At 52.2% G+C, this 51,305-nt stretch overlaps 1 protein-coding gene across 1 annotated transcript; it reads left to right on the forward strand.

The window, feature by feature from the left end:
• The first annotated feature begins 4,038 nt into the window (after positions 1 to 4,038).
• On the forward strand, positions 4,039 to 41,594 carry LOC144937736 (LIM/homeobox protein Lhx3-like). The gene is made up of 6 exons (XM_078865176.1): positions 4,039 to 4,145; positions 32,912 to 33,083; positions 36,871 to 37,073; positions 39,412 to 39,569; positions 40,470 to 40,641; positions 41,051 to 41,594. Exons 1-6 carry the CDS (start codon positions 4,043 to 4,045, stop codon positions 41,584 to 41,586), a joined length of 1,344 nt encoding a protein of 447 aa, XP_078721302.1. The 5' UTR covers positions 4,039 to 4,042; the 3' UTR covers positions 41,587 to 41,594.
• Positions 41,595 to 51,305: the final 9,711 nt, after the last annotated feature.

Raw genomic sequence — 51,305 nt, forward strand, 5'->3', positions numbered from 1 at the left:
GTCGGGGAGCGGTGGTGTAGCGGTTAGCGCTACGCTGCGCTATGAACCCGGCGACACGAGTTCGATTCCCGCTTACGGCCAACACCAGTGACGATTATCTGAACCGGTCCCGGGCCTCCCCTAGGTCGACTCAGCCTCAAATGAGTACCTGATGCGGTGTGTAAACATTGCCACTAGGGAGACAAAGGCGGTCGGGCGTGGCGCTGGCCACCCACCCCCTTGTGTACCGTTCCGGCCTTCATAGGTGCTCGCTAACAGCACTTGCCACTACAGTCTGTTAAGGCTATATGGGGGATCCTTGTCTTTGTATGTGTGTGTGTATGTGTGTGTGTATGTATGTTTGTCTGTATGTGTGTGTGTTTGTACGTGTCGGGGAACGGTGGTGTAGCGGTTAGCGCTACGCTGCGCTATGAACCTTGCGACTTGGGTTCGATTCCCGCTCACGGCCAACACCGGTGACGATTATCTGATCCGGTCCTGGGCTTCCTCTAGATCGACTCAGCCTCAAATGAGTACCTGGTGCGGTTTGTAAACATCGCCACTGGGAAGACAAAGGCGACCGAGCGTGGTGCTGGCCACCCATCCCTTCGTGTGCCGTGTCGGCCTTCATAGGTACTGTTCCTGGCTAACAGCACTTGCCCCAACAGTTTCTTACAGGCTATTCGGGGGATCTTTGTCTTTGCATGTTTGTGTCAGCACTGGGGATACAAAAGCGGTCGGGCGTTGAGGTTGCTGTCCGCACCACCTCCTCAATAGGTGCTCGCTGAAAACATATTTGCAGGGTCGTGTAGGTCATCACGACTGGCACGGCGCATGGCTGTGATTTAGTTGGCTACGCGGTGGAGCGGTGGCGCAGTGGTTAGCGCACTGCGCCGACGAAACCGCGCCGCCTGCGTTTGACGCCTGCGACGTGGTGAAGTATGGTCAAACTATTGCAATGCCCAACATCCCATAACCAGCAGTGGATTGAGCATGGCACTGCATTGTGAATTGTTGGTGTGGCGGCGACTTTACACTGCGAACGTTTCGGGTTGCGAGCCTTATTATTATTATGTATTTTACATTCATGTGAAGTTTAATTAAAATAACAACATAGATTTAATCAGTGATAGTTAAACGCTAAGTTTCAATATGCCAGTTTCCACGTTAACGTTATCGACACAGAGATAAAGATGCCCCGTATAGCCTCTAACAGGCTGTTGGGGCAAGTGCAATTAGCGAGCACCTATTTAAGATCAGCACGAATGGGTGAGTGGCCAACACCACGCCGAACCGCCTTTGTCTCCCCTGCGGCGATGTTTACACACCGCACCGGGTATTATATTGAGGCTGAGTCGACCTAGGGGAGGCCCAGGACCGGTTCGGATAATTGTCACCGGTGTTGGCCGCGAGCGGGAATCGAACTCGGGTATCTGCCCCCCGTCTCGCCTTATCAGATAAATACGCGCGTGCGTGTACACGCACGTGCGCATTTTCTAATTACAGATGTCTTGAGCGCGACTCTCAACGCACGTACAACGTTAACGAACGTTATTCACGCGGAGGAGGGGGAGTTTGAGTGAGCACAAATACATCCGTATACTTACGCAGCGTTTAACGCAGATCAGTGTGACGAATGTGCATGCACTTGAAGTGAGCACTGAGGATACAAAGGCGGCCAGGCGTGGGCTCCTGGTCCACACCGCCTTCTCGCCTAAATAGGAGCTCGCTGACAAGTGCAGACCTGCACGTCACCACGACATGCACAGCATGCCGGTAGCGCCGATGTATATATATACACACACACACGTCACTATATTACGGCTAAGTACACATATTATAAAACACTCGTTGTAAAGGTCACGCTAATATCTCCGTATTAATTCAAAACGCATTAGCAAATTATCGCCGAAGGGATGTTTTTTTTTCTACTTAAAATGTAAGGCGCTGGCCGTGGGTTGTGTTTAGTTGGAGGCGATGTATTTGCCCAGCACCGCCGTCTCGAGACAACAACAGCACCACGGATCTCTCCCTCCCTCCTCCACCTCATCCAGCAGTGGAGTGACGAACGGCCGGTACATGTGGACGCGTGATCAATACGGTGCACGCTTTTTCTGTACGTACCACGAAGGGCGATTGCCCGAAACGTCGCATGGTATATATATGTGTGTGTGTGTGTGTGTTGGAGGGCCAGACCCGCGGTGTTGTTACGGACGGACGTGTCCTGTTGCGCATGCTGTTCATGGTGCCAACGGATCACTCTCAACACAACAGCAGCCGCAGCCGCAGCAGCAGCAGCTTCACAAACATACTCGGATATGTATAATTATGGCTGCGTTATATATAGCCCGTGTGTGTGAGTGCATTTCAAAGCGTACATGCTATTGTAACAACAACAACAACGATTATTATTGTACAGTGATTTTTTTAAACCCTCCCCCCCGTCCCCCATTGGGGTTGTTTGACCATACTTCACCACGCTGGTCAGTGCGGGTTGCGGCATTAATCTTACCTGATTGTACGTGGTCCATTGTGCCAGCAGCCTACACACACACACACGGGCGCGCACACGCACAGACACGCACACGGGAACACGTAGAGAAAGGCAAAGATCCCCCCTATAGCCTCAACAGACTGTTGGAGCAAGTGCTGTTAGCGAGCTCCTATGAAAGCCGGAACGACACCACACAAGAGTGATTATGGCCAGCACCACGCACGACCGCCTTTGTCTCCCCAATGCTGACGTTTACGCACCGCACCGGGTGCTTATTTAAGGGCGAATCGACCCAGGGGAAGACCAGAATCGGATCCGATATTCGCCACTGGTGTTGGCCGTGAGCGAGAATCGAACTCGGGTCGGCGGGTTCATAGCGCAGTGCGCCAACCACTGCGCCACCGCTCCTCATCTATCATGCACTCCAAACCACTTGGTCTGCTCTTCATCATCGCAATCGTCATGATGATGACGACGTTGATCATCATGACGATTGTGATCATCATCATCATCATTCCACACTGACCTTGGGACCGAGAGCTGACAGAGTGAACGAGGCACAGGTAGTCACTCCACTCCCACCACCACCACCACCGTCACCTCTTTACTGCACATCCCTCTTCCTCAACCTCGTCCAGAACCCGAGGATTTCGGACGTCGCTCCGACATCTCCTCATCGGAGTTGAGGCGCACGGTGCGATGCCTTCCTCCGTAGCCACCACCGCCGCCTCCCCCTTACTCCCTTCTCTCTCCCCCACCATCCACACCCTCCCACCACCATCACCACCACCACGTCCACCATCACCACCACCACCGCCGCCGTCGCCTCCTCCCCTACTTTCTCCCTGCCCCATCACCCCCCCTCCCTTTCCTCCACCTCCCCCCTCTCCACCTGCCCCTCCCCTCCTCCCCATTAACCCCCCTCCCCTCCCATCCACCCACCACCACCTCCACTGCCACCACTATCACCACCGCCGCCGCCGCCACCACCACCACCACCACCCTCTGTCGCTCTTCCGCGCGTCTCTGCGCACGCACGCACGGACAGAAGCCGCACGGGCCGCCGGAACAACATCGCCGGCCGTGCCGGTAAGGAGAGAGAGAGTTCATTATCAATTTACTCTCGAGGTGCGGCACCACGTAAGGCTGCTGCTGCTGAACCAACAACAACAATTGCTGCTGCTGTTGCTGCTGCTGCTGAGGTTTTATTTTTTATAGGAGGAGCAGGAGAAAGTAAGTGTAAGAAGGTGGTGGAAAGGAGTGGAGGGTTTTAAAATAATAATAAATAAAATAACGACCTACCGAGAGGACGAGCGAGGGAGTGGGAAGAGGAGAGATAAAGACGGGGAGGGAGAGAGCGAGAGGCGAGGGAACGAGACCGGAGCGGAGAGAAGGAGGGGAAAAGACGGGAATCGTCGACGCAAGAGTGGGGAAGAGAACAGAAGGGAGCCGAGACGGGGTTGGGGCGGGGGGGGAGAGAGGCGAGACGGAGAGGAGAGCGGGCGGAGAGCTGAGTCGACGGTAGCGCGCTGGAGCGGTGGCGTCGACTCAACGCGCCTCGACCCGGCAATGGAAACGTTGCAGGAGACGCGGACAGACGTCGAGGCCGCTGCCGCAGCGAACCCGGCCGTGTTCCTGGCGCTCCTCGCCCAGAACCAGGAGTTCCGCAAAGGTGAGACGGCGGGACGAGGCGGTGAGCAGAGAGAGAGAGAGAGTGGGTGAACGAGCGAGTGTGACAGCGCGAGTGGGTGTGAGACAGCGAGTGTGAGCGAGTGAGCCAGTATGAGTGTGAGTGAGTCAGTGTGATGAGTGTGAGCGAGTAAGCCAGTGAGAGCGCGAGTGAGCCAGTGAGAGTGTGAGCGAGTGAGCCAGGATGAGCGTGAGCGAGCCAGCGTGATGAGTGTGAGTGTGCGAAATTTGAACGAGTGTGTTAGAGAAGAGAGCGAGCGAGTGATGGCGTGAGCCCGCCTGAGTGTTGTGAGTCGGCCAAGGAAGGACCCACCCAAAGCCACCACGCTCTGCAAATGACATTAGCGCCTTTGCGTTCGCGCTAATGTGGTTACGACACCATGCTCTTTGGCGCCCGAATTTTCATTAAGAATATTGGAAGAGCCGAGCGTCATCCGCCCGGCTATCTCTCTCCATCGTTCTTCTCTCTCCCTCTCCCGCCTCTCTCTATCTCTCTCTCCTCCTCTCGCTCATGTCCATCTTTAATCAGCGCATCTGTGTGTGTGTACGTACGCACCCTCTCGTGTGCTGTACCGGCCTTCGTAGGTGCTCGCTAACAGCACTTGCCCCAACAGTCTGTTGAAGGCTCTATGGGGCATCTTTGTCTTTGAACAGCTGTTGCGGGAATTAATTTGTCAATTCCGCACTCATCTCGCTCGATTTTGTCCTAAACCTACTTCATAGGATTATAGGAATATATGGTACAATTAATATAGGATTATTTCGGATAGGCGGGCCTTCAAGGCTTGTACTCTCGTGCTAGTGCCTTACGCCGATAATTTGTACTTGCAATCAAGTCGATTGCCGAAAGCAGCGTTCCGGGAAATACTGAGTGAGAAATGAAATCCTGCTTATAGAAGGCATATAATGGATAGGCGTCACGTGTACTCTCGTGTTAGTGCCTTACGCCGATAATTTACATTTCTATCCCAAGTCTGCCTACAGCAGCGTTCCGGAAGATATCGTGTGTACACACATATATGTGTATATATATGTGTGTGTATATATATGTGTGTATATGTGTGTGTGTGTGTGAAGCGACAGCGCAGTGGTTAGCCCGACCGCGCCACGAATTCGGCCACTCGAGTTGGATTCCCGCTCACGGCGAACGTTTGAGACGAATGTCGGAACCGGTCATGGCCCTCCCCTAGGTCGACTGGGCATTAAATCACTCACCTGGTGCGCTGTGTAAACGTCGGTAAGAGTGGGGGAGAGACAAAAACGGCGTGGTGCTGGCCGCGTGCCAACGGCTTGTGAGAGGCTATACGGGGGATCTTTGTCTTTACTCTTTGGTTCTTTCGGTAAAGTCACGTAGAAAATAAAATCTAACAATAATAGAATACGACGTTTCGGTTGCAACACAAGCAACTATCATCAGGTAAGACTGAATGATAAAACACAGACACGGGAACAGCACAGGCAGACACACATGCAGAGAGAGAGAGACACACACAAAGACACACAGAGCGAGACCCCACACACCAAGACAAACAGAAGGACAGCGAATCTGTGCCGAGGCCTTAAAGTGGATTTCTCGTCGTCGGCTGCGGGCGAATTTAATGGACCAGTTCCGGAAGGAGTTGGGGTCGCGCGCGTGACCCGGGAGGTTCTGTGGGTCGTGTCGCAAGTCTGAGCCCACAGAACCGGCGTAAGGCACTACCACTAAAGCCACTAGGTACGCATATCCATATTATTATTCATCATCATTGTCATATTTAACGTAGCATAAATTAATCCTGTAATCCTATGAACAGGCGACGTGAGCCATTAGAATCCCTTTGGAATTATGTGGGATGCGGGTGGGAGGTGAGAGGTTTGGGGCGTGGGGGCGCAATGCCCCAACCCCCCCCCCCCCCCCCAGCTTGATGATGTAAAATTAATTGATAATACTTCATATATTTCTGTTCCATAGAAGTTGGGTAATCTGACCGCGATTTCGGGACGATGTCGCGTCTTGCATCTCCCACAAACAACGACGGCCGTGCAACGTCCGGTTCATCGCGGTGACGACTGTCGGTTCATCGCTGTCGGGTGGAGGAGGAGCGCACGACACACACACCTTTGCCGTGGCGCGATGCGATCCAAACAAAAACACAAGCATCGATTGGGGAGTCATTCACGTTTCAGTCGTCACCCTTTGCTGCTGTTCGCAATGCAATCGTCGTTCTACTCGTTTTCCGCAACGCTGCCTGCGCTATGGAAAGGCCGGCCGGCGTAAGGCAGCTGCCATCAGAGTAACAAGTTAAACATTTCCGCGTTATATATAACTGTGCATTTAACGTACCCTATTTTTAGTCTACAATCCTACGAAAAGGTTGATGAAACGTATGGACGTGAACACGCGTTCGAATGGCTATCACGTGTTATTGTAGTGTGACATAGACAGCCCGTATCGACCAGCGTGGTGAAGTATGGTCTAACCACACCCCGTGACCGGAAGGCATGGAGAGGCCTTCATCTTTGTTGTCCAGTCCACTGCTGGATGGAGGCCTATACTTCAACGCCGTGTCGGCCGTGGCGGTTGTGGTGGGGGTTGTTTCACCATACTTCACCACGCTGGTCAGACCGCGCTGGTGCTGCGTGCGGTTGGGAGGGAACCGGGGCCGTGTTCAGACATCGCGTGCCACTGAGGTCAGCCGTGGCTACGTACGGTCGAAAGAAGTTCAACATACATACGCACCAGAACTCAGTGCGCTAACCACGGCGCCACCGCTCCCCCATACACAGACACACACAATGGCATAAACACTCACACAAAGACAAAGCAGACAACGTTTCCCGTATAGCCTTCAACAGACTGTGGGGCCAAGTGCTCTTAGCGCGAACAATTTATGCCCGGCGCGGCACGCGAGGGGTGTGGTTGGCCAGCACAACGGCCGGCCGCCTTTGTCTTCCCAGTGCTGATATTCACACATCACAAAATACAAAGATCCCTCCTCCCCTGCAGATAGCCTGCGACAGACTGTTGGGGCAAGTGCTGTTAGCGAGCGGCACCGGTGAAGGCCCATACTGTGGCACACGAGGGGAGGGTGGGTGGCCAGTACCACGCCCGGCCGCCTTTGTCTCCCTGGCGGCAATGTTTACACACCGCACCAAGTACTCATTTGATAATAGCAATAGTCAGCTTAACACGTCGGCTTATTATTATTATGAATATCAATAGTGAATTTCATTTTCTTATTGCAAATTGTGAACCCCATGAAGATCTCACAGAGTCGCAGGCCTCCTCGTTGGGAGGTTTCTGCTCTTTTGGGTTGTGATGATAACAACAACAACAACGATAAAACAACAATCACAATAATAATACAGACTATATCCAACACAGATGCTGAAGACCATGCAGACGCTCACTCACGCAATCATCACGATTCACGCGGGCCGCTACATTTCCGCACAGGTAAAAGAACACGCGGTTTAGACTCTTTAAATGCTACATGTATAGGTGTGAATAGACGCACACTACACAGTCAAGACGTGGTGTAAAATCGAGCAGGCGATCTACGACTTCTCCACGCGGCGTCGTTCACGTGGGGTTTTGGTAATTCAACCATACTTCACCACACTGGTCAGCGCGCTAACCGCTCTGCCACCGCTCCGTCCCAACATTGCATTATAAATCCCTGCACGTGTGTGTGTAGTTCAGCGATACCCAGGCGAGTAAAGAAAACACGGAGTTGCATCGAAAGCCGTAGCTGTTTTTAAGTGAGTTTCTTCTTTTAAGAGTTTAACACCCGCGTCTCTCTCATGGCGCTGTTAATCTCGTGAATGTTGTTGTTGTGTCATTTAACTGAGCACAGTACAGATAGATATATAGACCTTGTGTGTTGTGTGTCTGTAAGAGTGGGGCGTTCTCGTCAGATACGCGGCGGAGGCTGTTGAACGTGGCCATGAATGTTTAATATATAACGGCGATATATATACAATTATACCGTGTATATATATGTACATTTCTGAGATATGCGTCGTGATGAGATTTCTAGAAGTATCATGCCAGACCGTCTTGACGGGGGGCTGCATCTGGGATGCTGCAGATTTGTGTGCTGGGTGGGAGAGGAAATGTCCGTGAACGCCTTCCTGGAGAATCTCTTTTGAGACCTGTGTGTGTGTGTGTTTGTAAATTACGCATGATCATGAATATGTTGGTGAAGATGATGGTGATTGTGATTCTGATCATAATTATAATTTACATACGCGCAGCAATGTATTGTGGTCTCACTATTATAATTGGTTTGATTTATTGATTCGATAATGACGTTGGTGATGGTGGTGGGAGTTATTGATCATGATTATTTATAAAATCATTGAATTTATTATATTGATTGTATGACGAGTTGGTTATTGTTTGATCATAGTTATGAATTGTATGATTATGCATAATGGTAATATAATTATTGATATTATTATGATGGCGATAAATTAATAAGATCGGATAATTATATATTATTGATATGTATTTCCGTGCCGAATAATGATAGCATGGTAATCGAATGATGATTAGTATTTATTAATTGATCGTTTGATACGTATATTGATTCGATTATCATAGTTATTGAAGCTATATTATTGCATTCATCGAGTGATGTGATACGTTGTTATGGGTCATGAATGGTGCCCACGATGATTATACTCACACATAGACGCGTGTCTGTAAATGGATACGCGCGCATTCCTATATTAAATCTCATTCTTTTCATGAAGCTTAGATATATATTCTAAACTCGTAACATTATTTTCTACTATCGGAAATTCCAAGCAATGTACAATTCGTCGGTAACAACTGCAACTTAAATTGATAGACGTAACAAATATAAATAGATATACGTTTAGTTGTTTTACTTCGAGACGTATTAGATCGCCCACGTGTTTTCGAGTCGTGACGCGCGTTGCACGCGACACGGTGTGCCGACGTTTCGCTGCGCGTGCCGGTGGGTGCTGCTTCAGCTCGTAGAAGTGATTTTTGTTTTAGGCGCTCTCGCAGCCATCTGTCTCTCTCGCTTATATTCGCGTTTTGATGAAGGAAGCTTCTTAGAAACGTGTAGCGACACGTCGAACGTAACGTCGCATACACACACAGAGGTACAACCCCGTGAGCACATCCGATCAGCCGTGAGAGCAGAACGAGATCGCTCTACCCGCGTAGAGCGATCTCAGCACAGGAGGATCGAGAGTCGATCGCTGAGAGGTCGCGAAGGCTTAGGGGAGGCCTGCATCAAGCAGGGGATCGACCATGGCTGATGGTGATGATAATGACGAGATTTATTTCTCGCATCACGATAATTTTTTGCCAATTTTATCCGCACACAAAGACAAAAGACTCCCCCCCCCGTATAGCCTTAAGAGACTGTTGGGGCAAGCGCTGTTAGCGGGCAGCACCTCTGAAGGCCGCCACGACACACGAGGGGTGTGGGTGGTCAACACCCACGCTCGACCGCCTTTGTCTCCCCCGTGGCGATGTTTCGTACACACCGCACCGAGTAAACTCACTTGAGGCCGAGTCGACCGAGGGGAGGCCCCAGGACCGGTTCAGATAATCGTGACCCATACGCACGCACACACAAAGTGAAGATGCCCCAATTTCGCTCCGTCTCTCCCTTCGCCGACCCCTCTTGTGGGCGAGGGATGCCCGCGGCGGAGGGAGACAACCCACCCACCAGGCCACCGTCTATCCCGTGGCTGGCATTCGTCGACATCGAACACACGTCGTCCAGGCTACGTAGACACTCGCCCTGCGCTCCGTGTACACCGCGCGTGAATCCTACATGTGAGTCGCTACAATCCTCGCAGCGAATTTGTGCAGAATTAAAATCGGTATCATCATCATTGCTATTATTACGATTGTGTTCTAGTCCGGTGTATCGAAATATGGATGGCAATGCCACGATGTGATTTATTATTAAGAATAGGTTTTTGTCCTTGCTGGCAATAAAACAGGTGGTGTTAAGGCGTTCAAACACCAAATAGAAACATTTTGCAAGGAATCAAGTCCGTATTAATTGCACACAGTACTTGTGGTGAACATGCAAACGAACATGCCCTGACAATCTACGCCTTGTCGCTGACACGGATTGGCCTACACCAGAGGCAGCCTTCTTTAGGGCCTAGGCTTCTATTTGGCGTTTAAACATCTTGACACAACAGTTGTATTGCCAGAAAGGGTAAAACCTACTCTTGTTTTTTCATACTTTAATACCGGCAAAAATCTCACATTTTGATGTAGTATTGTTATTCTTATATGATGGTAATGATAATATTAAATCAGACACGGCAACTCATTGTGGAAGGAAGCCTTCATCCAGCAGTGGATCGGTCATGGCTCCACGATGACTCTGTTCCTCATGGCCATATTCATTTAGATAAAAACAACAACACCACGCACGTTGCATTTGCCTGAAGTGAATTCATGCTACGATGAGACATTGACCGGGAATACTTCATACTTGATCTCGTATTATATTCTCCGCTCGTTTGCAATGTAATCACGACCGCTGTGTCTGCGGGTCTTTGTTCGTTTTGTTCAATCCGTCCACGCGAGTTCCATTCCTAGTCACGGCCACCACCACCAACACCAGTGACGATTATCTGAACCCGTTCTGGGGCCTCTCCTATGTCGCCTCGGCCTACAACGAGTCGCTGGCGCGCTGAGTAGTACACATCGCCACCAAGGAGACAAAGGCGGCCGGGTGTTGTCCTGGTCACCCACTGTCTCGCGTGCCGTGCCGGCCTTTTACAGGTGCCACTTGCGAACAGCACTTGCCCCAACAGCCTGTTAAGAGCTATACGGGGGATCTTTGTCTTTGTCTTCACCGCCGAGCGGATGTCTGTGTGGGAGTGTCGTCTGTGTTACGTTGTGAATGTTAAACATCGAGATGCAATGAAACACGTAACACAAACTCTCACTCCACGTTCTTCTCGCGCAGCGTGTCACGCATCCGCATCGCGTCACGAGTCCTCAGCTGTGTCCCTGCCGCAGTAAATTAAATCCGTTCTCCACAAAGGCATATTTATATATATATTTATATATCTGCATACCTATGTGTGTGTGTTCGCCGCAAAACGCTCAAGTTATGTTCAGATGCAATATTAATAATAACATATATATATAAATAAATTCAGTGATTCATTCGCTCGTACCAGAGACTTTGGGGTCATGATGGTGACATTCGTGGGTTCGATCCCGACCCTGACGCCTGCTGCTGTATTTTTGTAGTTTGCGTGTCTCTCTCCCCGTGGTCGCGTGGATTTTTCTCCGGCTTCTCCGATTTTTCACCTCTACATTTATAAACAAGACCACGCGTTATGGAGTATTTGGCTGCTATAAATGTCCTCACGATGAGCCACTTCGTTGAGCTATTATTCGTGTCCAGATCGCTTCTGAATAAAGAGCTACGTAGTTCAGTGGGCCTGCCCTGGTAATGATTGCCTCTCCTCTTGTGGATGATGAGGATGGTGACGGAAACACAGTCGGCACAGACGCGGAAGACGAGAGCTGAGCTCTTTGTCAATCACCGGATGATGCTGGCATCTAATCTCCAGAGAAATATCCTTAGGCAACATTTGCCCAGAATTCTGTTTGGGAAGTTCAACATCCATCTATCCATCCTCTTCCGGCTATGTTGATGAACCAAATCGATCGTGGCACGATTGCCCATCACGTGACAACCTGGCTGTGTCGCTGGGTGGTGGAGGGCTACGCGACAAACGAACCCGAAACAAACGAATGATGTCATACTGGGCATGTCTTCGACAATTATATATATCAAACAATGTTACATTTTTAAACACTAAATTGGGGGAGGATTGAAACTGCTTTCGCATCGATTCTTGGGGGAACGTTTCACGTGGAGTGGCGACGCCGACGGGAGAAGCGATCGTGATAAAGGGTCCGATAGAACCGTCGGACAATTGATTTGGTGGTCATCGTTTGTGTTGGTGCATTCACCCTTTTTTTTGTCCGAATGTTTTTATTTCGTTTCTCAACACGAGCTTACAAAAACATGTTTCGGCCAGATTTTGGAAATTTTATCAATTAACATTTACTTGGGGGGGGGGGCACGGGGGGAGGGGTTTATAAAAAAAATCGTTTAACACCTAAATCTCATATTTTTTTTTTACAAAAGTTTGGCTGGCTGGCTGGCAGGACGTCACTACTGAATAATACAGTAGTCGTTTCCACATATACTCTACGTGCCCTAATTATAAGTATTCAATCAATGTACTCGTGCAACAATTTGCCCACACATCCACTGCTGAATTGGCGGTGGGCTTTATTATTCGACCATACTTCACCACGCCGGTCAAGTGCGGGTTTGGTTGAGGGCGGGAAGTAGCATAGACGCGGGAGGACATACATCGAGCAAAGTGCAGTACAACAATGCACATCTGCCAGAACGCAGCCCGGGCTATTAGAAGCACTCGCCATGCCACGAGATGAAGGCAGCAGTCGTCCGCATGACGCAATATACGGTAATGCCTCGATTTGAAGTGAGGTGGCAGTTAATAGGATGAATACGGTATCTGCTTTACGAGGATTTACAGCCACACGCGGAATACAAATATCAAGACGGGGAAACGGGGTTTGATCGTTGCCGAATGGGGGGCGGGGGGGATGTTAGGCAAGCATTGTTAGCGAGCACCTATTAGCTATGAAGGGTTCGTGTGTGAGTGTCCAGAGTGTCGTGTGGGGAGCGGTGACGCAGTGGTTAGCGCGCTGCGCTCTGAACCCGGGCTACCCGAGTTCGATATCCCACCGACGGCTCACACCGGTGACGATTATCAGAAAGGGTCCTGGGCCTCCCCTAGGTCGATTCAGCCTCAAATGAGACAAAGACGGCCGGGCGTGGTGCTGGCCGCTCACCACCTCGTGCAGCGTGTCGGCCTTCGTAGATTGCTCGTGAACAGCACTTGCCCCAAAAGTCCGATAAGGCTATACGGATGTTCTTTGTCTTCCATGTATGTGCTGTATATGATTAATTGTATTGTGTGCATCTTCATGGCGCAGTGTGTGTGTGCTGATGCCCTTAATAGGTGCTCGCCAACACCCCGTGCCGCTACACAGCGGGATCTTTGTGTGTGTGGCGCATAGCGATGTGTGTGGCATTGTGTACGTGTGCATGCTGTGTGCGTGCTATGTGTACTAGCAGTACACATGTCGGATGAGACTCGATAACCGGTTCAGAGAGTCGGGAACCGGCCACCGGTTCCACTGGAATGTTGGTCTGGAGGAGGGTGGGGGCACTTTCACGTCACCGCACCAATCCCGCTTACACCACAGGCTGTGGGTGGGAAGGGGGGTGGGAGCGGGGGGGGGGTAAAGAAACCTGCTCCCCCCCTGCCGTGCTGGGAGATGGAATATAACCGGTGACTCCGGAATGCAAGTCGCACGCTGCTGTTGCTGCTGCTGCTGCTGTTGCTGCTGCTGTTGCTGCTGCTGTTGCTGCTGCTGCTGTTGCTGCTGCTGCTGTTGCTGCTGCTGCTGTTGCTGCTGCTGGTGTTGTTGTTGCTGCTGCTGGTGTTGTTGTTGCTTCTGCTGCTGTTACTGCTTCTGCTGCTGTTACTGCTGCTTCTGCTGCTGTTGTTGCTGTTGCTGCTGCTGCTGCTGCTGTTGCTGCTGCTGCTGCTGTTGCACTGTCGCAGCGGCTGCAGCAGCAGCAGCAGCAGCGGCGGCGGCTTGCTGCCTTCCTGTCTCGGCTAAACCGGTAACCGTTTTTTTTTTGAGATCGACAATACAAAATAAATGGTGAATCATAGTGACGTGTGTGTCTATTGCACAGCATAGCGCGCGTGTATTGCAGCGTGGCGCGTGCGTGGTGCAGCGTAGAGTTCACGAAACGAGGCACAGGAGGAGACGTAATTGGGAGTGTTGTTGTGTTGTTGTGTGTTAGTTTGTTATCCTTCCCCACACCTCTGATTAGCACGGTTGCCTATTTACGGTATATGGTGGATTTATGGTTCGTATATGTGTTTTTGTACATGTATGGCAGATGCTTGGTAGATACATGGTAGATGCATGGTAGATGCATGGTAAAGCATGGTATGAGCTGTCTGTGAGCGCACGCCGCGTCTCTCTCTCCGTGTCCGCACGGCGGCCCTGACGACGTCCACCATTCGCGCAGCCGGCCACGATCATCGTCCGGTCTGCACCGGTGCCGGACCTCCCCTAGGTCGACTCGGCCTCAACAATGGCTAAGCTGGTGCGACGTGTAGCAAACGTCGCCGTTGGGGGAGAGAAATTGCTGGTCACCCCCACCACCCCCCACCCTCGTTTGCCGTGTCGGCCTTCATTGGTGCTGCTCGCGAACAGCACTTGCCCCTACGTCCAGTCCAGGCTACGCGGGGAATCTTTGTCTTTGTGTGTGTGGGGGGGGGGTGAGCGCTGCGCCGCGCTACGAACCCGGCGACCCGAGTTCGAATCCTGCTCACGACCGATACCAGGGGCAGCGAGTGTTTGAAACGCTCCTGGGCCTTCCCTAGGTCGACTCGACCTTAAATGAGTACCAGTGTGTGAACAACAACAACAACATCAACAGCAACGCGACCGAGTGTTGTTACTCATATTCCTGCAAGTGCTTATCAGTGAATCTACTGCTGGATGAAGACATCGTGTCACGATGTGTGTGTGTCTACATGCACGGATCGCTATGCACCTGCGTGTGTTTTAAATGTTTTAAATATAATTTGTGTTTCCTTCGTGCAATGGATGAGACGTATTCGATTAATATCATAATCATGACTTCATCATCATGGTCAGCATCATGAACATAAATTCACACGATCATCATTACGATCGTGAATTCATCATAATTATGATCATAAATTAATCATCATGATCACGAATTTTTCATGATAATTCAGTAAATTCATCACCATGATCATCATTATGATCATGAATTCGTCATCATGATCGGGTTGTTATTGTCAATCATGGTTATTGTTTGTTATTCGATTTAAGGCGATGCAAATTCGAAAGTCTACCAAACAGCTCTACCGGAATGTGCTATTTGTACATGGTCTTAATTGATACAATCACTAATACGTTCATCCCATCCATTCGTCCCATTCATTGGTTCAACCCATGTATTCGGTCGTCACATTATAGAATGGTCTCAAGCCATGTTTTCATTCATTAAAGTGTATTCGTTCATTCGTTTGTATATTTATACATTCGCTAATCCACGTATGTATCTATCAATGCATTCATACATTCATTCATGGAGTCATTCAGCATTACATAATTACGTAATGAATTTATAAATATTCATCCAATGAAGCGGCCATTCGTTCCTTTATTCATTTATCCCATCACCATCTTGTTCGGTCATATATTTATATATTTCTTATTCGTTCATTCGTTCATATTTTAATGCATTCATTCCTTCATCTGTCTCTTCACTCGTTAAAGAAGTTCACAAGTCAAATTCACCCCACCCGTCCATTTAATTGTAACGAAGTCAGCTCCGCAGTTCGACTTCATGAACTAATCGAAGCTCTCGTCGTCACCATCAGCCATGCGATCCATCCATCGTCTGACGACTCTTCATCCAAGCCGTCGGCCCCCGTATTGTACACGGAGTGCCCTAGCCAACACCACGTGGTAATTCTACACGGAGTGCCCTAGCCAACACCACGTGGTAATTCTACACGGAGTGCCCTAGCCAACACCACGTGGTAATTCTACACGGAGTGCCCTAGCCAACACCACGTGCTAATTCACCAGCCGTATTTGTCTATCGAGATAGATGCCCGCTGCAGTTGCCATTTCTCATCTGATGGGCCCCGTGCGTTTTTGCGCAGATTTGTATTTGCTTAATTGCTGTACTCTTACTCGCATTCACTTTACTTTCGTAAATTTGTGTTAACCCAGGTGACCTGGTCTCCTCTTGAGTTCGCGCCTGGTTAAACAAACAAGACAACACTTGAACCGCTGATGACATCCATCAAGGTCAAACCCCCCGGTCCAGGCCTTCTTGCTTTCTCGCTGAAACAAATGTTGCTGGTTTCATATTGGTCCAGAAAGCCTTTCGAGATTACAAGAGACTTGGTATGAAATGTGGTTTTGAGTGAGGAATTTATAGGTTGTACCTCGAGAAATCGGGAGAAACGGCATATGAAGTCGCAACGGCAATTTGAACAATGGGATACAACTGGGAGGAGAATCCGATGCGAAGTTCTTGAGTAAATATCATGGAATAACATTGTCCATAGACTAACATTGCACCATAGACTAACATTGCCCATAGACTAACATTGCACATAGACTAACACTGTCCATAGACTAACATTGCACATAGACTAATATTGCCCATAGACTAACAGTGCCCATAGACTAACATTGCCCATAGACTAACACTGCCCATAGACTAACATTGCCCATAGACTAACACTGCCCATAGACTAACACTGCCCATAGACTAACAGTGCCCATAGACTAACATTGCCCATAGACTAACATTGCACCATAGACTAACATTGTACCATAGACTAACACTGCCCATAGACGAACATTGCCCATAGAGAGAGAAAGCGGAATGGCAGGAAGGCCACGATTATCGACATCTTTGAGAAGCATCTCACGGCTCAGAGAAAGAGAGAGGGAAGGGAAGGAGGGAGGGAGTTTCGTGTCCCAAGCGCCGCGTCTCTCGGCAGCCGACGACGCCGAAACGCACCCGCAGGTTCCGTGGGACATCTCGGGCGTGTTTATTCTCGATGATTTGCGGCGTTTTATCGTTTCTTTAGGTGCGTAATGGTTTAATTACAGGCGCGCGCGGGCGAGGCGGCAGGGGAGATGGGGGGGGTGTTGGGAACGTGATTTAGTGGCGCCAAACGTGACGGTCCCCATCGCGGGGGCCGCGTGTTTACGCGGGGGGGGTGGCGAGTGGGCCTGCCGCGCGGTCATCGCTGGTCGTCACGTGGTCACGAGGCGTCTGTGATGTCACGACGATGACGATGATCGTCGTCGTGGGGATCAATTACCTTCTGTAAATCGTCACGATCAATTGTCGATCATCGGAGTGGTCAATTGACATTCATCACCGTGATATCATCACGCGGCGGTGTATTAGGAGGCCACTGGAGTTTTGCGCTTTTGAATCTCGACTGAAAACTAATTTTTTTGGAACTTAAATTTTCTCTGTTGAGTTGGTTTGTCCTTCGCCCGCACCTCGGATCAGCGCGGTTCGTACGTTGAGAAAGACGTTCAACACACGTACCGTCATGATAAATTACCCTCTATTATTATCATCATCATCATCAATTACTCTCTTATTATTATTATCCTCAAATTAATACTTTTGAGTCATCATCGTCATCGTCAGGGTAATCATGAGCACTATCACGAGGCGTGTGCCGAGCGCGTGACGTGGGTTCCGTCGCCGCTGTGGTGATGATGATGATGGTGGTGATGATGATGGTGGTGGTGATGATGGTGGTGATGATGATGATGGTGGTGGTGATGATGATGATTGTGGTGGTGGTGGTGGTGATGATGGTGATGATGATGGTGGTGATGATGATGGCGGTGGTGATGATGATGGTGGTGGGTGGTGATGATGATGATGTTGGTGGTGGTGGTGATGATGATGATGGTGGTGGTGATAATGATGATGGTGGTGGTGATGGTGGTGGTGGTGATGATGATGGTGATGGTGGTGGTGATGATGGTGGCGGTAATGGTGGTGGTGATGATGATGATGATGGTGGTGGTGATGATGATGATGATGGAGGTGATGGTGGTGGTGGTGGTGATGATGGTGGTGATGAGTTCGGTAGCACTGCCGGAGGGCGGGGGCTACTGGGAGGGGACCCCGCGCAGAACCTGCGCGCTCAGCGCTCTCGACTGCTGCTGCTCCTGCTGCTGCTGTTGGTACTGCTGCTGCTGCTACTACTGATGCTACTGATACTGCTGCTGATGCTACTACTGCTGTTGATGACGACGTTGATGAAGACCCAACTGGGACAAGTCTGTATACCCAGGCCGACATTCTCCGTCGACTGTTGCCGCTGGTCGTGTTCTTGTCTTTGCCCGTCTCGCGGTGTTTACTTGAGGCTCCGTGCGGTGCACTGCGTGGCGGCGCTCCCCCAATGCCACTGCTAGACGAAGGCCCCCCACGCTTCCCCTGCTGGGCTTGGTCGAGGCGGATGCGGTGGAGAGGCTCCCAGCAGCAGCAGCAGCTGTGGTGGCGGCGGCGTGAGATTGCCGCTCGCTACCGATGCTGGCCATGGTCGAGAATCGAACGTCGGCGGTCGGATTCGTAGCGCGGTGCGCTAACCGCTGCGCCACCGTTCCACGTGTTGGTGACGTCTGCGTGGAGATGCCTTGTCTGGATGTACGCACCTATGTACGTGTGTGCGTGTGTGTGTGTGTACGTGCGTGTGTGCGTGTGTGTTTGCGATATACGTGTGTATGTGTGTGTGTTTGCGATGTACGTGTGTATGCGTGTGTGTTTGCGATGTACGTTTGTGTGTGTGCGTGTGTATTTGTGCGTTTTCGATGTACGTGTATGTGTGCGTGTGTGTGTGTGCGTGTGTGTTTGCGATGTACGTGTCCGTGGGGGTGTGTATGTGTGTTTATGTGTGTGTTTGCGATTTGCGTGTATATATGTGCGTGTGTGTGTGCCTGTGTGTTTGCGATGTACGAGTTTGTGCGCTCGCTAACGGCACTGGCCCCTACAGTCTGTAAAGACTACACGGGGGGTTGTTTGTGTATAACACGTTTTTTTCTGTTATCACGGTTGCTGAGCAAAGGTCTAAAGGTGCCAAACGCCAAGCGGTCGGCAATCAACAGCACTATTAAAGTTGTAATAATTACGAGTTAATATATATATATATTTTATAAATTGACCAAGGTTCTTATAATTAATTTAGTAATAACTTAGAGGAAAGGAGACGACGGGAGGTGGGAATAGAACAGTTGAACAGTGGGGAGGGAAGACGCAGAAAGAGAATCAGGCTCGCGGATTCTGACCCGCAGCATCACTCGCGGAATCTGATTCGCGCTGCGGCTGTTGCATAACGCGACGTCTCTTCCCTCGAGTTTTCTAAGCGCCCTCCCATGCTACCGCCTCCCAGCCTCCCAGCCTCCAACCTGCGACTACCTCCGAGTATCAACCCTCCCCGAACGACGCCTTTAATTCTGCCTCGGTGCCAGGGCTTCGCAGACTCCAGTGTCCTCCTCGCGACCCACGCCGCCGCTCCGCCTTTCCGCGTCTACCAATTTGCATTCACCTGCAAATCAAGTAGTTTCACGGCACGCTGAACGCGCCCCACGATTCTTAAACACGTCCCGCGCAACACACTGAACATTTCACGCTGAACACGTGACGCACTCGCGCGTCACGTGGGCGTGTTGAGCAATCATCGGGCGCGTGCAGCGTGCAACGACTTAATTTGCATTCACTCTGAAAGGCTGCCCCATTCCGGTTCCTACTAACCTCTGGACTTTGTAAAAAAAAACAGAGGAGCCCTGAAGGTGCCGACGTTTAATGTTGCGATCCTCTGACATTAACAGTGGGGACCATACGAATGTTCAAGGTGCCTTAGTCTGGCTTCCTGAGCCTCTGACATTAACACTGGCTCATAATCATGCTAAATGTGCCTTAGTCTGGCTCTGTGAGCCTCTGCTAGAGCCGTTCCTAGGGCACACCGCGAATTGGGGAGATCGCCCCGGGCCCCTCGCTTTGGGGGTGGTGTGGGGGGCGCCGCGCTTCGACGTCACGGTGTCAGATGCAATACTTCCGGTTTAATTTGAATGCTTTGGGGGGGGGGGGCACGCGGTGGGATTTGCCCCCACACCCCCACACCCCCACACCCGCTCACACCCGCTCTATGGTCTCTGATATTCGCACTGAACCGTAATCATCTTGGGGGTTGCCTAAGTCTGCTTCTACGAGCCTCGGGCATTACCGGCGCGCCATAAACATGCTTAAGTGTGGGTCCGTAAGCCTGCGACATTAGCACTGAAACATACGAATTTTGAAGGTGACTCAGCCCAGATCTCGGAGGTTCGCCCATTAACGGCGGCCCCCTGAAATCCTCCGAGTGCCTGAGTCTGACCGCGCGAGCTCCAATCGTGAGCAATGAACCCTCGTGGGATTGGTACGTTTGTATGTTGAACTTCGCTCGCACCGTACGTGGCAAACCGTGCTGATCGGAGGTGCAGGGGGAAGGACAACAGGAGGAGTTGCTCAATGAGTATTCGTCATATTTATTCAAAAAATAAAACAAAGATCCCCGTATAGCCTCAACAGACTGTTGGGGCAAGTTCTGTCAGCGAGCATCTATGAAGGCCGGCACGGCACACGAGAGAGTGGGTGGCCAGCACCACAACCGGCCGCCTTTGTATCTCTAGTGGCGATGTTTACACACCACACTAGGTCCTCATTTGAGGCTGAGTCGACCCAGGGGAGCCCCAGGACCGGTATCCGTTAATCGTCAACGGTGTTGGTCGTGAGCAGGAATCGAACTCGGGTCGCTGGGTTCATAGCGCAGCGCGCTAACCGCTACACCACCGCTCCCCACACACACCACACACAGTTTGGGCAAAGATCTCAAAGCAGCGTCCTCCTGAACATAAATCTTGAGACTCAGCGATGCTTTCCTCAGTAAATGAATGAATACATTGTTATGATTATCGTTGTTATAATTATCGTTGTTGTTATGTAGAGTTCGTGCTTTGGGTATAAATACGAGACTTGGAGCAATGTGTGTCCTCTCCGTGTGCTCTGGAGGAGGGCCATCGCCCGAAACGTCGCCTCGTGTATATTTGTTCTTTTCAAGGCCGCACACTGTCATTATTGACACGAAACGTGGTGTTAATGTTGTTGTTGGCTGTGTTTGTGCGCCATTGCCAACGTGGTAGCATCACCAAATTATCTTTTTAATCTTACAGAAGTGTGCCTGATTACCTGACCTATGAGTGGAATCAATCAACTTCCCAACCTTCAGCTTTGGCAGCCCGAGTTCGATAATGTATCTGTCCGCATGGTTCGAGTTATATGCGTGGCCCTCGCGATGTTAAAGTTCCCAGACCGAAGCTCTACAAGGCGCGCATCGTTTCTGCAACTGTTAAAGTACACGGGAAGTGACGTCATTGCAGGTGACGTCACAACGGCTCACCTCGACTCTCACACTAACAGCACGTGTGTTCGTGTGTTCGTGTGTGTGTACCGGTGTTGTTGAGATTTCGATGACTAATCGACTGTCCTTGTTGTTACGCGTGGCTACACCGCGGGGACGGGGACGTGGAGTCAAGCTCGCGATGGATGGGAGAAGGGAACGGACCAGGAGAGGGGCGGGAGGCCGGGATGGAAGTCCCCAAGTCGGACGAAGAATCAGAATCTGTGTCTTTACACTGCAGGAGGAGGAATCCGATGAGCCATGAAGCTCTTTAGTCACAGATGTCCAGTAGGGGCACGGGGTCAGAACGTGGCAATAACAAACAATACACACACGATGGGGGGGGGGGGGGGAAGTATAGGGAAGGAAAACAAAGAATTTAAAACAAATCTGGAAGTAAAACTAAAATATTATCTTTTGTATCTTACCAGGTAAGGCCCAAAGAGGAGGAGGGAACGGCTCGAGATGAGCAGCAGGGAGAGAGGAGGAGGAGCCGTGGTGCAGGAAGGGAGGGGAGGAGGAGGGAGGGAATAATCGGGCTCAGATGTCGGGGATGATGAGCTGGCGATGATGATGATGATAAGGTGGTGATGATGTTGAGAGGGTGATGATGATGAGCTGGCGATAATGATGATGATGATGATAAGATGGTGATGATGATGATAAGATGGTGATGATGATGATGATTATGAGCTGGTGATGATGATGATGAGAGGGCGATGATGATGATGAGCTGGCGATGATGATGATGATGAGCTGGCGATGATGATGATGAGAGGGCGATGATGATGATGAGCTGGCGATGACGATGAGAGGGCGATGATGATGATGATGGGAGGGCAGGCAAGAGAGCGAGAAGAAAGGAGGAAGGAGCGAGCAGCAAGCAGTGAGCTGCACGGAGGAGCAGCGTCTGTTTTCAAAGGGGGCGGATAGATGGGAGGGATGCAGAGTGGGGGAGGGGCGGGGCACAGGAGTCACGTGATTTACGGAAGGCTTGAGCCGATTTAGATACTGCAGCTATGGTGGTGCTTTCAATCTCACATTGGCGATGTCTGTGATGCAATTTGCAAGGGAGATTTGGAATTAGCGGTCTTATTATACGTGGGCTTGTTTAACGAACAGACGCCTCGCTGAGTCTGATGACTCGTTGTGCAGCAGGGTCGTGCTAAGTTCTCACAGTCGGCGGACGAGAGACCGCTCTGTTTATTATGATTGAGTTAAAATTTGCGGGACATGTTTTTTTTAATGAAATTTTAACTGACACCGGCACACAATGGCCTACCTCTTGCGAATGACCTCACGGGATCTTTAATTTCCGCTGTGAAGCGGAAAAGCGGTGTAGTATTTCCACGGTGAATATGCACACCGGCAGTATTAATCAGGGCAGCCGCTGGAATCGAACCGCGGGCCTCTGCAACAAGCAGCGAATTCGCTTATGCGGGGCCACGTCAACAGTGGTGGTGATCGTGATGGTGAGTGGTTTTCGTGATGATAGTGAATATCATGATAATGTTGAGATGATGAGGTTAATGCTGATAGTGCTGATGATGATAGTGTTCATACAGTAGTAGTGGTAATGATGATGCCGGTTCTTGTGATTTGAGATCATCATAAAGATATTAGTGGTGATGTTGATGGTGGTGGTTATAGTGAAGATGACAATGATATTAGTGGTGATGTTGATGGTGGTGGTTATAGTGAAGATGACTGATAGCAGTGACGATGATGTTTGGTCACCGTGACGATGATCGCGATGTTAGTGATGATGACGGTAGCCAGTGGTCATGCTTGTGGTTGAGTCACTGTGGTGAGTGGGGGTGGGGTGAGGTGGAAGGGGGCTGGGAGGTTTATCCCGGGACATGCCCCCCCCCCCACTCTCCCCACCACGGCACCTAATGAACGGATCCCGCAATTTTTGTCCCCCTAAGAAGATTTCGAGCTCAACTCCACGGCTCTCATCAAGAGCGGGGTTTGTGGGGGGGGGGGGGTGAGAGGCTCAGAGCACCCCCCTCCCCCTGCTGTGAGCCCCTCCCCTCTCGCCCCCACCCACTGCATGGGACGCGCGGGGGGGGGGGATGAGAGGTTGGGGGAGTTGAGTGGTGTCCAACTCGAGGCCACGTGGTCGCGACTTTTCTCTGCAACAATCCATTAAATTGATCATCTCTTTCACATCGAAGCCCCGGTTAGAGTCGTTGGATATATATTTTTTATTTTATATCTGCCTAATTGTACGTGTAATTTACATGGCTATCGCGATGTCGTTTTAACGATACGATATTTCAACATCGCAATACGTGGCGAGTATTTTGCCGTATCCGGTCTCCCATACCTTGGCAATGGTGTCTCACTTTACCCAGTCTCGGTTTATTTGTGTGCTGAAACGTTCTCACGGCCGTCGGAAGGTGGGCCCAACGTTAGCCCAACGTTGGTGCAACGGTGTTTCAACGTTGGGCAACGTTGGGATGTTTACTGGGCTTAGGTAGGAGGTCTTAATCCAGCAGTGCATTCACAGGGCTGTATATATATATGATCTGTACATGTATATATATTGGACATATAGAGCTGTGTAATAGGCCGCCGTGTATTACACGTGGAGGGGAGAGACACGCGCGTAATGCGTCACGGCGTCGCTCGGACAATCAACAAAAACGTTGCCCGATTCTCGGCGCCCGAGTCACTCGGGCCACGTTGCTGCCAGTGACGGATTCGTGCCGCGTGTGAACCCCTGCCAGGTGGTGGTGGTGGTGGTGAAGTCGCGGGCGCTGTGTGTGCCGCCTCCCCTCCTGGCAGCAAAAAAACAGACAAAGATCCCCCCTATAGCCTTAATAGACTGTAGGGGCAAGTGCTGTTAGCGAGCGCCTATGTAGGCAGGAACGGCATACGAGGGGGTGGGTGGGCAGCACCACGCCCGAACGCCTTTGTCTCCCTAGTGGCGATGTTTACACACCACAGCAGGTACTCATTTGAAGTCTGAGTGGACCTACGGGAGGCCCAGGACCGGTTCAGATAATCGTCACTGGTGTTGGCCGTGAGCAGGAATCGAACCCGGGTCGCCGTGTTCATAGCGCAGCGTAGCGCTAACCGCTGCACCACCGCTCCCCACTCGCATACGGACGCGGCCGAATTGAATCGATGAGGGACACCTTCTGACCAGCCTTTGCGTCGATACTGCAGCAATTCAATCACCGGGACGGCGTTCCCATCCCCATGCAGCTCGGCAAGTAACGGGACTTCATGTTGGCCGCGGGTCTTTTGCAATGAGTAGCCCATCGACTCCCCTAATACGAAGATTTATACTGCAGTAGAAAGCACTCTAACTCGACACCGTATATCATCCTGTGAGGTTTGGGGGTGGGGGAGGAGGAGTGGGGCAAGCGGTCAGAAAGTTGCCCGCAGCCAGAAATCAAAGCGAGAACATTGATCTCAGGCACTGGTGCAGGTTGTCCTGCCCTCGTTACACAAATCAGATGTGCGGGCAGACCCACGTCTCCCTCCCGTGTTTTAGTAAATACAGGAAGCCATTCGCGTTTTATATTTAGCAGCAGCAGCAGCGGCGGCGGCGGCAGCAGCAGCGTCGTAGTGATCGCCCTCCGTGCTAATTGCATCTCACAATCGCTGGGAGGCTGCCAGGCGGGGAGACGGCGAGAATGTGCACGGCAGTTTAACACGCAGGAGGCGTTCGTGACCAATATCGTCCATGATAGAGGTGTTTAGGGTTAGATCGCGTAAATATATAAATGTGTCGTTAAAACCCGCCACCACCCGACACAGCCAACTAGTAAGGTGTGTCGTCACGTAAACAGAACGTGCCAATTCGTCACTAGTACAGCACTAGTGTGGAGTGTAGTGTATAGTAGTATAGTGTAGTGTGTAGTGTATAGTAGTGTAGTGTGTAGTGTATAGTAGTATAGTGTATAGTGTAGTGTATAGTAGTATAGTGTATAGTAGTGTAGTGTATAGTAGTGTAGTGTATAGTGTAGTATACTAGTACAGCACACCAGTGCGTTGGAGAGCAAATCCACAACATTTACAATCTGAGTACGACGTTTCGCCAGTAATTACAACTAGCTTCATCAATTGCTCTGCAGTTCTCTATTTATTAAGGTGCGTTTTTATTTCATTTCTGCCAATCTGTGAGTGGTTATTTATGATACACGTGGTGGGAGGGAAACCTGACGACCCTGAGGAAACCCACGCATGCGAGGGGGCAACACTCTATCCCACCAGCCACTCGTCGCTTCGGGGGAGGGGGGGGGGTCCATGAAACGGGTTGCACTCCGTGGGGGAAGTTAACAGTGGCCGTCCTATGGAGAAGATGCTCGCCCTCCTGCCATAGGAATGTGGAATTGCCACCACTGGCTCTGTAGGGCTGTGAACAGGAGGTGAGCACCAGTGGGGCAATGCTCAGGAAAGCACTTGGATTGTGGTTGTCGACACACTGCTGCTCGCTCAACTTGCGAACGAGAGGCCCGCGTTCCTCTCTCTCGCTGCGGCAGTCCACTCGGCAGTACAGTATACACGTGCGTGTGTGTGTGCGTGTGTGTGCGTGCGTGTGTGTGCGTGTGTGTGTGTGCGTATGCGTGTGTGCGTGTGTGTGCGTGCGTGTGTGTGCGTGTGTGTGTGTGCGTATGCGTGTGTGGGCGTGTGTGTGCGTGTGTGTGCGTGCGTGTGTGTGCGTGTGTGTGTGTGTGCGTGTGTGTGCGTGTGGGGAGCGGTAGTGTAGCGGTTAGCGCGCTGCGCTATGAACCTGGCGACCCGGGTTCGATTCCCGCTCACGGCCAACACCAGTGACGATTATCTGAACCGGTCCTGGGCCTCCCCTAGGTCGACTCAGCCTTAAATGAGTACCTGGTGCGGTGTGTAAACATCGCCACTGGGGAGACAAAGGCGGTCGGGCGTGGTTGCTGGCCACCCACCCCCTCGTGTACCGTTCCGGCCTTCATAGGTGCTCGCTTACAGCACTTGCCCCTACAGTCTGTTAAGGCTATACGGGGATCTTTGTCTTTGTCTTTGTGTGTGCGTGTGTGTGCGTGTGTGTGTGCGTGCGTGCGCGTGTGTGTGTGCGCGTGTGTGAGTGTGTGTGTGTGCGTGTGTGTGCGTGTGTGTGTGCGTGTGCGCCACAGTCAATCGATCGGCAGGTCACGCGTGTGCGCTGGGGTGACGTGCGGGTGCTCCAGCGTCTTCCAAGACGTCTTGGTCGGCGTGGAAACGTAGGCCAAAAACACCCTCTGGAGCGGTGCGGGGAGGGGAGAGTTCTGTTTCAGAGTCCACTCGAGTGAAGGCCCTTCCGACAGCAGTGGCGTGAGCCGGAATCTGCAGGGCTGCGCTTTCACCTTCGCCGCGCAACTGAGATGGAGCGATCCTGAAATCAGACGGAAGTCAAATCGTGAAATCGGCTCGCGTAGCGTTGGCCGCTTGGCGCACCGGGGATCATCGCACGGGCGAGGCCGCGGGAGACGGTGGCGTAGTCGTGGGGGACGAGGAGGACATCGTCCCGCAGCTGATCGGTCATGGGCTGACGATGCACGCGCTTTGGTGACTTGCAGATCTCCGGCGAGAGAGAGCGAGAGAGAGGCTTCTGCTCTCATTGGGCAGTAATATTTATTACTCGAATTATAATTCAAGGAACATTTCACGTCCGTTCAAATCCATCGGTTGATGCTTACATCGCAAACTGAGCGTCGCGCGTTCTCAGCTCACCCGAGGCGGTGCTTAAAACGAATTCAACGTTCCTATGGCGGGTGCCAGTCCATCCGTGACCGTAAGACGATCGGCAGCCGCAGTAAAAATAAAACAAACAAACAGACAGACGTCGTTATCGCTGCAGTGGCGTCGTCTGCGCGTGAACGCGACTGCGTGAATCGTCCCGGGCACGCGCGCCGATCTCCCACCGCGCGGCCCGCGCGTCGCTTTATCCGCCCGCACTGATTGATTGTGATGGGCGCTGTTCCCGCTACAATAGTGGCTGTCGCTCTCGGTTAGGGGAGAGGGGCTCACGGGGGAGGGGTGAGGTCGCGTCCCCCGCCTGCAGTTGAGCGCGCGGATTTGATGCGGGACTCCAGTGAGCGCTTGTGTCCGAGTGGCTTGATGGCACGTGTCACTGTGTGTGTCACTTTGTCAGTGCCGCTGTCTGTGTGTGTCACTGTCACTGTGTGTCACTGTGTGTGTGAGTCACTGTGTGTCACTGTGTGTGTGTGTGCCACTGTGTGTCACTTTGTCAGTGCTGCTGTGTGTGTGAGTCACTGCGTGTGTGAGTCACTATGTGTGTCACTGTGTGTGTGTCACTGTGTGTGCGTGTCACTGTGTGTGCGTGTCACTGTGTGTGTCACTTTGTCAGTGCCGCTGTGTGTGTGTGTCACTGTCACTGTGTGTCACTGTGTGTGTGTCACTGTCACTGTGTGTCACTGTGTGTGTGTCACTGTATTTGTGTCACTGTGGGGAGCGGTAGTGTAGCGGTTAGCGCGCTGCGCTGTGAACCTGGCGACCCGAGTTCGATTCCCGCTCACGGCCAACACAAGTGACGATTATCTGAACCGGTCCTGGGCCTCCCCTAGATCGACTCAGCCTCAAAAGAGTACCTGGTGCGGTGTGTAAACATCGCCACTGGGGAGACAAAGGCGGGCGGGCGTGGTGTTGGCCACCCATCCCCTCGTGTGCCGTGCCGGCCTTCATAGGTGCTCGATAACAGCACTTATCGCAACAGTTTTCTAAGGCTATACGGGGGATCTTTATCTTTGCGATAGCATAGTGGTTAGCGCTCTGCGCTACGAACCAGGCGAGGCGGGTTCGATTCCCGCTCGCGGCCAACACGGGTGACGATAATTCACTCGGCCTCAAACGAGAGTACCTGGTGCCCCGTGTAAACATTGCCACTGGAGAAACAACGATGGCCCAGCGTGTCACTACTGGCCACCGACCTCTCAATCCTCGTGGGCGATCGCTCACAGCACTTGCTGGCAGCGATCGACCTCTCTTATGGACGCGGGGCTCAACATGTTGGCAAGGACAGGACAGGAAGAAGGGGAAGGAATTCAATGAGGCCTTATGTCCGACCAGAGAACGAAGAGTTTGTTCAGGGCTTGTACGCGGGGTCTTTGTCTTTGAACCACGTTTATTGAACGATGCCCATAGACTCTTCGGAAGATGCCATCATGGCCATCGTGAACCCCGACCCTCTCCCACCGTGCCACGAAGCCCTCCCCGTTGCCCTTTGCCACCTATCGCGATGTAGCAATCCACGTGGCTCCTGTCACGCGAGGCAATTCCATCGCTCCGTCTCCACGCTTGGACGCTCCTCTCGGGCGCGTTCCTCACCCTCCCGTGGAATGCCACGTCACGAAAATCCCATCCCGCCCGGGCCACGTGGCCTGCCCTGTAGCCCACGAGCACTCCACGGATGACAATGCACCGAGTGATTATTTTGGGTTTATTTGGGTGATGAGAATGCTCATTTAGAAAACGAAACTATTTGTTTTATTTCACCAGGTAAGGCCCACTAAGCTATGTAGCTCTTTTTTTGTGAAGTGACCTGGCCACAAATGATAGCTCGACGAAAGTGGCTTATCAAGTAGAAATTCATAGCGGCCAAATACTCTAAACGCGTGCATGTTATTCTAAATGTCGAGGGAAAACCGAAGGTCCTGGAGAAAAACCCAAGCCACCATGAGGAGAGAGGACACGCAAACTCCAAATATACAGCAGGCGTCAGGGTCGGGATCGAACCCACGATCTCTTGTAGACCAGGTGAGGTAGTTAACATCTCACCACGGGGGGAGAGCGAGAGACACGCAAACTCCAAATATACAGCAGCAGGCGTCAGGGTCGGGATCGAACCCACAACCTCCTGCATACCAGGCGAGGTAGTTGACATCTCCTCGCCACCGTGCCACCAACAACAAGGAACTAAAGCAATCCCACAACGACCGTGCTCAAGGGGAAGCACGCGGTGATGGCCAGAACGTCAAGGCCGTGCATCGGTTCGCTACGACCAGCATGCAGAATGCACCGCCAAGGCGTGCCACGTGCGCTCTGTTCAAGTGATCGTTTGAACGACAGCGTTTGGCAGTGGTCCATGCACGGGCAGTGCTTCATGACGGTTCGGGCAATGGCCCTCAGATACACATACGCACATGAAAATAGACACGTCACATCACGCGCCCACATACACGTAGATATAGAAATATACATATGGAGACAGATACAGAGGCAAACATCTCCCGTATAGCCTTTACCAGACGAGTGGGGCAAGTGCTATTCGTGAGCACCCAATGAAGGCCGGCACGGCACACCGCGGGGCAAAGGGACTCGGAGTTTGCCGGGTTCGTAGCACAGCGCGAGAACCACTCCACTAGCGCTCCCCGCCACTCCCTGTACACCACACACACACACGTGGACCTGACAGACACACATTAGCACGTGAGACAGACAAACGCACTTAAACCCATGTAGACATGCAAATGAGTAGACACGAGCATTTGCCTATGCAGATATGCGTATAAATAGACTGACACGGACAAATACAAAGATACCCCGTATAGCCTTCAACAGACTGCTCGGGCAAGTGCTGTAAGCGAGCACCTAACAAGATGAGGCCTGAACAGCGCACAAGCGAATGGTGTGGCTAACACCCATGACGCCCGGCCGCCTTTGTCTCCCCCATTACTGATGTTTACAAATAGCACCAGGTACTCCGTTGAGGCTGAGTCGACATAGGGGAGACCCAGGCACGGTTCAGGAGAAAATCACCAATAACCGTTAGTCGCGACCGGCAATTATCGAACACGGGAATACCGGGTGTTGTGTATTGCAGTGCGCTAACCACTGCGCCACCGCTCCCGGTCAGACACACTCGCGCACACACGAACCTCATTTAAAAAAAAAATCTCATCCCCTGCCAACTTATCCGTCTTAAGTCGATTTCATCAACAGAAATAAAATTAATGCGCAACTCGTTGCTATGCGTGTGCGCGTGTCTGCGTGTGTTGTGGGGAGCGGTGGCGTAGCGGTTAGCGCACTGCGCTACGAACCCGGCAACCCGAGTTCGATTCTCGCTCACGGCCACCAACACCACCAGTGACAATTATCTGAACCTGTCTTGGGCCTCCCCAAGATCGACTCGGCCTCAAATGAGGAGCTCGTGCGGTGTGTTGTTAGCATCGGCACTGGGGAGACAAAGGCGGCTGGGGGTAGTGCTGGCCACCCACCCCCTCGTGTGCCGTGCCGGCCTTCAGAGGTGCTCGCTAACAGCACTTGCCCCTAGAGCCTGTGAAGTCTACACGGGGTGTCTTCGTGGTTGATGTACATGGATGGGCAGGGGGCGTGGGGGTGGCTGGGTGGTGATTTGGTGAGTGGAGGGGAGGGGGGTGGAATTTGAAGAGGGTGGTAACAAATCGCACGGATTGATCCGGTTAAGAACCGAGGACGGCAACTTCCCGATTATTAAATCCGAATTTCGCCCGAGGGCTGCGCGGGTCTCGCGCTCGCATCTCGCCGCCGGGAGAAGTCTCCTCCCGCTACGTCCGCGCCGAATGTTCCACAATTTTTTTTTTGAGCGTCGAATTTTTTCGTATTTTTTTTTTTTTTGCGGGAAACTTGCGCACATCATCATCGCCACCATCATCGACATCCACACCACGATCATCATCATTTTATTTTCTTGGGAACTGCTTTTTGCGTTCAGTTCGTTGTCCTTCCCACGCACCTCCGATTATCACGGTTAGCTACGTGCGGTGCGAAAGAAGTTCAACATATATGATATACACCATCACCATCATCACCACGATCATCACCACCTTCATCGCCACCGCCAGAATGGTGGAGAAGTCGTAAAGACGGACGTTGATGCTGCGTCGAGGCAGTTTGGTTGCGGTAGGAAACGGTGCCTCTTTTAATTTCGGTTCGAGAAATCACTCGTGTTTTGAATCCCGTCAAGTATCTGGCATATCATCTCTTCACCAATGCGCACTGACCAGCGTGGTGAAGTATGGTTGAGCGAATATTCGCCCCATGACGTGCACGGCGTAGGGAGGCCATCGCGTAGCAGTGGACCGACAGAAGAGCTGCCTCCAGTTCTAACATAATTGATCGCTCATTATTATAATTTATAGTTATTTTTTTTTTATTTTTTATCGTCACTGTTTAAAATCGCGGTGACCCTCTCGTGACCTTTGCTGTTGACCTCTGCGCCTCGGGATGGGCTGCCTACCGTGGGGGAACAGCGAGGCCGGCGAGTACACAAACAACATCATCAGCAGCATCAGCATCAGCAGCAGAATTATCATCATAAGTATCATCAGCAGCAGCATCAGCAGCAGAATTATCATCATAAGTATCATCAGCAGCATCATCAGCAGCAGAATCATCATCAGCAGCAGCATCAGTATCATCATGATCCTCACTAGCAGCATAATCACCAGCAGTATCAGCAGCAGCAGGATAAGCACCGTCATCAATAGCACAAGTATCATCACCATCAGAAACGTCATCATTGTCTTCATCACCACCAACATCATCAGCAGCGTCATCATTCGTCATCTGTACCAAAAGCAGCAGCGTTACCATCACTCGTAGCATCATCATCATGATCGTCATGAACGGTCATATTATTAACATAGCAACAGTAACATCATCAGCTACAGCAGAAGCATGGTCATCACTCTCTTTGTTACCATGATCAACATCAGCATTATCAGTGGCAGCATCATAATCACCATCAATCGGCAGCAGCGGTAACAAGATGATTGTCATCAGCGGCATCATCAGCGTAATTATCTCAATTGTACTCGCACCAATCATCAGCAACATTAGCACCGTCGTAGGCTCTTAGTTGACAATGAACATGTGATAAAATAAAGATAATCATCATGAGTAATATCACCATCAGTAGAAGCAGCGGCATAACATAAAGAGTCTTAATTTAAACTGCTACAACTCTTTGCAGTATCAATTCATAATGATAACGACTACCATGACTATCATCATCAAGAGCTGTCGTATGTATATGAAATAAAAATGTTAAATAACCAAAAGATTATCGTTGTTCAACAAGTGTGAATGTAATTCGGATAAGCAAAGGATGGAATGGCAGGATATGGTTTCCGATGTTCAATCACCATGCCCATAGACACATACACACGTCGTGATTTAATTTAGTTGTTTTCATTTATTTTATGTTGTTCATTGTTTTACCTACGTGACTTTACCGAAAAAACCTAAGAGTATGAATCCTTGCAGTCACGAAAGCTTCAAATCTAGAATGCATGCACACAGACACGGGCACAGAGACAGACAGACAGACACCTCCAATAACAAAGACACGGATGCAAGAATAGAATGGAACCACTACCAAAGGCAGATTTCCCCCGTGTAGCTTTAATCTATTTTTGGGACAAGTGCTGTTAGCGAGCACCTATGAAGGCCACCACCACAACCTCTACCAAGCAACTCCTCAAATCCACATCGCTCACCTCCCTCCCTCTCTCTCTCACCCACCTCACCGCTATCGCCTCCTTCCTTATGCCCGACTGCTCTCGTATCTCCCCCAACCCCCCAAATCCCTCCCCCGACCCCCATTCCCTCCTCCCCCCCACCTCGTCTCGGCAGAGATCCCTCAGTGTGCCGGCTGCAATCAGCACATCCTCGACCGCTTCATCCTCAAGGTGCTGGACCGCGCCTGGCACAGCAAGTGTCTCAAGTGCTGCGACTGCCAAGCGCAGATGAGTGACAAATGCTTCTACCGGGATGGCAGCGTCTACTGCAAGGAGGACTTCTTCAGGTTCGTGCCGAACGCGAGGACGTCGTGTACACGTCCAACAAAAACTAAACCAAACACACATAAATACACACTCCGGGTTGATCGTCAAATGTCGCGAGTTAATCGCTGTGTCGAGTAAGGACGTGAGAACGCCCCCCTTCGTTTACGATGGTCAATATCAGCAAGGTCGGTGAATTCCGTCGCGGTCCGCTATCATTGTGCCACCGGCCGCTTGCGATGTCCGCTCTGGTCCGGTGACGGCCCCCCCCCCCCCCAGGCCCAGACTCGCCACGGGGGAACATGTGGGGATGTGCGATCAAACGTGGCGAGAGTCGTGGCGGTGATCTTTTTAGCCGCGTGAATCGGCTACTAGAGAGGGGGGAGGAGGGAGTTGTGGGTATTTGTTTCGAGCCGGCAACCAAACACTGCGTTTATCCATAATATAGGTGTATTTGTTTATTTAGGGTTAGATCGCGTAAATACAAATGTGTCGCTAAACCCGACACCACCCGACACAGCCAACTAGTAAGGTTTGTGACGTCAACAGAACGTGACCAATTCGTTACTAGTACAGCACTAACCGGCGTGTTAGAGAGCAACATCTACAACATTTACAATCTGAGTACGACGTTTCGCCAGTAATTACAAGCAGCATCATCAGGCGGACAGCGAGATTTATATTTTATATTCACATTCATATTTATACGCTCTAACCCCAAACTACCTATACCATGGATGATATTGGTCGCGAAAGCCGTGGTAAACTGCGTTTATGGTTTTTATATTGGCGAACTCGCTCCGGTTATTACTACGGCGGAACTCATGCGGCGATGCGCGTGTGGTTCATGCGTGGAACGCCGTTTGTAACATATCAAGCATTCGTATTTCTTTAACGAAAAGTAAATACGTAAAAAAAAACTCTCAACACATCGGTCTTAAGAAGAGCGAAAACACATGATAGGCGACGTTTCGGGCAATGCCCCTTCTTCAGAGCACGTACAATCATCTAATGGCAGTGGGCCGCCATCACTTCGCACCGTACGAAGCACGGTGGTTTGGCCACGTGCGGTGGCGAAAAGAGTTTGGCAAACATCCACGCGTGTACACGGAGCAGGGTCATTGCCCGAAACGTCGCCTGTCGTATTAGTTCCCTTTTGAGGCCACACGCACGCACGGCGTTGATGTGGACGGGTGCGTTGAGTCGTCGTCGTCGTCGGCTGTGCTCGTGCCCTGCTGCCAACGCGGCGGCTCGGCCTGGGGGGGGGGGGGTGGGGGGCGGCTGCGACGATGACGATGTTTGGTGGCGAAGACGAACGAAGGAGTGGCAGTCGAAGGAGGGAAACAAACACAAACCCCACGCCTTTGTTCCTCCCCCCACACGCCCCGGTTTTTGGCAGCACACATCGCGGGTGCGTCTTATAATCCGGTCTGGGGGAGGGGAGTGCGTCGGTTCGGATAATCAGATCGTCTGTAGACACCTTATTGACACGGGGCACACGTTTGGGGCGAGACTGTACTTTACGGAGCGTCTTATAATTCATCGGGAGCACGCGGCCGAAATTCGACTTCACCGCGCTCCCAACGCAAACTCGCACCCGTGACCTCTCTCTCAATCCACTCCGAGGCACAGTGGGATTAAGATTATGATTATCTGTCTGTCTGTCTCTCTCTCTCTCTGAGATGCATTATAATTTTAAAAGGCCTCTCGACTCGTAAGCAACCTTACACATATGATTTTTTTAAGTCGGGGGGGGGGGGGGGGGGTTAGGAGTGTGGGGTGATTGTGGTGATCAGAGTGGTGGTGATGGTGGTAGTGGTATTAGGAGAGGGAGGGGAGGGTAAGGAGTGGAAATGGTGGTGGTGGTGGGGATGTACGTATGTATGTATCTTATATTTATTTTGCACCGTACGTAGCTAATTGTGCTAATAGGAGGTGCGGGATAGGAGTGTGGTGGTGGAGACGTGAGTGGTTTAAATTACGGGATGGTGGTGATCGGAGTGTGGTGTGTGGGTTTGGGAAGTGGCAGCGTGGTAGGGTTAGGAGTTATTCGTGTGGATGAAGTGGTGGGTGGATTGTGCTGATGGTGATGTGGTTAGTGTGAGCGTGGGGTATGGTGGTGGGTGGTGGGTGGTGGCAGGGTTAGGAGTTCGGAGTTATCCGTGTGGATGGAGTGGTGGGTGGATCGTGCTGATGGCGATGTGGTTAGTGTGAGCGTGTGGTATGGTGGTGGGTGGTGGCAGGGTTAGGAGTTAGGAGTTATCCGTGTGGATGGAGTGGTCACGGGGATGCATGCACACAGCAAGGTGGAGCCATATGGATGAGCCGCGGGGCGCGGGGTTTATAACTCCGAGCCGCGCGTTCCCCAAGAAGTAATTCAGCGAATCCTCGCGGTAAATCGGAGCTCTAATCTTCTTATTTAATATCTGCTGCTGCCGAGCCGCGCCATCTCGCCCGCGATTAATATTTTCCTTGGGATCTTCTTCGTAAAGCCCCAGGGCCTAACAGATTGAGACGCCCCTCCTCCCCTCCTCCCCCTCCCTACTGCCACCGCCACCATCGGCACCGTCGTCAGCCAAGATCTATCCACCGCTGGAGAAAGCCCTCGGCGAAGCATCCTCCAACTATCGCCGTGTTGCGAGGATGCGTCTCTCCGTGCGGCTCCACTCGTGCACACACGAGCCTCGTCTCGCATGAAGATAAACGCACACTTCATCAGAATCATCATCATCATCATCCATGGCCTATCTACTGCTGGATGAAGGTCTTTCCAGGCCGCCGCGACCACGCAATGCGACTACATGAGCATAGGGAGGCCTTTGTCCAGTGCTGGATAGTGCGTGATGACAATTCGGCGAGAAACGCTGAATATTAAAATCGCGGTAGGAAATCAGCGTTACCCATCAGCACTTCACAGTTAATGCATTCACTGCGGTGCCGCTTTACGAGACAGTCAACGATGGTCCTCTTGAGTGTTTCCCAGCTTGTGCCCGCCATAGCAATGTGGAATTTCCCTACCACTGGCTCGGCAGGCCCCTGCGGTCAGGAGCTGAGCGGCTCAAAGTTGTCGCTCGAGCATCACGAGCGGACCGCGTTTCAAAATCGACACACGGTCAGGACCGTCGATCCTACTTGCTGTACCGCCTCCAGCAGCCACCCCTCTCGCGTGAACGTCATCCACGCGTCTGCAACGAGACGCAGGCAATGGACGACGACTGAGTTTGGGTCACCCAGGGAGGAGGCCATCGATCGTGGAGCGGGGGGACGTCTTGCGGAGCGAGTGACGAACGCGTGGATCGGGTGACGCTCGCTGGTTCTCGTGCGTCCATTCATTAGCAGGGCTCGCGGGCCTACCCACTGCTGGATCAAAGGCCTCCCCTAGGTCGTCTCAGCCTTCAATGAGTAGCTATGTGTGGAGTGTGAACATCACCACCAAGGGAGACAAAGGCGTCCGGGCGTGGTGCTGGCCATCCACCGACTCGTGCGCAGTACCGTTCTTCATAGGTGCTACTCGCTAATGGCACTTTGCCCCAACAGTCTGTTACAAGCTATATGGGGAATCTTTGTCTTTGTGTATACGTGGGGAGCGGTGGAACAGCGGTTAGCGCGACGCGCTGCGAATCCGGCCACCAAAACCAGTGACAATTATCCGACCCGATCCTGGGCATCCCCGTAGGTCGATTCAGCCTGAAACGCATACCTGGTGCGGTGCGTGTGTGCGTGCGCGCGCATGCGTGTGTACAACATCGGTGCTGGGGCGGGTGACCTCTACCGCGGGTGGGTGACCTTCGCCTTTCACGTCGTCCGCAGGAGGTTCGGCACCAAGTGCGCGGCCTGCGGCCAGGGCATCCCTCCGTCGCAGGTGGTGCGCCGCGCGCAGGACTTCGTGTACCACGTGGCGTGCTTCGCCTGCATCGTCTGCACGCGGCAGCTCGCCACGGGCGACCAGTTCTACCTGCTGGACGACGGCAGGCTGGTGTGCAAGGACGACTACGAGGATGCCAAGCGGCGAGGTGAGCGGACGTGTGACCCCCACCACCCCCCCCCCCTGCCCGCACCTCGCTGCGCCACCGCTCCCAATAAGAACACAAAGACAAAGGTCCTCCCTCCTGCCACCGTGTAGCCTTTAACAGGAGTGCAGGGGCAAGAGCGGTTAGCGCGCAGCACCTATGAAGGTTGGCACGGCGCACGAGGGGGTGGGGTGGCCGCCTTTGTCTCCCCACATCCAACACAAACACACAACACACAAAACACAACACACATAACACAACACACATAACAAAACCAGTACTCGCCATTCGCCACGAAGTGCGGTGACGTCACTATGGAGCCTGTGCCAGGCCACGTGCACTTTGAGGCCACGTGAAGTGTCCAAGGCTCGCTGACAGGAGGAGGTCTCGGGACAGACCCAGCAGGTGCCATGGGTTGACTGAATGAGATGACCGGTAGATGCACCAGCTGGACCCCCCACTGTGCCAACTTGTTGTATTTTAGCGGCCCGGCACTCTGCTCGTTGTTATGAGAGTCGCCCTCCGTTGTTGTTGGAGGGCGACTGCGACAACTGCCCAGTCGCGTCCTTCACGAGCCTCCTCCACACAACGCAACACACACGGACACACACACAACACACACGGACACACACACACGGACACACACACAACACACAAAGCACTCCCCGTGCCCTCGCGGGTCTCCATTGATCTCATCGATGTCATTGCGGAATCAAAGGTCGGTGCCCCTTTGATTCCGCAATGATTTTTTTTTATCTTTTCCGTAAGGGGCGCGCCCTCACATCTCCATGTACGCTCTCTCACTCCTCCTGCGCGCGGGATTAGCGCGGGGAGATCCGGCGCGCCTCGCTTCCGTCGAATTCACCCCCACGCAGCAGCCACCATCAGCACAGAGCTGCGTCCTCTCGAGCTGCCCACTGTGCACCGACCGTCCCGATGACCCAGCCACTTGGGGGGGGGAGGGGGATCACGTGGGGCCCGGGAGTGGTGTGGGTGGGGGAGGCGAGCGGGCGAGCGGGGGTTGGTGGAACACGCGCGGGTTACGTTCGTGCAAGGCGATCGCTTCGCGATGGGTGGCTGCGGCTGGAGGCGGTCGAGCAAGTCGGGTCGATGATCCTGTCCGTGTGTTCGATTTGAAATGCTGTCCCCTCGTACAAGTGGAGTTTCTCTGCGCTCCCGGGGGTACTGCCACTGCAACAACAACAACGATCCGAACGACGGTCCACTAATAGAGTTCATATTGAGAGAGGCTTCCGTGGGTAAAACAGTGAACTTCACAAGGAGTCGTGCATTTTCATGAGCTGGCTTCATATTCGTGTCTCGGGAATCACCATAATCGGCATCAGCAAAATGTTCAATTCATTAAAACAACAACATCATCATCATCTGAATCACTTACTTGGAACTTTAGAGTGGTTCAATCGTGACCAAAAGTGATGATGAACACTGATCGTAGAGGTGGACATTGGCTCGAAAAGGCTGCAATTCACCATCACCACTCATCACGACAATCATCAACATCGTTATCACTATCATCACCATCATCAATCACCATACCACCCATCATCACTACTCATCATTAGAATCATCATCATCTCTATCATCACCACACCACCCATCATCACTATAATCATCACTCATCATCACCAATCATCATCATTACCACACCACCCATCATTATCTTCACCACTCGCCATCACAACACTCGTAATCACTATAGTCACAATCACCATACCACTCATAATCATCATTATCACCACTATTATCATGACAACACTCATTTTCACGATCATTATCACAATCACCAAATCACTCATCACCACCACCACTATCATCATCATTAACACACCACTCATCATCATCATCACTATCATCATGACAACACTCACCATCACTATCATCATCATCACAATCACCATTCCACTCCATCATCATCACTATCATCATCACAATCACCATACCAAGCCGCCACCATCATCACCAGTGGGGCTGTCTCCCGTCTCGCTGTATTCACCATCACCATCATCATCACAATCACCACGCCAAGCCGCCACCATCATCACCAGTGGGGCTGTCTCCCGTCTCGCTGTATATCACCATCACCATCATCATCACAATCACCACGCCAAGCCGCCACCATCATCACCAGTGGGGCTGTCTCCCTTCTCACTGTATATCACCATCACCATCATCATCACAATCACCACGCCAAGCCGCCACCATCATCACCAGTGGGGCTGTCTCCCGTCTCGCTGTATATCACCATCACCATCATCATCACAATCACCACGCCAAGCCGCCACCATCATCACCAGTGGGGCTGTCTCCCGTCTCGCTGTAGAGGCGGAGATGGACAACGGCTCCAAGAGGCCGCGCACCACCATCACGGCCAAGCAGCTCGAGACGTTGAAGAGCGCCTACAACAACTCCCCCAAGCCGGCTCGCCACGTGCGCGAGCAGCTCTCCTCCGAGACGGGGCTCGACATGAGGGTCGTCCAGGTGAGTGGCGAGGACTTGAGGGCGCGTCGCTCGTGTGAGCGGTGGCCGAGACGCGCGAGTGGCGAGGGCGATGATGGCACGCATCTTGGGTGAGACGGACGAGTGGTATCGTGCAGGGAGTATAGGCCACTCGGACAATGGCTTGAGAGGGGGGGTTGACGGCTAAGTGAGAAATGTAGCTCTGGTAAGGAGGAGCCATTCGAGTGAGGAGTGACGACGAGGCGAGCGCGAGCCGCGTGAGTGAGTCAGCGGTGTCTCTGAAGACGTTCGCATGAGGATCAGAGGCGTCGCCAAAATCTGTTACCATTTGTCCGAGGCGCGAGAACCTCCCCGTGCCCGCGCCCTGTCTCTCTGGGGCTGCGCTCCAGAGCATTCGGTGCAATTTCAGGGGGTGGCAGGGCGAGTGATTTAACTTCTGCTCAGCAGGTGATTTGTATTCGGATCGGCAGGTGATTTGGATTCGGATCGGCAGGTGATTTGGATTCGGATCGGCAATTGATTTGGATTCGTCATTGATTCAAATGCACATACGATCGGTGGAATAGAAGGCCGTGTTAGGGGCCAGACGAGGTCTTCAAGTGAACCGACTCAACACTGTCTGACTCTCACGACCCAAGGGCGACTTCATGGGGAGACACCTTCGGGTATATCGCCACTGCCAAGGTGGCTCCCACCCATCCGCGAGGGTCTGTACCCGATGGACTTGTGCCCGATGTACCTGTGCCCAATGTACCTGTGCCCGATGGACCTGGGCCCGGGTCTGGGTCCTGCGCTCCGCGGATCTCGGGAGGGATGGCTGACGGGCACGCGAGGAGGCGACCCGGAACGAGGGGGTGGACCGTGACCTTCGGTGCGCGTCTCTGGACCCTCCCCGCCACCCCCCCCCCCCCCCCCCCCCAGGTGTGGTTCCAGAACCGGCGCGCCAAGGAGAAGCGCCTCAAGAAAGACGCGGGCCGCCAGCGCTGGGGCCAGTACTTCCGCGCCAGCAAGCGGGCCAAGGGCTCCGGCTCGGGGGCCAAGGACGTCGGAGGGGCGACGGACGCGGCGAGTAACGGCGACATGTCCTTCCGCGGTGAGCGCACACGCGCACTTCTTCCCTTCCTCGTTCGCCAGCGATGCGATGGCGCTGCCGCCCGCTGTGGCCGCTGCTGCTGAGTTGGGGCCGGTGGTGGTGGTTGTGTAAGAGGACAGTCAATTTTTTTATATATAACATTACACTTTTCGCAATAATAATAATGCAGGCATGGCGCACAAAATGGCGATGCGGCCAGATCTCTGCCCAGCCACCCCCCGAGTGCCAACATTTACACACCGCGCTAGATGCAATTATTTCAACCTAGGAGAGGCTCAGGACGATATCGAGGTAGCGACGGACGTGCGTGCCGCGAGTCTATCACGACAAACCACGACCAAACTAACCAACGTCCGGACCCCCCCCCCCAACCCAACAACCCACACCCCACGTGTCGTCCGCCCTGTAGAAGACCAGAGTCTGTCGGAGATGAGCCACACCAACGGCGGACTCTACGGTGAGGTGGACGAGGCTGGCGGAGGCGGCGGCGGCGGCCCTGGCCACTGCGGCATCGGCTCTGCCCACCTGGGCGACCCCTTCCTGGTGCAGCAGCAGCAGCAGCAGGAGGGGGGCTCGTCCCACCCGCACTTCCCCGAACTCCGCGCCGCCGCTGCCGCCAGCCCCTTCTCCGTGGCGCATTCGCCCTCCGTGGCGGCGAGGCAGCCCATGCTCGCGCCGCCGCCGCTCGGGTACCACGAGGTGGGGCCCATGGGCGGCGGGCTGCAGGTGGTCGGAGGAGGTGGCGGTGGTGCGGGGGCAGGAGGAGGTGGGGCGGCTGGGGGTGGAGGAGGGGGACAGGGACTCGCGCAGCCGCCCGGCGTGCGGATGCTCGGCAGCGCGCAGGGTCCCAGCTCGGACCTGTCGACGGGCAGCAGCGCCGGGTATCCCGACTTCCCCACCAGCCCTGCGTCTTGGCTCGACGACATGGACCCGGCGCAGTTTTAGTGTGTGTGTGTGGGCAAGGATGGGTGAGAGTGTGTGTGTGTGTGGGCAAGGATGGGTGAGAGTGTGTGTGTGGGCAATGGTTGGTGAGAGTGTGTGTGTGTGTGCAAGGGTTGGTGAGAGTGTGTGTGTGGGCAATGGTTGGTGAGAGTGTGTGTGTGTGGGCAAGGGTTGGTGAGAGTGTGTGTGGGCAAGGGTTGGTGAGAGTGTGTGTGTGTGGGCAAGGGTTGGTGAGAGTGTGTGTGGGCAAGGGTTGGTGAGAGTGTGTGTGGGCAAGGATGGGTGAGAGTGTGTGTGTGGGCAATGGTTGGTGAGAGTGTGTGTGTGTGGGCAAGGGTTGGTGAGAGTGTGTGTGGGCAAGGGTTGGTGAGAGTGTGTGTGTGTGTGGGCAATGGTTGGTGAGAGTGTGTGTGTGGGCAATGGTTGGTGAGAGTGTGTGTGTGTGGGCAAGGGTTGGTGAGAGTGTGTGTGGGCAAGGGTTGGTGAGAGTGTGTGTGTGTGGGCAAGGGTTGGTGAGAGTGTGTGTGTGTGGGCAAGGGTTGGTGAGAGTGTGTGGGGGCAAGGGTTGGTGAGAGTGTGTGTGTGTGGGCAATGGTTGGTGAGAGTGTGTGTGTGTGGGCAAGGGTTGGTGAGAGTGTGTGGGGGCAAGGGTTGGTGAGAGTGTGTGTGTGTATGGGCAAGGTTGGTGAAAGTGTGTGTGTGGGCAAGGGTTGGTGAGAGTGTGTGTGGGCAAGGTTCGTGAAAGTGTGTGTGGGCAAGGGTTGGTGAGAGTGTGTGTGTGTGTGGGCAAGGTTGGTGAAAGTGTGTGTGTGGGCAAGGGTTGGTGAGAGTGTGTGTGGGCAAGGTTCGTGAAAGTGTGTGTGGGCAAGGGTTGGTGAGAGTGTGTGTGTGTGTGGGCAAGGGTTGGTGAGAGTGTGTGTGTGGGCAAGGGTTGGTGAGAGTGTGTGTGTGTGTGGGCAAGGGTTGGTGAGAGTGTGTGTGGGCAAGGGTTGGTGAGAGTGTGTGTGGGCCAGGGTTGGTGAGAGTGTGTGTGTGTGTGGGCAAGGGTTGGTGAGAGTGTGTGTGTGCAAGGGTTGGTGAGAGTGTGTGTGTGGGCAATGGTTGGTGAGAGTGTGTGTGTGTGGGCAAGGGTTGGTGAGAGTGTGTGTGGGCAAGGGTTGGTGAGAGTGTGTGTGTGTGGGCAAGGGTTGGTGAGAGTGTGTGTGGGCAAGGGTTGGTGAGAGTGTGTGTGTGGGCAATGGTTGGTGAGAGTGTGTGTGTGGGCAATGGTTGGTGAGAGTGTGTGTGTGTGGGCAAGGGTTGGTGAGAGTGTGTGTGGGCAAGGGTTGGTGAGAGTGTGTGTGTGTGGGCAAGGGTTGGTGAGAGTGTGTGTGTGTGGGCAAGGGTTGGTGAGAGTGTGTGTGTGTGGGCAAGGGTTGGTGAGAGTGTGTGGGGGCAAGGGTTGGTGAGAGTGTGTGTGTGTGGGCAATGGTTGGTGAGAGTGTGTGTGTGTGGGCAAGGGTTGGTGAGAGTGTGTGGGGGCAAGGGTTGGTGAGAGTGTGTGTGTGTATGGGCAAGGTTGGTGAAAGTGTGTGTGTGGGCAAGGGTTGGTGAGAGTGTGTGTGGGCAAGGTTCGTGAAAGTGTGTGTGGGCAAGGGTTGGTGAGAGTGTGTGTGTGTGTGGGCAAGGTTGGTGAAAGTGTGTGTGTGGGCAAGGGTTGGTGAGAGTGTGTGTGGGCAAGGTTCGTGAAAGTGTGTGTGGGCAAGGGTTGGTGAGAGTGTGTGTGTGTGTGGGCAAGGGTTGGTGAGAGTGTGTGTGTGGGCAAGGGTTGGTGAGAGTGTGTGTGTGTGTGGGCAAGGGTTGGTGAGAGTGTGTGTGGGCAAGGGTTGGTGAGAGTGTGTGTGGGCCAGGGTTGGTGAGAGTGTGTGTGTGTGTGGGCAAGGGTTGGTGAGAGTGTGTGTGTGCAAGGGTTGGTGAGAGTGTGTGTGTGGGCAATGGTTGGTGAGAGTGTGTGTGTGTGGGCAAGGGTTGGTGAGAGTGTGTGTGTGGGCAATGGTTGGTGAGAGTGTGTGTGGGCAAGGGTTGGTGAGAGTGTGTGTGTGGGCAATGGTTGGTGAGAGTGTGTGTGTGTGGGCAAGGGTTGGTGAGAGTGTGTGTGTGTGGGCAAGGGTTGGTGAGAGTGTGTGTGTGGGCAATGGTTGGTGAGAGTGTGTGTGGGCAAGGGTTGGTGAGAGTGTGTGTGTGGGCAATGGTTGGTGAGAGTGTGTGTGTGTGGGCAAGGGTTGGTGAGAGTGTGTGTGGGCAAGGGTTGGTGAGAGTGTGTGTGTGGGCAAGGGTTGGTGAGAGTGTGTGTGTGTGGGCAATGGTTGGTGAGAGTGTGTGTGGGCAAGGGTTGGTGAGAGTGTGTGTGTGGGCAAGGGTTGGTGAGAGTGTGTGTGTGTGGGCAAGGGTTGGTGAGAGTGTGTGTGTGGGCAATGGTTGGTGAGAGTGTGTGTGTGTGGGCAAGGGTTGGTGAGAGTGTGTGGGGGCAAGGGTTGGTGAGAGTGTGTGTGTGTATGGGCAAGGTTGGTGAAAGTGTGTGTGTGGGCAAGGGTTGGTGAGAGTGTGTGGGGGCAAGGGTTGGTGAGAGTGTGTGTGTGTGTGGGCAAGGTTGGTGAAAGTGTGTGTGTGGGCAAGGGTTGGTGAGAGTGTGTGTGGGCAAGGTTCGTGAAAGTGTGTGTGGGCAAGGGTTGGTGAGAGTGTGTGTGTGTGTGTGTGGGCAAGGGTTAGTGAGAGTGTGTGTGTGGGCAAGGGTTGGTGAGAGTGTGTGTGTGTGTGGGCAAGGGTTGGTGAGAGTGTGTGTGGGCAAGGGTTGGTGAGAGTGTGTGTGGGCAAGGGTTGGTGAGAGTGTGTGTGTGTGTGGGCAAGGGTTGGTGAGAGTGTGTGTGGGCAAGGGTTGGTGAGAGTGTGTGTGTGTGTGGGCAAGGGTTGGTGAGAGTGTGTGTGGGCAAGGGTTGGTGAGAGTGTGTGTGGGCAAGGGTTGGTGAGAGTGTGTGTGGGCAAGGGTGGGTGAGAGTGTGTGTGTGTGTGGGCAAGGGTTGGTAAGAGTGTGTGTGTGGGCAAGGGTTGGTAAGAGTGTGTGTGTGTGTGTGGGCAAGGGTTGGTGAGTGTGTGGGTCAGCAAGGATGGGTGAGAGTGTGGTGGCAAGTTTTGGTAAGTGTGTGTGTGTGAGCAAGTTTGAGTGTGTGTGTGTGTGGTGGCAAGGGTTGGTGAGAGTGTGGGCAAGGGTGACTGTGTGTGTTGGCATCGTACCCCTTCCCTCACTCCTCCTGATGGGTGAATTTCAGGACTGCGACTTATGCAGTTTCCATGCCTGGATTGGGTACGTGGTCTAGACTTGCCCAGAAACCCTGGCTGGTGGTTGAAAGCAAGCGGCAGGCCCACTCCCACCGTCTCCACCATCCCACGTCCTCGAATGAGGAGGGTTACCGCAGCCTTAGCTCGGAGGTTCGGTAATCTGTGCGGCGCTGCAAGGATGAGTGGTGGCCCTGGGTTGCTGAGGAAATGGAAACTGCCTCTGTAGCACCTGATAGCAAATCACTCTTTTTTTACTCTGTCAAATAAGTAATTTGCAGCGCCACTCCTATCACCATCCTTAAAGAAAAGTAGACGCTCCCTGGGAAGTGGTTGGCTAATGTTCTGACTGTTGAGGAAGGGCAAAGAGTGATCAGGTGGAGCTTGAGACCTGGTACAATTCCAGGTAGAGATTACCCATCAAGCGAACTGCTGAGGGAGAGTGGCGTTTGTGTGGAGACTGCACCTACGTGACATCATGACTACTGTCTGGTACACAGGATGGATTCTGTAGGATTAGAAGGATGACCTGGTGATCCACATTTTGTATTGATTGTAACAACTACTGGGGCATCACCCTCCTCAGTGTGCTGGGAAATGTGCTGGCAAGGATTATTCAATATCGCGTTTCCAGGCATACTGATGAGAGGCCTGTGCAGCCCCAATGTGGTTTCAGACCGGGGCGGTCCTGCATGGACGCCATTTTCTCTGTCCGCCTGCTATTGCAAAGGTGTAGGGAATTCCAACAGGACTTAAATCTCTGCTTTATTAACCTGGCCAAGGCCTATTATACCATCAAAAGGCCAGGGCTATGGGTTGTTCATGATTTTGGAGTGCTACACCCTCACAATCATTAATGACATTATAATATTGAGCAGGACCGAGTAAAGCTGCGTGGCCAGGAGCAAAGCTGCAACAGGGATGTCCTCTGGCTCCGACATTGGCTAGAGAAGAAATGGGCTCATTTGGTACGGGAGCATGTGGAGCTGAGTGGACTTGCCGAAAACTGGTACGAGCGGTGTCAAGAGTGTCCTCTATGGAGCAGGCTCATGAAGGATACTACTGGGCAGTTGGAGACAGTCGCCCTCGAACATCATTGGAGGGCAGAGGAGCAAAGCTCACAACAACGAGCAGCGCACCGGGTGGATAAAATTCAACACGTTAGCACGGTAGGGGGCACAGGTGGTGCATCTGCGCGACATTTCAGTCAGTCCACCCATGGCACCTGCTGGGTTTGTTCCGTGACCTCCTGCCAGCGAGCCTTCGACACTTCACATAGCCTCAAAGTGCACCTAGCCTGGTACAGGTGCCGTGGTGATATCACCGCCGTTTAGTAGTGAATGGCGGCTGTTGTTGGATTGGGTGGGTGTCAGGAAGTGTGTGTGGTGGGTCAGTGTGCGAGTGGCTGTCTGGCAGCGTGTTTCCTGTATGTGCGTGTGTGTGCATCTTCGTGTGTGTGTCTGTGGGTAAGTGTGTGCATTAATGTGTACAGATGTATGTGTACTTATGCAAGTGGGCTTTTGAGTGTGCACGTGTGTGAGTGTGTGAGTTCACATCTGCAAAGAGACACGCGCACAGACTCGCAAGATGAGAGGGACTCAATGAAGATGTGTTATCACCTAATCAAAACTATATCACACAAGCAGAGCTATACATGAACATTATATGAAAGAGAAACTCAACTTCTTTTGTACACACATCATAAACAAAAACGACCGACTGAAAAAACGATTATAGAATCGTCACTTGCGAGCGATAAGAAGATAATGCGTGCCGAGGATGTACAGTATTCCAATGTGGCTGAAGGACACTTGAACAAGAATATTTGCCCTGTTCGGCGAATTTAAAGACTGGACCGAGAAAAAAAACATGATGGCGGACTGTTTCCGTTTAAAAGCAAACTGTGACTACTAAGATCATATAACGAATACAACTACTTATAGCGGACGTGTCCGTGCATAACACTCCACCCAGGGCCGTCCATAGGTGGGTGCAAGGTCCCGGGGCAACTCACACCACGTGGGCCCCTCCCCCACAACGCCTTCAAACTAAGCCGGAAGTATTACTTCTGACACCGTGAGGGCTCCCCAAAGCGCGGGGCCCAGGGTGTTCGCCCTGATTCGACGTGTACCCTCGGGACGGCTCCGACTCCACCCGTCGTACCTCTTTGCCGCTTCCATTGGGGGGCTTCTCAAACTCCGCCACAGGAATTTGTGAGCCGCCAGAGGTACACGAAGAAGCACTGGAGTTTGAGAAATCCTCACATGAGAAAAAAACGAACCACCCCCAAAATCCAAACAGCTCTTATCTTGATAGCGCGCACTTCTGGGGGGCTGCAGACGCAGAGACGTCGGGCGGCGTCACTCGCGTTTCCCAGCGAGTCTCGTTAGCCGTGCGACTGAGTTTCTGGAAAGGGAACAGAAGTTTAGGGTCTATGTCTGGGTTCGTTAGCCATCCTACATCGCTGGTGGGTGAGCTGGAGGAACGCTTTGGTGCCGTGGTGGCGAGATGTTAACTACCTCGCCTGGTATACAGGAGGCCGTGCGTTCGATCGTGACCCTGACGCCTGCTGTATATTTGGAGTTTGCATGTTCTCCCCGTGGCCGCGTGGTTCCACCCCCCACATTTAGAAACATGCCTTTCGAGTATTTGACTGCGATACAGTTTCACATGATAAGCCACTTAATTGGGCTATCATGTGTGGCCAGGTAGCATCTGGGCCTTACCTGGTAAAATAAAACATAGTTTAGTTTCATAGTTTGGTGCCACCGTTCACCGGTCGAGATGGGCAATCAGCTGTTGGCCGATGGAACTATCTTCCATCTCCCGTAGCGGGCTGCAACACCTCGCCACAGTCTTCTCTCTTCATGAGTTGGTGATAACAATAAGTACAACAACAACAGCAGCCTCGCTTGTGTCCAACCAGCCCCATTATAGAAATTTTCAGCCAATCGTAGCGAGCCAACACATGATTGGGTTAAGCCAATCACAGTGAGTTGAGGGTATCACATTTTGGGTTTAACCATTGTGAGACAAACCATGGGCGAGGGGGGCAAGGGTGTGGATGTATATGTACTTGGTCAGATCAGGTATAAAGTTTATGTTTCTATTCAACACGTATTTTGATGTGGCGTGGCCAAAATAATGTCCGGAACAGTGCTCCAAGCCTGCTCTGGATGCATTAAGCACTGGGTGTAGCTATAAGAGAAGAGCTGTTTGAATTGTCTGGGTGGAGTCTCAATTTTTCATCACTTTTATCATGAAAATGTCAAATGTCAGTCCATGGTTGTTACATTTTTTTCATGTTAAGACTCGTTTTATTTTCGAGTATTCTCCCAGGAAATGTGTACCTCTGCCTGTCGCCGAGTCGGCGGTCTTGACGTTTCCTGATCCAGTGTGTTGAAATTCCCCATTCCCATGGCGAGCACCAGGCATTTGACAACTCACCTGCAGCGGCGATGAAAGAAACGAGGTCCACGTTGTGGAAGATTAACAATGACGGTCCGGGACGTTGAACATTTTAAATCAAATTTACAAAATATATATATGATCGACACTGCGACTACAATTCTTGTTTATATGAGCGCACGCTTATTATGGGAAATGTGAACTCATTTTAATGTTCGTTTTTTAAAATGTTTTTGCGAATTTGTATTCGTCTTGCCATGAACACTGCTGGTGGTTTTCCCGACCCTGCCACACAAAGCGCTTTAACTGCTCGACTCTGGAACTCATCTCCTGCTCCTCCTCATCCTCGCTCCTCCACACCCCTCGTGTTGCTCAACTCTGGAAGTCATCACCCTTCGCTGTCTTCCCATAATTGTAAAAAAAAATAACACGTCTCAAAATCTATGTCTCTCTAGAATCAGTCAGCCGCTCTCAGTTTACACACACATTGTTCTGAGACACCGCGTAGCATTGTTTATTGTTTTCACACTGGCCTTTGTTCTCAAAACCACCACAAACGGTCGTCCTTTTAAAGATCAAGAGCCCATATTGCCCCGATCGTCGTTTCGAACCCCAATTGCAGTATATAATGTAGTCACATACGAGTATATACTCGTCTCGACCGCCTGCTAACGACGCACCGAGTAAACATGCCAACGGTGGGCCAGCCTTGGCATGTTCACCGGCCAATTCGCTTACGCACAAAGAGAAAGCTCCCCCGTATAGCCTTAACAGACCTGCAGGGGCAAGTGCTGTTGAGAGAACACACTTAAGTTAATTATGCACACACTCATATTTTGCTCAACGATTTCCTAATAAATGCGATATGGAAACGAAACCAAATTAACAAACAATTAAAAGTAAAATAACAAAAGCGCACTTTTATCAGCGGCAAACAACCATCTCCCTGAAGCCACTGGAACGCAACCGCGCGATCTCGCGCGCTGATTGGCTGGTTGCGCGCATCACGTGGGAGCTCCCGCCTTGTGCTGCCACGTGGCACCTCCCGGTTACGTTCTGGTTATTGCAACGAAAAAACGTCGTTTTGTTTAATTAAAGTTCACTTTTTGTTTACTTCGTCGATGGAATGGAGGCAGTCGCAGAGATCACTTGATCGCAATTACATTCACCCCACCACCTCCCCGCCCCTCTCAGCCATTTAGAGCCCTGCATTTTTCACTTGTGCTCTTGTACATTTGTGTACATGCGTGTTCGGTGTTAACTTATTCTAGTATATTGTCTCGAGATACGTCTTATATTTCATTAAAGAAACCCACGCAAGAAGCCGCTGTCTCGATGTCGTCCGACCCCCTTTAATTTGCAGACGCACGAGGCAAATGGGATGCCCGTCACCTATCTCTCTCTCTCGTCTGGATGGCGATCATCTAACTCCCTTGTTTGTTAACCACTGTTGATGAGCACAACAACCCCAAGCGGCCAGCAACAAGAGACAACATCGTCGAAGATGTATTGGACAAGGGGTGTATTAAACACGTTTCTTCTAATTGTGCGACATGCTTACTGCAAGAGGTTGGATGGAAAGAGAGATGATAATGCTGGTGGTGGGAGGAGGGACATTTAAAGTGGAGGAGGTGCGTGGGAAGAAACAGCGTTGTTGATCTGCAGCGTGGAGAGTGAGTGGGTTGGGTGAGTGAGCGAGTAAGCGAATGGGTGGTGAGTGAACGAGTTTGTTTCCTGTTAGCGCGCCGCGCTCCGAACACGGCCCTCCCGAGTTCGAATCCCGCTCACGGCCAATACCAGTGACGATTATCTTAACCTGATCCCCTGGGCCTTCTCTATGTCGACACCTGTCAATAGCGGCATCACACATTATTTGGCAATGCTGCTTTCGGCAGCGGTTGGTAAATGTGTTGAATTTCATGTTGTTGTACATGATGGTCGCGAGTGCTGTTAGCGAGTAGCACCTATGAAATTGGAACTCATTTCTTGAGAACTGATTCTCGTGTTTAGTTTGTCCTTTCCACGCACCTCCGATTAGCACGGTTGGCTACGTACGGTGCGAAAGAAGTCTAACATACATACATGAAGGCGGGTACATCATCGCACCAGGTACTCGTTTTGAGGCGGAGTCGACCTAGAGGAGACCCAGGATCGGGTCAGATAATCAACCTTTAAGTTTCACACACGACACAAAATATCCCGGTAGCTACACCACCGCCGCTGTGGAAGATGCTGGTGGTGGGGTTCTGGGTGGAGTCGGGCCCCAAGGCAGAATTAGAATCCCAATATGTATTTATGCGGGGGGGGGGGGGGGGGAATCCGATGAGCTATGAAGCTCTTCACAGACATCCAGTCGTTTCACAGATGTCCAGAAGCGTTCGCGCGGGTCGGGCCACGCGTGCATCCGTCGAGGCGAAGTCTCCCAACAGCGGACATTCGTCAATCGCACGAGATGCTACGAATATCCATCCTTTGTTTTAGTTTTTTTCTAAACATGTGTAATCCTTTTCCTCTCCCGATGCAAAAACTGTGGATTTATTTTTTTTTAAATATAAAAACCTCGACAGCTGCGGCGCAGTAATTGCCTCGCGACTTAATGTGGCCGGAATTATATTGTTTTTTTTTTGTTTTCAAATAAAAAAAATAGTAAATCTCATTAGCCTTGCGCTCTCTTTAGCGTCGCTTAACGCAGCAGCAACAGCAGCAGCGGCGGCGGCGGCAGCGATTCGACGGCGTAATCCAATTTGCAGTCGGGGTTTAAAATCGACGCAGAGAGTTGCCGGTACCGGGGGGGGGGGGGGGGAGCGGGTTCCAGGCGCATATCGAGAGAATGAATTTCGCTGAAGACAATTGAACCCACTGCAAATCGAAATTGACAATTGCTTCACCCCCTCCCCTCCAACCATCCTCAGTTGTTATTGTATTGCCGAGTGTAAATTGCACCGTGGTACAAAGCGGCTTTGACTTTAACTTGCGTTACCACTTTAAATGAGCACTTGCTT

This window comes from Lampetra fluviatilis, chromosome 20 (genome assembly GCF_964198595.1).
Source record: "Lampetra fluviatilis chromosome 20, kcLamFluv1.1, whole genome shotgun sequence".
Lineage (NCBI taxonomy): Eukaryota > Metazoa > Chordata > Hyperoartia > Petromyzontiformes > Petromyzontidae > Lampetra > Lampetra fluviatilis.

What these genes read in the sequence shown, in the direction of transcription:
- LOC144937736 (XM_078865176.1), top strand. Translation starts at nt 4,043, where the DNA reads ATGGAAACGTTGCAGGAGACGCGGACAGACGTCGAGGCCGCTGCCGCA. An exon ending in TGCAAGGAGGACTTCTTCAG is followed by an intron (nt 33,084 to 36,870) that starts GTTCGTGCCGAA and finishes CGTCGTCCGCAG; the next exon opens with GAGGTTCGGCACCAAGTGCG. An exon ending in CGAGGATGCCAAGCGGCGAG is followed by an intron (nt 37,074 to 39,411) that starts GTGAGCGGACGT and finishes GTCTCGCTGTAG; the next exon opens with AGGCGGAGATGGACAACGGC.